General features: G+C 52.2%; 5 protein-coding genes and 2 non-coding genes across 12 annotated transcripts in view; 4 read left to right on the top strand and 3 right to left on the bottom strand.

The window, feature by feature from the left end:
• LOC149281884 (26S proteasome non-ATPase regulatory subunit 12-like) overlaps positions 1-3,694 on the bottom strand; it is a 3,832-nt gene extending 138 nt beyond the window's left edge. The window contains exons 1-11 of one of the 5 annotated variants that reach the window (XM_089498862.1): positions 3,590-3,694; positions 3,356-3,415; positions 2,909-3,037; positions 2,492-2,599; positions 2,100-2,204; positions 1,642-1,791; positions 1,234-1,368; positions 971-1,083; positions 635-809; positions 236-313; positions 1-72 (exon numbers count right to left, since the gene is read on the bottom strand). The exon at positions 1-72 is cut by the window's left edge and continues 138 nt beyond it. In XM_089498862.1, coding sequence (XP_089354988.1) covers positions 1-72; positions 236-313; positions 635-809; positions 971-1,083; positions 1,234-1,368; positions 1,642-1,791; positions 2,100-2,204; positions 2,492-2,599; positions 2,909-3,037; positions 3,356-3,415; positions 3,590-3,694 — 1,230 coding nt within the window. Of the gene's footprint in view, positions 73-235; positions 314-634; positions 810-970; positions 1,084-1,233; positions 1,369-1,641; positions 1,792-2,099; positions 2,205-2,491; positions 2,600-2,908; positions 3,038-3,355; positions 3,416-3,589 lie in introns of those variants that run through there. The other 4 variants (XM_089498863.1, XM_089498865.1, XM_089498864.1 and 1 more) reach the window with 4 other exon arrangements.
• A 12,403-nt stretch (positions 3,695-16,097) lies between these two features.
• Positions 16,098-25,732, top strand: LOC149281883 (cytoplasmic phosphatidylinositol transfer protein 1-like). Its single transcript, XM_089498806.1, has 9 exons — positions 16,098-16,163; positions 16,495-16,643; positions 18,777-18,865; positions 19,209-19,216; positions 21,543-21,614; positions 22,366-22,461; positions 22,622-22,777; positions 23,100-23,163; positions 25,416-25,732. Exons 1-9 carry the CDS (start codon positions 16,098-16,100, stop codon positions 25,730-25,732), a joined length of 1,017 nt encoding a protein of 338 aa, XP_089354932.1.
• A 3,930-nt stretch (positions 25,733-29,662) lies between these two features.
• Positions 29,663-35,330, top strand: LOC149281882 (nucleolar protein 11-like). The gene is made up of 17 exons (XM_089498805.1): positions 29,663-29,812; positions 30,438-30,551; positions 30,697-30,753; positions 30,894-31,042; positions 31,252-31,309; positions 31,831-31,954; positions 32,065-32,141; positions 32,354-32,477; positions 32,675-32,763; positions 32,957-33,028; positions 33,243-33,427; positions 33,662-33,787; positions 33,881-34,123; positions 34,340-34,418; positions 34,560-34,652; positions 34,788-34,895; positions 35,214-35,330. Exons 1-17 carry the CDS (start codon positions 29,663-29,665, stop codon positions 35,328-35,330), a joined length of 1,965 nt encoding a protein of 654 aa, XP_089354931.1.
• Positions 35,331-36,109: 779 nt separating this feature from the next.
• TRNAS-AGA (transfer RNA serine (anticodon AGA)) lies at positions 36,110-36,191 on the bottom strand. The gene has a single exon. It is a non-coding gene; the product is annotated as a tRNA-Ser (tRNA).
• Positions 36,192-37,017: 826 nt separating this feature from the next.
• On the top strand, positions 37,018-59,245 carry LOC149281880 (nucleosome-remodeling factor subunit BPTF-like). Its single transcript, XM_089498804.1, has 32 exons — positions 37,018-37,132; positions 42,196-43,018; positions 43,509-43,726; positions 44,166-44,360; positions 44,753-44,920; positions 45,037-45,192; positions 45,286-45,479; positions 46,159-46,514; positions 46,725-46,856; positions 47,121-47,250; positions 47,327-47,459; positions 47,743-47,952; positions 48,234-50,208; positions 50,474-50,598; positions 50,687-50,815; positions 50,904-51,054; positions 51,238-51,361; positions 51,737-51,986; positions 52,153-52,290; positions 52,358-52,498; positions 52,621-52,767; positions 52,876-53,084; positions 53,162-53,408; positions 53,593-54,533; positions 54,627-54,709; positions 54,811-55,036; positions 55,181-55,485; positions 56,608-56,781; positions 57,243-57,435; positions 57,604-57,688; positions 58,014-58,200; positions 59,212-59,245. The coding sequence occupies exons 1-32, from the start codon at positions 37,021-37,023 to the stop codon at positions 59,243-59,245; spliced, it is 8,691 nt and encodes a 2,896-aa protein (XP_089354930.1). The 5' UTR covers positions 37,018-37,020.
• Positions 59,246-65,513: 6,268 nt separating this feature from the next.
• TRNAR-CCG (transfer RNA arginine (anticodon CCG)) lies at positions 65,514-65,586 on the bottom strand. The gene has a single exon. It is a non-coding gene; the product is annotated as a tRNA-Arg (tRNA).
• Positions 65,587-67,630: 2,044 nt separating this feature from the next.
• Positions 67,631-68,545, top strand: part of LOC149281878 (importin subunit alpha-1-like) — a 2,672-nt gene continuing 1,757 nt past the window's right edge. For both annotated transcript variants that reach the window (XM_089498776.1, XM_089498775.1), the window contains exons 1-4: positions 67,631-67,699; positions 67,791-67,931; positions 68,077-68,165; positions 68,244-68,512. In XM_089498776.1, coding sequence (XP_089354902.1) covers positions 67,631-67,699; positions 67,791-67,931; positions 68,077-68,165; positions 68,244-68,512 — 568 coding nt within the window. The remainder of the gene's footprint in view (positions 67,700-67,790; positions 67,932-68,076; positions 68,166-68,243; positions 68,513-68,545) is intronic.

Below are 68,545 nucleotides of genomic sequence, written 5' to 3'. Positions count from 1 at the left end.
CCCAGCCAATCTGTCTACCTTGGCATAAATAGTCTTATTCACCACGAGACTGGAGAGGAACTCTTCAGATTCCTGAAACGAACCAGAAAAAGGAAGACTTTAACACACCAATTATCCATCTAATACATGCGCGGCCGCAGCAGCTTCTCTGTGCTTTCTAGAGAAACATGGAGGGCGCATGTATCAGTAGGGACTTGTGGACTATCTCCATCCATGAGGGCTTGGTCTCACTTACATCAACAGACAGATCCAAGAGCTGGGCCATTCTCTTCCGGGTGATTCTGGTGTAGTACTTTGCCATTATTCTAATATTCTGTAACAGAAAGCAGGGGTTATGAATGAACTCGACAATTTCTACATAGATCAGCATCTCTTGTACAAAGCATCATGTGATCCGCCTTCCTCCCAGGCTTTTTATGCGAGTATTCACAGGGTTAACCGTATTTTAGTGTTTGGAGTGTTACGGGATCACCGACAGGTAGTAAAGACTGGCTGCTCTCCCTCCCCAGATGTTTGCCCCAAACTTTCTGTACGTAATTTTTGGGGTATTAGGCTGCAGATGAATGTGATGCTTTCTCATCTGACCATATGAACCAACTGTCCTGTGGTTAAAGTCTTTCATAAAAGCACTCACGTGTTCGACCACTCTGTTTTTTAGGTCTTTCCATCGTTTTTCTCCCTCCTCAGTGTAGCTGAACACATCGGTGGCTGCGCTGTCCAGAGAGCCCTCTCTGAGCTCCTTCCCATAATCCTCTACAAGGGTGCTCCAGCGCATCAACTCCATGGTGGTAAAAAGCTTCAGGAGATCCCTGGGGATGCACGAGGTGTCAGCACCAGGTGAAGCCAAACAGTAAAGCTAAGCCAAGCCGCATCTCTGACTTTCAACACCAGTATCCTGATGCCACGGCAGCCGCTACACCCAGTTACTTAAGCGCTAGCCTACTGGTAGTGACTCCCATACTCTACTTACTTGTACTTGGGAATGTCCTCCAGTTTTTTGTCTGCACTTATTCTGTGGACCAGGTCGGACTGTTCATTGTCGTAGGGAGACAGGATTACATACAGGACAACGCTCTTTAGTGCCTGTTTGGGTTACGAGACAGAGTGAGCAAACAGGTAAACAGCATCTGCGGATCAATGTCTTCCACGCTCTGCGTATGATTCATCTAACAATCATATTACGCAACGCAGCATAATATTTATCAAAGGAAAGGCTTTAAATGTTCATTTTACCTGCTGCCACTTTTCACTTTCTGCTTGGATACAGGGGGTGTCGTAAATGGCCCGGTAGTGCTTACATATGGACACGTAGGAGCCCTCGTGCTGATCCAACTGAATCATTAGATTGTAATATTTCAGCTTCTGCTTCTGAAAGAAGATTTCAGAAAAAATGAAATGGCGCGAGCCTGAGTGCGTGTGCGTGTACCGTCCGCATGTTTCTGGCACCAGACCCTTGGCTCGCACACGTCATCCCACGAGCCTGGTTTAATAGTTAAAGTGCCCCTAGGAGACAGCGCAGGAGTCTCCCGCATACTGCTGGTTAGTATGAGACGTCTAGAACGGGCCGGACCGGTCTGTCTGCAGAGCACAGCGGAGGAAATGAAAGCGCGATGACGCTGGACTCACACCATTTACATTTACCTCTGTGTTCTCTTCTTGAAAGAACTTGGTGTTGATTTTCTTGCTTATGATTTGTGTTCGAACATAATCTTTGACGGCGATACAGAGTCTCATCTGCTCCAAGATAAACTCGGCTTTCTCCTTCTTCTCCATGGAGCCGTACGTTTCCACCTAAAGTTCCAGAATAAACACACAGGAGGTGACGACTCCCGTCTCATCTTTCTACGTTTCATTTAATCCTTCTAAGTTATTTTTTTCAAGCAAATTTATTGAAGTATTCAAATATTTGATTTAAATATTTAGTCCTGACTTTGGCCTCACCGCACTGCTTAAAGGCGATGATAATGTGACCGGGGCTCGCTGAGGTTTCATTTCCCACATGCTTTCTGCCACCCTCCCCAAATGATATCAGGGTCCTGAGAGTTGTATTCCCGCAGGATCCAGCCCCCGTTAGCTGTCCGCTGCTTCAGACAGATTACCTGCAGCTCTTGCAAAATTGAAGCAGCATCTTCCACGTCTCCGCTCTGTTCCTTTATAGCGGACAGAGTTTTTGTAAGACGGGCCCGTTCAATCTCTACGTAGATCTGTGAGCAAGAAAGCAACAGTTACAGCAGTCACGTGGCCATACAGTACCGCAGAGCGTTATCACGCCATCAGCCGCCACTTACCAACAAAAACACCGACCCACGGGGTTTACAACAAACTAGGCGGGATGCAGCCTATGCGCCCGCACAGCAAATTATTATAAAGTATGGCTCATTTAAATCTACGGCCTTTATATAGCACAAATGCATCGAGAGCAGCAGTAAAACAAGCAGGCGTCTCACATCTGCAGCAAGTAGGATCGTATCCGGCTGGAGAGAGCGCTCACCTTTCCCTCAGTGACAGATCGGAGGGTGTCGATTAACCGCAGTTTAATAGCAAGGTCTGTGATCTCCTCCACGTACTCACAACATTTCTGCACCATCTTAGCAACTGCCTGAATCAGAAAAAAATAACAGGAACGAATCCATGATTATCAAGGTGTTTTCCGGGCTCTGCATTTGGTTATCGGACCCCCCACGTGCAGCACTGCAGGAAACCAAAGTGTCCCCGTCTGTGAGGCAGCCCGCCTCGGACAGGGAATTCATCTCTTACAGCACAGCGTCTGGAGACGGCAATTTCGTGGACTGCAATCTTATTACTGCAACTACAAATCTGCCGAATTACAGATGAGTTTGGAAACGCATCGCTGTCCCAGCTTCAGCGGCTGGAGCCTGCTTGGGGGGCGAGCTGCCATCGCGCTCACCTGTTTCAGCTGGCTTCTCCTTTTTGAAAGTAGCATGATGTTTTCATTCAGCAGGTCCCATTCCTTGGCTTCATAGCACATTTTAACAATAGCCACCAAAATACGGGATGTAGACACCATGTCCGAGGCCTGAGGAAACCAAGCACAGTGTGAGCGATCCTGCCCCATCTGACACGGACAGCCCCCCGATTCTCTCATGGCTTCCCTGCGGGGGTAAGGAGCTGCGCCTGAAGCCTGCCTCTTGTCCCCCCCCTGATTTGCTGGCAGGATCTGGAAGCAGAAAGTTCCTTCCTAGCACAGTGCATGGGTAAAAAGTTACCCCATCCAATGACACCCTGCCATGGTTGAAGGACAGGAACACTTTTAAAATATATGAAATACAAATAAATGTGATCAGACTGATAGATTCCACGTGTAAATAATCCACGTCCGGGAGAGCGCCCGTACCGTCCGAGTCTGCTTCTCTAGCGACAGCAGAGTTTCAACCACTTCTTGCAGCCGTCCTTCCTATGAGGGAAACAAATATATGAATCAGTAACGTCACCCCGCGCAGATTCAAGAACTCTCTACCCCCCCTGGGCTCAGATCCTCTCTGTCTACCCCCCCCCCCTCTCTCTCTGCTGGCCCACTCTCTCCCTCCGTCGTGACTCAGCCTCCTGCCGCTCTCTGTTTCTCTCTCACCCGAGCCAACTTCTCGCACTCGAGCAGCCTCAGGTCCACCGTGGCGCTGTAGTCCACTTCCATCTTGACGATGCGGCCATCGGAGCGCTCTGTTTCTTCAGACATGGCGAGACCGAAACGGAGAGCGAGCGAACAGCCTGACAGCACCGGCAACAGCGAACAGGCGAATGCCGCGGACACCTTAACGCGAGGACCCCAATGACAATGAACAAACAGGCAGCTGAAAGGCACGGTCAGGGCAGCCCGAGTGATGTCACGAGCATTTCCGGGGACCTGCCGCCAGAGGGCAGTGCTTTTGACTCAACTTTATTAAAAAGAACAATTGTTGTCATCAGCGCCATAGAGCAGTAGAAGTTTATAATAGTGATGGGAAGTTCGTATCAGTAAAGTAAATCGGTTCATTTCGAGTAATTCATTGAAAAGAACCGATTCATCGGTTCACTCAATGTGACTCACAGCAGTTAATGCTTCCCAGTCCCTCCCTGCAGTCACACAGACGATTTGCCCCGCCTCTTTCTGCTTCCCAGTCCCTCCCTGCAGTCACACAGACGATTTACCCTGCCCCTTTCTGCTTCCCAGTCCCTCCCTGCAGTCACACTGACAATTTGCCCTGTCCCTTTCCTTATAGTCGTACCTGGGAACTTTTGGTCTCCGGCTACTCAGAGCCTTCCCTTGCGAGACGTGCCCACTGACGTCGGTGGGCAGTCCCGCTGACGTCCTCTGGAAACACCCCTAATTTAAGCAAAAATGGGCGGGGAGCGGAGCGTGTCAAGATTCGGGTCTTGACCCGGGGGAACCGGAGCTTCACCCGGCAATCTCCTGGTCCCGGAAAGTTCCCAGGTATGTTTATAGTCTATGAGTCCTCCTGCCTGCCTAATCAGGATGATTTATTTTTTGGAGCTGCTCCAAACGGATCTTTGAGTCAGTGAACTGGTGACTCAGAGCTGTTCTGAACGGTTCTTTGAGTCAGTGAACTGATGAGCTGTAGCCTGATCCGTGAGTCTGTGTTCTGTGCAGATGACTCACTCTAGGATCATATTACCAGTGCAGTTAATGATTCACAAACTGAACTGTTACAAATGAATCGTTCAGTCTACTAAATGTGCCGTGTGCCACGCGTGCAGCATTATAATATGCACTGAGCTCTGCTGCATGGGATACCGGCCGGCTGGTGGCTCCGCCGTGTCACGGAATGCATAAATCCCATAGACTGCGGCGCTGCAGTCCGTGAAGACGCACAATAAGTCCCGTGAAGCGGTTGCAGCTGGGCACACGCGTGGTTAAATCACGCAGTCCGTGTCCAGATCTTATCCCTCTCACTGGTAATAATTTACACGCAAATTCCCTCATTTGACCCCAGGGGGTGCGGGGGGGGGGGGTTCAGGCTGCTGCGCTGGAGGCTTCTTGGGCAAATAACTGAACGCAGGGAGGTGACACGCGATGCAGATACAGACCTCATCTAGAGTAGTGGCTACAGTTCTGGAGGCTCCATCTGCAGAAGGATAGACATAAAGTAATAAAGGAGAAAACGAGAGAGCGGAATCTAACACGAGAGGGTCAGAGACTGAGAGGAAACGGAAGGAGATTTTACTTTACTGAGAGGGTGGTAGATGAGTGGAACAGCCTCCCAGCAGAGGTGGTAGAGGGTAATACAGTGAGGGTATTAAACATGCATGGGATAGACATACGGCTCCTGAATCTAAGACGAGACCAACGACTGATTAAGGTTTGAGTCATCAGGAGAAACGGGCGACTAGACGGGGGCCACTGGGGGCCAATCTGCCGGTGGGTTGGGTGAAGCTCGGGGGTAGGTGGCTGCTGCCCACGCCGGGCAGATTCTCCGATTGACCGGTGTGTCACACCCATGTTCCGCACACGCTAACCCACTGCGCTGGTATATGCGCCATTAACCTTTTACATGCTAGTAATCCCACAGGGCGCGGCCGCGAACATGGGGGTCACGGCTACTGTAGTGGCGCCTGCGGGGTCCGTGTTATCGGCGTCACTGATACAGTCTGCGCATAGAATAACTTAAACGCCCCTCCTCAAGGGTTTATTCCCTCCCAGCGTTACTGGAAAGGCCCCCCTTTATTATAAAATAATCCGGTGCCTGTAGGTACGGGGGGGGGGGTGACCTTACCGGGATTCTAAATGTTTTTGTATTATTTATAAACATTGCTGGGGGGCATTTCCAGGGTAACCCCCCCCCCCCGGATGTGAATGATCAGCCTCTCACCCTGTTTGTATTCTGGGGCAAGCAGTGAGGGGGTCCCAGGACACAAGAGCTTACAGTCTAAAGACAGAGGACCCGAGAGATGGAGTGTCCGCTCCCAGTGTTACCAAGACAACAGGTGCCCGCATACCCTGTACGGCACGCGTGGATGAGGATGCTGAGAGTTGCGGTGCGAGGCAGGCGGGACAGGCTGGGAGGATCTGCCATTGGACCCGGAATTCCCCCCCCCCCGTGCTGATGTCACCCCCCCGTGCTGATGTCACACGCGAGTAGGAACTGAAGCTGCATTACTGAGCAGAAGGGGCAGATACAGGGGCATCCCGCAGCCTCATCACACCGACCGGGGCAGATACAGGGGCATCCCGCAGCCTCATCACACCGACCGGGGCAGATACAGGGGCATCCCGCAGCCTCATCACACCGACCGGGGCAGATACAGGGGCATCCCGCAGCCTCATCACAGCGGGGCAGGCATAGCTCTGCTGGGTTGCGGAGATCTGTGCCGTTTCCACGCGTGGGTCCGGCCCCCGTGCAGCGGGATGGTGGCTGCAGCCTGAGCCCCCGTGGGGTTATTGCGCGGAGTTGCCCCCCCCCTCCGCACCATGCTGCTGAAAGAGTACAGGATCTGCATGCCCCTCACGGTGGAGGAGGTAAGAACCCCGGAGTTACCCTGCTCGGGTGCATGGAGGGTTAATGGGGTCTGCAGTGTGGGAGGGCAGTAACCCATTCAGTGCCGAAGGGGGGCATCTAACAGACCGATGTCTGCATTTAACCCCATTGAGTCTCTCTGGTGCCCTTAACCCATTCAGTGCCTTCAGTTATTTGCTTCTCGGGGTAACGCAGAATGTGCCCGCAGAGCGGGGGCCCCGGAGAATATGTGCCCGCAGAGCGGGGGCCCCGGAGAATATGTGTCCGCAGAGCGGGGGCCCCGGAGAATGTGTGTCCGCAGAGCGGGGGCCCCGGAGAATATGTGTCCGCAGAGCGGGGGCCCCGGAGAATGTGTGTCCGCAGAGCGGGGGCCCCGGAGAATATGTGTCCGCAGAGCGGGAGCCCCCGGAGAATATACACGCGGATAGAAGTTATCAGAGTATAGATCATGTTATCCCGTGCGTGTACCGTATGTTATCCCACGCGTGTGCCGTTTGTTATCCCGCGCGTGTGCCGCTGTATCGTATGTCATTCCGTGTGTGTATTGTATGTGATACCCGGTATCCCTGGGTGCCCTCGCATGCTGTATGAAGTTCCACGCTCTGCATTTTGGGGTTTATAGGGTTAATTGCGTGATCATTACAGGACAGCCAGGTGTCGGGGATGGCGGCCCTCGAAGTGCGGCAGAATTTTCTGGTCCTGCCGGGCGCATTAGGAGAGTGCTTTTTAGGGGGGCTTTGTGGCCCAGATCGGGGCGTCTGCATGCGAGGGGGCAGGGCTTGGCGAGTACCCTGTCTACCCCTACAGGGCAAAATGAGGGCTCGGCCCCCTCTATCCCAGAAATTCCCCCCGCAATCCCAGAAATCCCCCCTTTCCCCAGTAATACCCCCCCAATACCCCTAACCCCTGCAGGACACATGGTGGGCATTTGGTGTCTCGCAGCCCGCCGCCTGTCTCATCCAAAGCCTTTGGGGCGAATGAGAAGCATACTGTCAGTAATCGCCCCCCGCGGGGGGTATTTACTTCTAAGTCTTTGATCTGCTTACCAACCGTCTGCCGGCCAGCGCAGATCCCACAATGTCCTGAAAGCCGCTGGAAACGCGGACACAGTCTCTGCTTCAGCGCGCTTTCCCCATCACCTGTGCTCAAGCAGGACGATCCCAGCGCTGGGATGGGGATGAGACCCCGCCGCTGCGTGTTTCTCTGGGGGGGTCCTCCGTGCCGTACTTTGGGGGTTTTCATGCATTTTCTGGTTTTGATGTTTCTATAGTAATTTTTTGGGTAGTTTCCGTGATCCGGGCGGGGGGGCCAAACACGCGACGACCAATCGGGATGGGGGAGCCAGGTGCATGCTGGGAACGGACTGGAAATACCGCTGTCTCCAGGTTTTTGGGGCAGAAGCCATCCGTTTCGTAAAGCTTTGTGTCTGCGGCCGGAACGCGATGTTTGGCAAAGGACGGCATCTCAGGGACGGATCGTTCCGGATTTAGAGCAAGGATGTCTCGCCCCGCAGAGATAATTTTTCCGAAGGACGAGCGAGACATTGAAACCCAGGAACACTAACAGCCACCGTCAGGCTCGGGCCCCTAGGAGCCAGCGGTCGCAAACATCCCCAACCGGAGACACCGAAATCCCCCCTCCTCCTGCGCATATTCCCACGCAACGCAGCGAGGATCCCGTCGGTTCGGCAGACATTCATCCAACAGGATGGCGATGGCCAACGGGTTCGATGGAGTGTGATGGACTGGCGGCCGGGAGCGGCCCCCCTCAGAGAAGAACCCGGGGCCTGTGCACACGGTGTAACGCGTCCCCCCGTGTATCTGACGTGTATCCGCCGTACCCGTTCCTTGCCCGTTTTAGCTCTTGCAGCCGACTCTGCGGATTAAGACGGCTGGTGTTTTTCCAGGCCGGCCACCGCTGGCTGCGTTTTGGCGTGTTACTGTGCTGTTGCCTGGCAACCTCTCTGAGTATATCACGTGTCCTGTCATGTGATCGGGGGACGCCAGTTCCAGCACCGGCCTTTTGAGTCACCCCCCTCGCTACACGTGCAGCGAAGGCCGCGCTGGTGCAAGGTTCATCCCATGGAACAGTCGATGGAATGCTCCATTGGTTTCCATGGCGACTGCTCCACTATTACCGTTAATTGTTTACATTTTCGCTTGGATACAGTAAAGAATGCTTTCTAGAAGCCCCCAGAATCCCCCTCAGTAAATCCGGGAAGAATTAATTCCGTCACTGCAGCCAACGAGCCGAACTAAAGAGCAGCAGGTAATTTGCCCAAAAATAGCAGATTTTGCAAATTACTCCGACAAACTCTGCGTGGCGGGGAGCGGCAGACGGATGCGCCGGCGGTTATTTCAGCAAAACCACAAATTTGACCACAAACTGGTGAATTTGTGATTTAATAATAAGATTTTGTAACGAGAGATTTTATTTTAAAAAGAATCCTTTTAATTCGGAAAATTGAAACCACCTCATAAAAAATGGAAAATCAGCCGGAATTTCATCGCCTCAAATATTTAATTAAACGGCCGTGAGAATGAAACAAAAATCCAACCGCTTCACAGAAAGAACAAAACCAGTGCGGGTTTCTATATCTCCTCCCGGGATCTGCTCTATAGAACGGATCACGATAATCTAGGGGAGATCTCCCAGGGATCTATAAAGTGGGATCACTAGATCTGTGTCCTCCCGGGATCTGCTCTATAGAACGGATCACAATAATCTAGGGGAGATCTCCCAGGGATCTATAAAGTGGGATCACTAGATCTCTGTGTCCTCCCGGGATCTGCTCTACAGAACGGATCACAATAATCTAGGGGAGATCTCCCAGGGATCACCAGCTCTCTGTGTCCTCCTGGGATCTGCTCTGCGCTGTGAGATCGCCGGTACGTCAGCATGCGCGGGGGGGGGCAGGTCGGATTTAGCGGCAGTCTCTTTGTGATTGGGGAAGGATGTCTCGGATGATGTAAGGTTTGACTTCCGAACAAACAGGAAGCTCAGGGAGCGATGTTCCCTGCGGGGAGATCTCCGGCTTCCTGGATGCCAAACACAGCAACAACCCCCCGATTACCCTAATAATACCCCCCCAGCACACGCGTGATATTCATTTCACATGGATGTAGAGGACACAGCACTCTGTTCTTGGCGGGGATCCCTAAAGTCTAAACCCTCTCATTACTGTCATTTTGGGGATCCATATGACGGGGATCCCATCAGCATGCGCCGTCTCTGTCCTCATCGGGGCTGCGCAGGAAAGCATATGGCAGGCGCAGGACGGGGGAGGGACCGCTGCTGTCTCTGCAGCCATTAGAGCGTAAGCTCTTTACGCACAGATTAGGCGCTGTTACATAGACCGAGGGGCATAATCTGGGATCATCCATGTGATGAGATGTCTCGTCCAGCCCCGGAGACTTGGGGGGCCGTGGCGCTCACAGAGCCTATTCCGGGAGACCCCTGTAATAATGCCCCAGGGGGCAGAGCGTTTGGTTTGTTTCGGGAAGCCCCCGTCTCCAGGCGCTCTCATTCAGACAGCTGTCTCTCCTCCATTTACTTTCGGCAGTCTCGGTTTATCCTCAGCGCTCTCTTCTCCTGCCGTCTGGGAAGGTCGTTTCATGTACTGTACGCTCCATCTTTGCCCCTTTGGGGTATCAGGCCTGACGTTTTGTACGTTTGCCCCATTCAGGGGGCTTTAGGTCACTTCATTGTATTCAAAGCATGGGGGAGAAACATAGCGTGTAACCGCTAGTCACGGAGCTTACGCTCTACCAGGAGACGCTACGACAAACGTAAATAACGCATTATCGCACAATGCGTGTCCCACACGCTGCCGTCACGTATGGTGCCGCTCTGGTGGCATCTCCAGCATCCCGTCAGTGGCCGGGCCGGATTTCCTAGGAAAGTCCAGGTTTTGGTTCATTTCGTGGCCCTTGTAGAAAGAGGATGAAAGTTGTCGTTTTATTAACATACTTCTAATAACGCGTGTGCTCCCGTGTCGTGTCTCACGCTCCGCACACGCTTTCATATCTCGCTTTATAAGAAAAGTTGGCATTTGCTTCACTTTCACATTAAAGTCACCATTTTTGCCAAATGGCTCCCGAGGGCCACTCCCCGGTGTGTCAGCAGGTACCTGGATATATGCGCTTCTGATCCGGTCCATGTAAATCATGCGTGTCCGTGTGTCACGTTCTGTGACTTTCCCCTTTATGTGGTGTGTTTTTTTCGGCCCCTGCGAGGGCACGGGGGCCGTTTTATCCCGAGGTCCTATTTCAGGCCGACATGGAAACTCTCTCAATGAATGCATCTTCAGGAATGGGCTGCCGTGTCCTGTGTCACATGATATGTCAGCCGAGCCGTCATGTGACACGTATGTTATGTACACTGCCTTGGGCTGCCGGCCCAGAAGCGCCACATTTTCCTGGCACAAAAGGAGACTTAAGCGTGTAGAAAGCGCGGTCCACGGACACGTCATGACGGTCATATCGCACACGCGTGTCTTTCCCAGCATTATCCTGAAAATCATTTATGGGGAGAAGCTGCTGACCTCATCCAACAGCCACAAAATCCAGACGGGCCACCAAAGGGTTAATCTGCCCACCCGTGTCGGGTTAAAGCCCCTCCACGTGGCTTCTTATTGCAACTTCTTTAACTGTGTGCCGCGGCAAAGTGCGCACCCGTGTCCTGTGTCCCGCGTGAATTATGTACGAAGCATCTGTTTGCTGACCACGTGAGGAGGACAGCCACACCGCAGGGCATGCGCACACGCCGGTAACCGCAGGGCATGCGCACACGCCGGTAACCGCAGGGCACGCGCACACGCCGGTAACCGCACACACGCCGGTTCCCGCGGGGCACACACGCGCTGGTGGCAGTTGGCGACTCGCTGTAATGATGCCGGTTGACGCACACACGCCGCTCCCCGTGGGGCATGTACACACGCCGGTGGCCGCACACATGCCGCTTCCCGTGGGGCATGTACACACGCCGGTGGCCGCACACACACCGCTCCCCGTGGGGCATGTACACACGCCGGTCTCCGCAGGTCATGTACACACACCGGTGACGGCACACACGCCGGTCCCCGCGGGGAACACACGCGCTGGTGGCAGTTGGCGACTCGCTGTAATGATGCCGGTTGCCGGTGGGCAGATGGCGGCACATGGGGGGGGCTCTTATTGTCTGATGCGCCCCCCTCGCCTCCCATTTTTTGAAAGTTATATAGCAGAACTTTCCAGCACCAAGCGGGTTAATCCTGGGGGGGAGTCTCAGAATCTGGCAGAGTCGGCAAAACAGCCGGTGGCGTCCCCGACCCGCGAGCGCGCTGACAGCTCCTTGGCACGGAACGGGGCTGTACATCAGATCACTGTTTGTGCCGCGCAGCCGAGTATACAGCCTGTTACACGTGGAAATTAACCAATAACAATTACAATGGTGGCAGATTGCAATCCCCCCTCCCCGGGGGCCGATCTGTAACATGCAGTGCCCGCGATCTGTCAGCGCAGGGGATAATGTTAAGCCAGGAATGGTACTTAGAAGACGGGCCCTCAGATTTAGGTACACGGAGGGGTGAATTCCCCTGGAGAAGCCGCCTCAGATCATTCCGATGCCCCTGGCTCTGGAGGTGGCATTATCATACTCAACGCAGCCTCGGTGCCCGCCTAGATACCCTCATCCTTTACAAATAAGTCAATTTAGTAACACGGCCCCAGACCTCCCAGTAGCCAGCAGCCCCCGACTCCCAGTAGCCAGCGGCCCCAGACCTCCCAGTAGCCAGCGGCCCCAGACCTCCCAGTAGCCAGCGGCCCAAGACCTCCCAGTAGCCGGCGGCCCCCGACTCCCAGTAGCCAGCGGCCCCCGACTCCCAGTAGCCAGCGGCCCCAGACCTCCCAGTAGCCAGCGGCCCCCAACCCCAAACTTTGTTTCAGTGGCTCTAGACTTCACAACCTCTGTATGTATCATATGGTACATGCAGCACAATAAACAAACATACATCATAACACGTGAGCTACATGCGTGTCTTAAACATCACGGTAAACAAAACATTGGATACTTTGGGCATTTTCATTGTTTTTAAACAATTAGTGCAACAAACAAACATACTTAAGGAGGAAGAGGATTGTCCTGAAATAGCCGCGCAGGACAATGACCATTCGTACCCCGGCCGAAGTGACCTGAAATATTCCCTCCCCGGGGGCCACGCGATAAGGCAACTGAAGAAGAGGTGGGGGGCCACTGGAGGCTGAACCCTGTTTAACCCTCTGAGGGCCAGAATACGTCACACAGGAAAGGGCCGTGGTGCTGGGGGCCCCTAGACCCCTACTACGAGTGTTAAGGATCTGCTGGGCTTTTAACTAATGAAGACACATTAATATGATGTCACAGGTCATGTACAGTGACCCGATGACATCACTGAGATTCCTTGATCACATGCCTAGTGCACGCTTTGGTATAGAAAAGGTCAGGGGCGAAAAAACAAATGGAACCAACTGTTCCTTTAAATAAATGTCAGCGTCAGAAATACTCTGTATCCTCCGTGAATTCGTGGAATTTCTTATTGAGGGCAGGTGGAACGTAGCACTCCTCTGGCACTGCCAGCTTTAGGGATGGAGGAGGTAAGCGTGACCTACATCCCCGGCTCCTCGCCGTTTATATCCCGCCTGCAGCCCCCAGACGGGGGGGTCGTCGGGCCGCAAGGCCTTGGGGGACATTAAGCGGGTCACATGACGTTTCTGAAGAGAGCAGGGTCGTGTATTGTGTTATATCGTCTATATGATATTATTATTTTGTATTACGTTATATCTTCTATGTGTTATTATTATAATATTATTATTATTTTGTATTACGTTATATCGTCTATATGTTATTATTATATGTTGCCGTTATTGGGTATTACGTTATATCGTCTATAAGTTATTATTATATGTTGCTGTTATCAGGTATTGCGTTATATCGTCTATATGTTATTATTATTATTTTATATTGCGTTATATCTTCTATATGTTATTATTATTATAATATTATTATTATTTTGTATTACGTTATATCGTCTATATGTTATTATTATTATATGTTGCCGTTATGGGGTATTGCGTTAAATCGTCTATATGATATTATTATTATAGTTTGCTTTTATATCGTCTATATGTTTATTATTATTTTTTTTATGTTATCGTGTATTGCGTTATATCAGCTATATTTTGCTGTTATATCGTCTATATGTTATTATTATATGTTGCCGTTATTGGGTATTGCGTTATATCGTCTATATGTTATTATTATATGTTGCCGTTATTGGGTATTGCGTTATATCGTCTATATGTTATTATTATATGTTGCCGTTATTGGGTATTGCGTTATATCGTCTATATGTTATTATTATATGTTGCCATTATTGGGTATTACGTTATATCGTCTATATGTTATTATTATATGTTGCCGTTATTGGGTATTGCGTTATATCGTCTATATGTTATTATTATATGTTGCCGTTATCAGGTATTGCGTTATATCGTCTATATGTTATTATTATATGTTGCCGTTATCGGGTACTGCGTTATATCGTCTATATGTTATTATTATATGTTGCCGTTATCGGGTATTGCGTTATATCATCTATATGTTATTATTATATGTTGCCGTTATCAGGTATTGCGTTATATCGTCTATATGTTATTATTATATGTTGCCGTTATCGGGTATTGCGTTATATCGTCTATATGTTATTATTATATGTTGCCATTATCGGGTATTGCGTTATATTGTCTATATGTTATTATTATATGTTGCCGTTATTGGGTATTGCGTTATATCGTCTATATGTTATTATTATTATTATATGTTGCCATTATTGGGTATTGCGTTATATCGTCTATGTCACGGCACAGCGTACAGAGGAGACTCCGTAGTCAGGTAGGACTGCAGGGATGGTCCAGAGAGCCGAGGTCAGGATACCGGAGAGCAGGAAAAACGAGGAGCAAGCCGAGGTCAGGATACCGGAGAGTAGGATAAACGAGGAGCAAGCCGAGGTCAGGATACCAGAGATCAGAATAGTCAAGCAAGCCGAGGTCAAATACAGGAATCAAGCAGAGGAACGCTATCTGGGTGCTAGCACAGGGCATAGACGACCATCAGAAGGCAAGGTCTTAGTGTACTGAAGTCTCTTAAGTAGGCACAGGAAGTTAGGCACTAATTGGAGATCTCCCGCCAAAATTTCAAAGTGCCGTTACGTCACTTCCTGCGCGGCCATCTTGTGGTTGGCGATTGCGTAATCGTCCTATATAAGCAGGTGCAGTTTCCTCGGGCGCCACTAGGTGGCGTGAAGAAGAACGCGTCCGGATACCAGAGCTGGACCTGTGAAGCTGCTGGGAACGCGACGTGGAAGAGGTAAGTTCCCCTTCCATCTGCAGCGGCTGTCTCCGCTGTGCAGAAGCGGGGGGTCTCCCCCTTCTCCGCGGCGGCTGCGCCTGCCCTGCAGAAGCGGGGGGTCTCCCCCTTCTCCGCGGCGGCTGCGCCTGCCCTGCAGAAGCGGGGGGTCTCCCCCTTCTCCGCGGCGACCGCGTCTTCTGTGCAGAAGTGGGGGGTCTCCCCCTTCTGCGCGGGGACCGAGGTTGCCGTGCGGGAGCAGGGGGTCTTCCCCTACCTCGCGGCGGCTGCCGCTGCCGTTCAGAAGCGGGGGGTCTCCCTCTTCTTCGCGGCAGCTGCGGCTGCCGGACCGAAGCGGAGGGTCTCCCCCTGCCTCGCGGTGGTTGCTGTTGCCGGCCGGGGGACCCAGCGGATCTCCCTGCCGGTAGCGTGACAGTCTATATGTTATTATTATATGTTGCCGTTATCGGGTATTGCGTTATATCGTCTATATGTTATTATATGTTGCCGTTATCGGGTATTGCGTTATATCGTCTATATGTTATTATATGTTGCCGTTATCGGGTATTGCGTTATATCGTCTATATGTTATTATATGTTGCCGTTATCGGGTATTGCGTTATATCGTCTATATGTTATTATATGTTGCCGTTATGGGGTATTGCGTTATATCGTCTATATGTTATTATATGTTGCCGTTATGGGATATTGCGTTATATCGTTTATATGTTATTATTATTATTATACGTTACCGTTGTGGGATATTGCATTATATCGTCTATATGTTATTATTATTATTATTATACGTTACCGTTGTGGGATATTGCGTTATATCGTCTATATGTTATTATTATTATTATACGTTACCGTTATGGGATATTGCGTTATATCGTCTATATGTTATTATTATTATTATTATTATACGTTACCGTTATGGGATATTGCGTTATATCGTCTATATGTTATTATTATTATTATTATACGTTACCGTTGTGGGATATTGCGTTATATCGTCTATATGTTATTATTATTATTATTATTATTATTATTATATGTTACCGTTATGGGATATTGCGTTATATCGTCTATATGTTATTATTATTATATGTTACCGTTATGGGATATTGCGTTATATCGTCTATATGTTATTATTATTTTATTTATTATGATTATCCGCGCTCTCGTTAATGATGATTAAATGTCTGATATGGGAGATGTAAATGATTCGGCGGATTAATTATACCCGGCGGATGCGGTCTTATAACGATGTTTGTTATCTCCGGAAAGCTGCGCATGATATCTGTCGACAGTAAACGGAACAGCTGGGGTCCCGTACGGCGTTAATAAGACCCCGTCTACAAACGGTCTCGCTGCATCAATAAATGCAATTAAAAGGCCAGGAAATGTCTCCAGCCTCCGGGGGGGGGGGGGGCGCTGCTCTGTCGGGGGCTTTTAAATAAAAGGGGCTGAGAGGGGCTTTAAATAAATAGAGGATCCTGGGTATTCCAGCGGAAGAGTTTTCGTTTATCGTAGGTTAATAAGTTGGAACGCTCCTTAGTACCCCAAACGTTGGATTCCCCCGGTTTTAGTGTGTTTCTGGGATGTATATCAATGCGTGTCCTTGGCGTGTCCTGTGAACCGGGTTTGTGTGTTCTGCTTGTAGTACAGAATTGGACAGCTCTACATGATCAGCAAACACAGCCATGAGCAGAGCGACCGTGGAGAGGGAGTGGAGGTTGTACAGAATGAACCCTTTGAGGATCCGGTCCATGGCCCGGGGCAGATTACTGAGAAACGCGTTTACCTGAACAGGTAAGAACCCCTCTGCCTAACAATACGGGGGGGGGTAGAAGAAAGGGCCCCTATTGGATTAGGGGTCTGACATGACCATCGGAATTCTGGAACCCGCAGCCCCCGCCTCCAGTGCAGTCATATTGGCCGTCCGCCGGGTAAACTTTGCCTTGTGGGTTTTCTCCACTTAGCACTACAGTGACCGGGGCAGTTAGCCGGAGAATCCCTCTGGCTAATACATTGGCTGCGATGGCTGTTACAGCCTCGCTCGCCGCCTCTTCATTAATCGGAACAAACAAAGACCCCAAAACACTAAAGAGACCCCTTTGTAACATTTGGAGGAAATTGGGGATGGATTCCAGGGGTCCGGAGGAACGGAGCGGCCCAGGAACCCCTACTGCCGAGCGCAGAGGGCGGCTGACGTTGGCGCCCAGAGTTTCCGTGGCCTCACTCGGCGCAGCGACAGCTTGACTGATAAACACTTCGGAGCGTTTACTCAGCCGTCTCTCTGCCACTCGCTCCAGGATCGGAAATCCTCGGCCTCCTTGTGTGGATTTACCCCGAGTCTCCCCCCAGTTAATGAAACCGGTACCGGTTTGGGTTCAGCAGCTTAGTACAGAAATTCTTTTTATAGAACACAGACGGGCCGGGTCCCCGCGCTGCCGGCCCCCCCGCGCTGCCGGCCCCCCCACGCTGCCGGCCACGGGTTCGTCTCCGCTAATGCATTCACTCTTTCTACCTTTATTGGAAAAATCGTCATTTTCCGATTCAGTTCAACTTTAAAAGCTTTGAATATCTGAAAAGCAAAATCAATAAAGGCCATTAATGGAGGGAGGGGGCCGCTGCCAGCCCCCAGCCGCGAGCCGCCAGCTCCACTCATTAAAAGCTGCAATTCCTTTAAGTGACTGATTACGTCTCTGAAGTATTTCGGGGCAGAGAAGCCGAATCCGTAACAATCCGATCCATTCTAATGAGACGCTTCGGCCAGATGTGGGCAATATCTTCACAACAAACTCATCGCGTTACTGTCTCTCCACCACTCACTACCCCTTACCATCACTCCTAACCACCACTCACCTCACCTTACCATTACTCCTTACCATCACTCAACGCGCCTTACCATTACTCCTTACCATCACTCAACGCGCCTTACCATTACTCCTAACCATCACTCCTTACCATCCCTCACCGCACCTTACCATCACTCCTAACCATCACTCACCATGCCTTACCATCACTCCTAACCATCACTCACCGTGCCTTACCATTACTCCTTACCATCACTCAACGCGCCTTACCATTACTCCTAACCATCACTCAACGCACCTTACTATCACTCCTAGCCATCACTTACCGCGCCTTACCATCACTCCTTACCATCACTCACAGCTCCTTACTATTACTTCTTACCATGACGCCTTACCATCACTCACCGCGCCTTACCATCACGCCTTACCATCACTCACCGCGCCTTACCATCACTCCTTACCACCACCCACTGCAGTTGTCCATGTAAAGGTTGTGAATGATGGGCAGGTTATTTGGGGAAGTTTCTGGGGATTTGCGGGTTCCCCGAGGCCGTGGCGGATGGGGCTATAAATGATATTTGTTCGGACGCAGAATATATTTGAATATAAAGGAGCCGAGGAGGCATAAATCACCCTGTGTTAAGGGCTCTTCGTTAGGGTTTCCAGTCAGAACGATTTATACTCCCTGTGAGTCTCTCCACGTCGGGATCCGTCCAGCATGCGCAGGAATCTTATGGACAGGATTGGGATCGGTGCAAACCGAGGGTGCGTTTAACCTCGCACAGCCAGCTGATGGAAGCCCGTAACCCCGTTCCGTGTGTAGACGCGATGGAGACTCGCCATCAGATAACAAAGGGTTAAACCTCTTCCTGGGACCTCATTCAGGGACCTCTGTGATGTCATGGAGCAGGTAACAGGACCATGGAGCCCCGGGTTTATCGGGTCAGATCCTCCTAGTATGACAGGGGGTAAAAGGCAAGGGTAATGGGCAGCGGCCCGTGCGGGGGAATGGGCAGCGGCCCGTGCGGGGGAATGGGCAGCGGCCCGTGCGGGGGAATGGGCAGCGGCCCGTGCGGGGGAATGGGCAGCGGGGCAGTAACCACGTTGAACCTCTGATGTTCTGCAGCAAACTCCCCAGCTGGGCCCGGGCCGTGGTGCCGAAGATCTTCTATGTGACGGAGAAAGCCTGGAACTATTACCCTTACACCATCACAGGTAAGGGCTGGGGGAATGGAAGGGGCCCCTGGGGTAATATTTCAGTTGGTTCTGCCCAGGCCCGGGGTCCCACCGCTATGTACATTAAGTCTTTAATCCCACCCAAGACACGGCCGGTTCCGTTCACAGGCTTTATGGCTTTTTTTCACTAGTGCTCCTGCTTTGCCCCGTGTTAACTCTTTCACTGCCGTCTGTGGAGGTGATGGGGTTAATATCTGGCTAGCAGCGGTGCAGGATGAGGGGGACTGTTAATGTCCGCCATATTTATACATTATTAATGATTTTGCATTTACTGTTTTTCCTTTATTCCTCCCGCTCGCGGATTGTGCGGATCTGGGTGCAGAATACACAGTAAGTGACATTATCATCTTTTCATGGGAAGATGGGGGCCGCGGCGCCGGCGGGTGTGGGGGGTCCCGGCTGACGGCTACCGATCTTAAAGCAAAGAGATTATTGGGGGCAGGAGGGAGAAGGAGAGACCATGGTGGGGAGTAGAAATGAGGCCTCATAGGAGCTGGCGGCAAGTGCCATATCAGAGGAGCGGGCGGCAGGGGCCAAATCGGACTGTCTATGGCGGATTAGAGAGAGCAGATCAGGGGCCACATCGTGGTGTCTGGACCAGAACAGGGAGACATCCGAGGAGACTCCATCTTAGCCCGGGCTGCGTGCCGTGGCGCCTGAACCGTTCCGTGGCCGTCGGTGCATTTTATGTGTTGAAGTGAGGGCAGGACGAGGGTACAAGGATGTCTCGTTTCTGTATTGGGGCATTTATTGTTGCAGCGAGTGGGGTCGGTGGTAGAAGAACTGTCCAATCCGGTGCCTTCCCTGGTGACGTCTCCTACGTACCGGCGGGTACAGCTGTTACTGGACGTGTGGGGTCTCGCACCCCCTCTGGTAGTCGGCTGTATCTGGTGATTAGTTGTCTGTCGGGGCCGATCTGTGAGCCCCGGCCTCCTGCAGTCAGTTGGCGCGTTCCACAGAATGGCCGCCGGCGGCTCCCAGATACCGAAAAGGTCAATACTGAGTTTCCTCTGCATGCAGGAACATGGCGTCTCCTGATGTTACATCCTTCCCTGCAACGTACAGGGTCCGTGCCAAGATTTCCAGGGGCCACGGGGGCCACACTGAGTGCGGCAGCCTCCTGTATATAGAGTTAAAAGGCCAAACCGAACCGCATCGTGGGGGTCAGTCCGCAGTCTAGGAGCTTCTGCCCCAGCGGGGGAACCTGCGCGGCCTCCGCGGGTGTAACGGGGCTGAGTTTTCACTGGAGATTGGGGGGTTTGGATACTTTGTAACGTTAGGAATATAGCAGAGAAAGTTTACATTTTTCTCCGGTTCCAGGCAGATTAATGTTGCCCGGCAACCGCAAAAAATACTTTTTATATCTTGTGCTATGACGTCTTCAGAGGCCCTAAAAATACATTTTTCGTGACCCTTCTGTTCCTCGCTCACATTCTTCATATCGTATCCCCAAAGGTGCCGGGAACGGCAGGTCTGTGTCTCACGGGAACGGGGCAGATTGAGCTGATGGCGAGGGGCAAAGGATTGGGCGAGGGGACGAAGGATGGGGCAAAGGATGGGGCGAGGGGCGAAGGATGGGGCAAAGGATGGGGCGAGGGGCAAAGGATGGGGGCGAGGGGCGAAGGATGGGGGCGAGGGACGAAGGATGGGGGCGAGGGGCGAAGGATGGGGGCGAGGGGCGAAGGATGGGGGCGAGGGGTGAAGGATGGGGGCGAGGGGCGAAGGATGGGGGCGAGGGGCAAAGGATGGGGGCGAGGGGCAAAGGATGGGGCGAAGGATGGGGGTGAGGGGCGAAGGATGGGGGCGAGGGGCGAAGGATGGGGGCGAGGGGCGAAGTATGGGGGCGAGGGGCGAAGGATGGGGCGAGGGGCGAAGGATGGGGCGAGGGGCGAAGGATGGGGGCGAGGGGTGAAGGATGGGGGCAAGGGGCTTGTGATCCCCGGGCACATTATCCCATGTAATGAACGAATTATTTCATTCCATATGTACAGACAGGAGACCCTCCGACAGGAGGCAAGACCCCCAACCCCGGGGTTGTTAGCCCTGAGGGACCCCCAATTACAGACAAAAACATATGGAGACGTTTCATGCATGTTTCTCCTTTTAATGTTATGATTGCCCATTAAATGCCCCAGTGGGGTAGGTTACCCACTGCATGTGCCCCGGCACACAAAGGGTAAAGAGAGTGCCAGGCAGCTGAATGTGGCCCTCTCTCCGCTCCCCCAGTGTTCTCCTGGGGCCCCTGTACATTCTGCCATTCACGGGTCACATTCTGTTAGGGGCAATTAACAGGGATAAGGAATTCACCGTCTGGGGATTGTTCCGACGGCTGTCTCTGCCGGCAGACGCCGCGGTCGCCGGGTCTGTCTCTGCTCGTCCTGCGGTGACGTCGGCACCAAATTCAGCTGCCTCGGGGCTTAATATTCAGGGCAGGTAGAGGCGGCTCGTGAGATTTCGCTATACTGGTTATCGCCCCCACGGAGGACGGATCTGCCCCACTCATTTAACTCATTAAACGAGCTGGAAGCCTAAAGCGGAGAAATCCAGTGCCAAGTATATGGCAGACAAAGTAAGAAATGGAGATATCGCCATGGAGACGGTGTATATTATCCCTTGCTGGATGAAGAGGTTAAAGCTTTCTGTCTTTTTTCCGCAGTGCTCCTTTCTGCCAAAATTTTCCATCCATATAGAGACAAAATATGAAGACAACAAGGGGTCGAATGACAGAGTGAGTACCCTGCGATTCGAGTTTGGGGCGAATGGGGCATTTATATTGGTTTGTATAGAAAATATCGGGGGGGCGGCCCCGTCTGATCTGCCCGGTATTCCAGCCGCCGTAAAGGTCTGGGATCTGATCCGGTCCTAGACCTCGTCTTATGATCAGAAGCCCCGTGCCTGCCCCGCACACACAAAATATAGCCCAAAAAACGGGAAAGAAAGATGGCCGCCCCAGGAGCCCCCTGGAAACTCTGCCTGCTAAATTTGCCAAAAAATGAGATGGAGTGAAGTGTGAGCCGGAAACGGGGTCCACGTACCCCCGAAATATGACATTCACTGTGAATTCCACGTAAACAGATTAACCACTTCAGCACTGGGAGGCTGCGCTCTGTGACGGCACGACCCGTGCGTGGAATAATATTGCGCATGTTGGTCTGTCCGAGCAGCCGATCGCCGTGTTAGTGGATGAAGCCTTCCAGCCACACGAGGGTAGAGCAACCCAACTGAATGCGTCATCCCTGAATTATTAAGTGCCGATGCGTTCCGCGGCCCCCTGTATATAATATATATATATATATATATAAGCTAGACAACACAGGGTTCGCGAAATAGGCAGTGATGAGCGCCTCGGGCACAGGAGCTTACATTCTAAAGACAGGGCACAGCTGAGACATGATATCGGTTAATTATTTCTGAGCCGTTGGGATTTCCCGGAGAAGCGTCACGTCTTCTGTTTATCGATTTATATTTCTTTATTGCAGATATTTGACAACGAGGCCAAAGACCTGGATCGAGAGGTCTGCTTTATTGACATTGCCGGTGACGAGATCCCCGAGAGATACTATAAAGAGTCAGAGGTATGAAGAGCCGGCGGGGTCAGCTGCACCACATGGGGGGCAACAGGCCAGGCTGGAAGGTCACTGGATGCTGGAAGTTCAGTATGATGTCACGGGCATCAATGACATCAGTCTTCCTGAGAGGTTCAGTGACTTCATAGTGACTCTGCTCATGTTCCAGGACCCCAAGAACTTTCTATCAGAGAAGACGGGCCGAGGTCTCCTGAAGGAGGGCTGGAGAGAGACGCAGCAGCCGATAATGTGTTCCTACAAGCTGGTGGCTGTCAAATTTGAGGTGTGGGGTCTCCAGACGCGCGTCGAGCAGTTTGTGCATAAGGTTAGTGCGAGGAACCTTCTGCAAATGGCCAGCCTGCGCAAAACGCTCTTCAACGCACCGAGCGTCTAGTTAAAGCCAACGCTCGCTTGTGCATTTCTCCCCGTCGCCATCCTTCCACAGCTGTCTTCATCGCTCTATGTGTCCGACAGTCTCTGCTCTTCCATCTGTCTGCCCGTTGTCTGGTGGAGCCGTGGTGTCTCGAGTGTTGCCGGAGGTACCCTCAAGGCATTGCCTTTATCACCACTCATTCAGTGTGCGTTGGGTTTGTGGGGAACGTGCACTGAGTGCAGACTCACAACAAACTAACGTCCTCTCTCCCCAGGTGGTCAGGGACGTCCTACTGATTGGGCACCGCCAGGCCTTCGCGTGGGTCGATGAATGGTATGGTAAGTCCCCCTCTGACCACATACATGTTTACAGGCAGCTGGTAACAACGTACGGAGCACTGATACTTTGTAACATGCCGGCTGTTTGTTACAGAGGGGCGCGCAGTGCATCGTGGGTGGCACATGTTCCCATCTTTTCGGGGAAGGGAATAAATAACCGGGGAGTCACACGAAATAACCAATATAAATCACTTCTGGAGTTACGAGCCTTAAATCTGACGAGGGGACAGAAATGAGAGGGGAGCCGGTGCTCTGTGCGTCATTTTGCAATGGATTTAGCGGTACTCACGGGGTTAAGTAATGCGGTAAGCCATATAAACGCCATGCAATGCTGCCCCCCCCCGGAGCACTCGCTGTAACTGCAGCCCGACCGTGATGCCCTGCCGGCCCTCTGGGACCTGATGTAAACTCTGTTTAACCCATTATATCCCACAGCTTGAACTAAACCTTTTCCCTTCTGCCTCTTTTCCTGCCTGGTGCTAATTTTTCCTGGTAAATCACTTTTTCTAATAAACGAATTCTGCATGTCTCCTTCCATCATACGGGGTCACCACGCGTCACACCCTCAGATGTCGGCTTCGGTATTAATGGGAACGTTTGCCCACTTACAGTATTTATCTATTGATCCACGGAGGTCAGGACATGCTGCAGGTCACTGTCTGGAAGATGGATACAGCCTGGCACACTCAGTGCCCACTCCTGCCACACTCACCCTAAGCAGCCCATGGCAGGAGCTCACAAAGGATACAGTCAAAGTAAATGTCGCCTGAACCCCTGGGCGAAGGTCACACACCTCATGTGGCCACACATGGAATTACAGGCAAGAAATAGATGCCCTAGTGCCGGGTTCTCTGATCGTTGCCATAAACACGTGCGACGTAAGGCCTTTTATCACACGTGGTATTATATGCTGTCCTCTGGGGCAAACACCTAAGGATTACCCCGTTTATATCTAATATCGAAGCTGACATTTGCTGGAAGCTGTGATGTAAAATGTGATTATTCTCCCTCTAGAAGGTAAGACGTACGATCAGAAGCCCGTCCCTCTCTTCCAGGTGATCTCCTAAGGATGATTTTAGGACATCCAAGCTCTGTCTACCTGCCCCAGCACACAATGTAACCCAAATAGCTTAGTACCCCAGCCTTACCCCCCCCCCCCCCGTAGAACTGCTTAACCCTTCCATGGCTGACACTAACTTTATGAGGAACTCTTTATAAAGCTAGTAAAACCCCCTGCTTTCCAAACAAAAACCTACCTCTCAATAAATACAATTTAGTTCAGATTTTGAATCTTGAATTTTTTCAGATATGACAATGGAAGATGTCCGAGAATTCGAGAAAAATATGCAGTACAAAACCAACATTAGAGTGTGTACTCACAGCCCATGCGCGGCGGATGAAATAGGCAGTCATGCCAGAGAAAGCGTATGTCCTGATCTCCTCTTATTGCAATGTGCTGGGAATCCCGGCCCCCCGGTCAGGCGACGGTCCCTTTTATCTCCCCAACCCGTCACAGTTTAGTAAATAAGGCCACCCCCAACGCCAAGGAACACCTGGAAAAAAAAAACAGTCTGGTTTTAGTAAACGTGGTACAAAGTTTGGTAAATTCAGAGAAACGGTTCAGTGAGCGCATTTCTAGTTATTCTCCTATTTATTGAGTAAACATTTTGGGGATTCTCCCGGTGATACCCCAAAACTGCGGTGAGATCCGAAGCCCAACCGATTCCTTAATGCCGTGGCTGCGTCCTCTGATAAATACCGGTCTACGGCTCGGCCCTGGAGCTCCCGGGGCCACCAGACACCGGCCCGCAGACCCCGAACTAACGTGTGTTTTTGTGGAGGTGCATGAATAATCGCCCGTTCCCGACGCGTTCGTTACGTGCAGTGGAAGCGATTGAGATAAATGCCAATAACGATTTACTTGAGGTGGGAAACCCTCGGTGGTCTTTTAATGGAGATTAATGCCGGCTGGGTGAGATTCCCGGGACCGCCGGCGTTGGTAACACCAGGGAATCCGGTACGGTTGGGGCAGTTCAGGATTCCGGGGTTTTATGTGCAATTCTGATTTATAAGAGAGACAGAATGTGGGGACACCTGTTGGCGTGACACACGCTACGGCGGGGGGGGGGCTGGTAGGTAACAGCAGGTCCAGAGAAGGACCGGGTGTCACAAGTTCTCTCTCACGTTGTGTGATGTAATGTATCGCGGTGACGTTACACCACGGTAACAACGTGTCTCCTATCATCTTCCAGACATGACAATGGATGAGGTTCGAGAGTTCGAAAGGACAACTCAGGAAGCCACCAACAAGAAAATCGGAATCTTTCCTCCGGCCATCTCCATCACTGACATCACCCTGCCTTCATGCGCGCGTACCGGACCCTCCAGCGCTCCGTCTACCCCTCTGACCACCGACGCTCCTGAGTTCCTGTCCGTCCCCAAAGACCGACCCCGAAAGAAGTCTGCCCCAGAAACCCTCACTCTGCCAGACACCCACACAACCGAATCCGACCCCGACTCGCAAAGCTTTTCGTCCTGTAATAAGCCATCTCCCCCAGACCCCGAGTAGCCGCGCCAACAACATACTCCAAGACCCCCTTCTGGTAGTAAACGGGCTCCAAAGATTTCTCTCCCTTGCTACTCTCCGCTCCTGGCCGGATGCGACGATGGACTTACGGCGGTGCGTTCAGGTCGTCTCTGGCCAGGTTATCCATCATCTCCCGCGTCTTACGGACCCCGTTGGACCCCAAAGAAACGTTCTCCTGATTTAACCGGCTGGGTAGGACGGGCCGCCAGTGGCAGCATTTTTAGAATCCAGTTAAAATCAGGTTTCGGCATTTCTGGGATGAGACGGGAAACCCGCTGAATTTAAAATAGGAAATGAATCGATTCTCGGCTTCCGGGACCTACAAACGCTCCCCGCTTCTATAAAACGGCACAAAATCCCAAAAAACAGACATTCCTCGAGGGGACGTCCAATGCAGGCCCCCCAATCGCAGCGATCTGCTGAAACTTACCCTAAAATATACAAGGGGTGTTTGGAGCTTTCACCCCAGAAGGGGCTCGTTCCCTCCAGCATGAGAATGGCCCGCAGTGCTCCGAGGGGCAGATCACCCCAGAGGGCCGCCCAATGTTAGCCGGGGACCTTCCAGGCCCCCCTCAGCACACCTACAAGATAATAAACACCAGAGCCTGGTACTTGGGGAGTACGTTTGCCTGTGGGGTATAAGTCGGGCACTGTGAATTACCACAAACCCTTTAGTGACCGCGTGCCGCTGTTATTTTTAACCCATTGCAGCGACTCCGTGGATTGTCACATTTCACGGGTTAATGCTCTTATTTCCCAGACCATCTAGGATTATCTGTAAGCGGACCGGGGTAAAGGGAACGTGGCAGGTCGCAAACTGCCCCCCCCGCTCAAATCTGTGAATTTCCATTCATTTCAGAATTTAAGATTATAACCACTGAGGACATTACTCCTAGAAGAAAAAGTACGGTATTTTTTTACTTTAATCACAAAAAATTGAAATAAAACTGGCCCGTGTATACAGTATATATTGGGGGCCGTTGAGAGCATTACGCTGCCTGGGGGGCCACATCCGAGTCGTTTTGCAGGTAGCGATGCCTCCTATCGGACTATTACCTCTCGGCTGTGAAGTCCCGTCGGCGCGGACGCTCCATCATCTCCGGACAGCCGAGCGTTTCCAAGATCTCGCTGTCAGAAGCTGCGTTGCTGTCCGGCAGAGAGACGCTGAAATGATGGGGGGGCGAGACGGTAACGGGGTGCAGCCATCATGGGTGGGGGAACCGTTTAAGGTGCATGTTAGACCCTCGCTGTGTCTTAGTTTATGAGGTTAAGCAGGTGAGGTATGGATGTAGCATGCAGACACGGGGGGCCGCTCACGGCACCATCCGACTTTCCAATGTACGCAAACTTTGGGTAAAACGCTTCCAAATTCCGTAGCATGAGCCGCTCTTCTTGTTTTTAGATTTCTATGGAAACCCTGCTGCCGTTTTGGGTTTTTTGTGCAATTTTGTCCTGTGCTGCAGATCCTGAGCCTATTTGAGCCCCCGATCGGATGGCGGCTGATCGGCAGGGACAGGGGTGGCTGCGAGACAATCGTTCCCAATTTGGGGGCACGGAGCTTACTTTAGGGGGTCTGTGCAAGGAGAACGTCCATGATCGTTATCGCATGAGGGGGTTCTGGGGTTACGGCTCGTTTTTCTCTTTGGACTCTCGCGGTTTCTTTGGTTTTCGTGTATTAGATTTCGTTTGGCTCGTCATGCTGCGTGTGCCGACACACTTTTCACGCATACACGTCACGGAATTGTCACATGTGGCCTCGGCTCGCACCGTCTGCCGTAAAGCCTGTTCTCCTTCCATTTGTTTCCGGGTGATGAGGGAGACGCGCGGTGGGAAGAGCCGTGAGTGCGCACCGCGGTCACCCCTAGAGGTGCAAAAATCTTTATTTTACTGAAAACAAGTTTCTTCCACTGCTCAGCTGCGTTGGGTTCAGCCACTTATCTGTAAATTCCATGTAATCGCGTCCATGCGCCATCAGGTAATCCCTGCGAACATTATTTGCTCCGCTATAGGGGGGACTGCAGCTTTAAGGCTGTTCTATCACACTGTGTAATTAAACCAAACGGGGGCTTTTATTTTTCCGAGTACGTCGGCGACGCGCTGGTTCCACCTGAGGGCTTTTCCATCCTCTGTTCTTCCAGAATGCGTGTTCTTGGTTCGGAAGCGTTGCTCGGGGCGGTAGTCAGGGGCAGTTACTGAGAATTCTTCGGCCTCTCACTCTTCGCATCAACCGTCCGGGATTCTGAAACTCCCTAGTAGATGGCAGGACGGGTTTGGACCCTCCGCCGACCCGTCTGGCTTCCTGGAAACTCTGATTCTTAATAAAATGTTACCGTAAAAGAAAAACTTCCAATCACAAAAATGTCTTCTAAAGTAAATGACCAAACACTGTCTGTCCCACCAGATCCCATCGGCGCCCGCGTTGAAGGCTCCGCCACGAGCGCGTGTTGGGAAGGGTGAAGCGCGTTGGCGGCTCAGGGGGTTGGGTTCAGCAGAGATAAAAGCCATGTTTTCTCATATATCGCCTTCATGCGCGGACAGGGCACGTGCTGAGATCATACCAGCTTTGCAGCCAATGGGAACTCCAGAGCACCAATGGCTTCCAGAAACAGGGGATTTTATTGCATCTCCAACATTGTCCGCTGTTACAAAAACGTATTTACCGAAGCGTTGCCATAGCGACATTATTGCCCCAGACACTGGCCGCCGCGGCCCTGATGGTCCAACCGCTGCTGGTGTGATGTCATTACGTTTCCTCGCATCATATATCTGTGTAAAGCTGTGCCGTGCAAATACATACGGTGCTCATCCTTCCTTCCACATACATGTAACATTAACTCCCGGAGTCACCACGATATCCGCCAACATATCAGCGGTTTCCACGGAGACCGCGGCGGTTCACATTCTCTTATTGTGTTTTTTTTAGTAGGATTTTGCATTCGTGTTGTGCCGTCGTGTCGATAACGGACCAATATTAGTAAAGAGGGTAAACGTCCTACGGGTGCTGGCAGGGCATGGGTTAATGACGCATGGCTTCCATATGCATTGCTGTTACCATTTTTCTGTATTTATTTTGCTGGATTTTGGGGTTTCTCCGTCTTTCCTTGTTTTGAGCTGTAAATAAACTTCCAAGCAATCTTTTCAAGCGTTCCTCGTCTTATTTGAGAGTTTGCCGCGTTGTACAGCGCCGCAGCGTCTGTGAGCGCTCCATAATCATTTCACCAATAACTGATTATTCTGGGGGCCGGACACCTCTCCTGTTACTTCGGGAGGGTATAGAAAGCGCTCATAGTTGTTGTCACTGTGTCATTCTCCTTACGAGACCCTCACAGCCCGGGGCAGGGGTAAATCCAGGCCCCCCTGTATAAACCCCGTAGGGTAATCACGATTTCTCAGGATACCTCACCTACAATGGACACCTATCCACTGAAGTGCCTCAGTCTCGGCACTCGGTAACGAGTCCCTCCATCTGCCACCTTATTACAGTAAAAACACACTGGAGTGTCTGTGAATATTGGGGCGCCTGGTAACAGAGGCTGGGGTGACCCCTGGGGCTGGTAACAGAGGCTGGGGTGACCCCCTGGGGCTGGTAACAGAGGCTGGGGTGACCCCCTGAGGGCAAAATTCACCATCATTCAGTGTGCAGATTTGCTGCTAAAATGAATTTGGTTTAAACACCAAAAACCCTACACCCAGGAAACAACACAGGGGGCCACACAAGGGCACCAGCTACACAGGGGCCATTAAGTTAACGGGGCCACAAGCCGACCCAAAATCCTGGCACAGGAGTGCATTAGCTAGTAAGCTCTTGACTTGAGGCCGCGCCCTGCGCGCTTCCTGCCTAGCCCCCTGTTGCAGTGCCGGTCTCACCGCCCCCTGACCTGGCTGTGACGTCACATCCCGTCCTCTGCCAACATGGCGGCGTTCAGTGAGGAGTTCACGCTGTGCGGGCTGCTTACCGGTGCCGGTGCTGGGAGGAACGAGGGTCTGCAGGGGGTGGAGGCGGGAGCCGAACAGGACACGGTGCTGATAACGGACACCGGGAGATCCGTCACTCTCTACAAGGTAAACGGGACCGGGAGCCCACGTGTCTGAGGCACAAGAGAGATGGGGGGGTGTGGGGTTTCAGGGGTATGACGGGAGGAATACGGAGTCACGGGCGTATGGAGGGGATACGGGGGAAGGGCTATGGGAATATAGAGGGGATATGGGGTTGCAGGGGTATTGGGGGGATACGGGCGGAGGAGCGTGGGGTTTCAGGGGTTTGAAGGGGGTATTGGGGGATACAGGGAAGGGCTATGGGGTTACAGGGGTATGGGGGGGCACAAAGAGGGGGAATAATAGGGTCATGGGTTGCAGGAATATGAGGGGGGATACAGGGTATGTGAGATACAGAGGGTGGGGGTATGTAGGGTTTAAAGTTTGGGTTCAGGAAAATAATTCAGCTGCCAGAAAGCGGGTGACACTATGGCTGCCCGGTACCGGCACAGCCTGTCTGCCGGTGTTAAACATCCTCAGGTCTGGACACGTAGCGTGGGGAATATCATGTCACAAAGCTTTGCCCCTCTGTGTGGAGAACCATTTTCAGACAAACTACCACCGGAACTCCGCTGCCGGGGTGGTGGTCAGTCAGGGGACCCCCCCAAGCCCGGGGTAACCGTATGATGAGTGCCACGTTTCTGTTTTCTAGGTTTCTGATCAAAAACCTCTAGGCAGCTGGACTGTGAAGCAGGGGCAGTCCGTCACCGGGCCGGCCGTCTTTAATCATGGGACTGGAGAGTATGTCATGGTTCACGATGACAAGGTAACGACCCGTTAGCTGTCAGAGCGGCTCTGTCGTGTAATGCGGTGGGTTCTGGAGAGTCATCATTCTGAGAATAGCCCCCTTGCAATACACCGCGGGTTTCCGTGGCTGCATAACTTATCTGCGCCTCTGCTTTGTTGCTCAGGTGATCAGGTTATGGAAGGAGGGTGATGTGTACCTGGACAAAGTCTTCAAAGCTACAGTAAGTATTCGGCACCATGTGAACATCTAGCCATTACGTGACTCTTCATGGAGGCGAGAGCTGGAGGCATGTCCCGCGTGCCCCGAAGGGGTTTCCCCTCGTAGGGCACTTCCCTGAATTTTCTGTGTTTGCTCTGGCAGCTGTCGGCCGCTGTGCGTCGGATTCACTCTCTCCCTGATAATGAGCCGCTGGTGCTGTTTCAAGGGGGATACGTGCAGTTTTTGGACGCCCTGCTTGCTGATCCGCAGCAGGAAGTGGAGACCACGCTGCAGGACGGAGAACGGATAATGTACGTTTCAATGACAGGGATGGCAAGTGCCAAACGCGTGAAATGGGGTTAGAATTTGCTTTTTGAATGTGAGAACACGAGAGCCGCAAACGTGAGACTTGGTTGTTAAAAGGGTTAAATAGATGAATTAAAACAGTCCGCTGTATAAACTCCCAGCCGCTCGTGGCCACAAAGAACTCTAATTCCACTTCTTGCTGTTTCTTCTCCAGATGGTCTGATATGTTTGCAGAAGCCACTCGGTCTCTATTGGTTTATGTTACTGAATTGGTAAGTATCGGAATTCTAGTGGAACTCAAGCAATGAATGGCTTCTAATCCTTTCAGAGAAAAGGAATTCTAGGCAACGATCTATTTAAGAGCTTCTGCCGCACGCTCTGGATGAGAGCGGGTGTAATGAGGGGTTAGGTACACGGCCCCATCTACCCTCGCACAGTTACATGGCGCTGCCTGTTATGTCTGCGTCGGAAGCTCCTTATGTTATATATTATATTTTATATATATTATATATTGTTCTTTTTGCAGGCTGGGGAGCATTTTGTATATACCTGTCAGACCGGTCCCCGCGCTCTTCAGAAACGCAAACTCAAGCAGTACAAGGAGGGATCCCTCGTGTTGGGCTTTTCTGGGTCCATGAAAAATAAAACTTTCAGCTTATTTATTTTATGTAAGTAAACAGAACGTGGACGTGTTCCGGGTTATCTAATGTTTCGTGTCATGTAACCAGTATTTCTGTTTACTGTTCCAGACTCGAGCGGACATGTGTGTCTCGCCCATTTGTCTCTCGCTCAGATCGGGGACGTTCTTGCCGCAGAGCTGCTGCTTCAGCTGCCAGAAACCTCTGAACGAGGCGCCCTGACCGTTCTAGACGATTCCCATATCGCTACGCTGGCAGCATCTCCGGCAAAGCAGAAAGGTAACCTCCGAGCGGGCGTTCTGTGGGCATTGCTCTAGCTGAATGATGCTGTTGGTGCGTCCAGCCGGGTGCGAGGCATGAAGTTTCAGCCCATTCTTGTTTTCTTTCAGACTGTCTCTGTATATGGAATACAAAGTTTCAGACACTGCAGGCCGTGCGAGAATTCCCGCAGCAGACCAGCGCCCAGGTTATTAACGGGGTCTGATAGTACATGCTGTGTGCTGCCCAGGGGTCTTCACAATGGGGGAGGGGTGTAGGGAGCTCCATGCAGATCTATGTCAGTAAGCACCTGATGACGCCTGGGACAGGCTCCATGTATCCGAGGCCTGTGAGTTTTGTGTTGTTGGGGTTTACTGTCGTGACCTTTATTTTTCTCTTTTTTTTTTTTTCTTTTTCCAGCTCTGGTGCCATGACCGTAAAATGTACCTTGTGCACGGCAAGTCCGTGCTGGTGCTGCCATTTCTCTGTGAGCTGTCCTGTTTGGCGTCGGCTCTGGGCAAAGGCAGAAACAAGCAGACATCAGGTGTGTTCTGGGATACTGGATCTGTGTTTTATGCTAATGCATGCTGGTTCAGGGGCCTGTCGCAGACACTTGCGTGTTTTATGTTAATGCACGCTGGTTCAGGGGCCTGTCGCAGACACTTGCGTGTTTAATGTTAATGCATGCTGATTCAGGGGCCTTTCCTTCTAACGAATGACACTCCTGTACTCCTCTTCCAGCTCTTGAAACTGTATCGTTTGCAAACTGGGACACATTGGTAGGAAATGCACCAGAAACCAAGAAATCAAATTCTGGCTCCAGGAAAAGTGTAAGTTCTCTGCCGCCGCTGCTGCATTTTGGGCTGATTAAAGTGTTTTGAGTGGGTGAGTTAAAGTACGTCGGCTGGGAAGGTGCCTGATGCGTGTACGGAGCGGGCGCAGCGATCAATGTCTTTATATTACGTGTAATGTGTTCGTCTGCTCTGTCATAGTTAACACAATTACTTTAATATTTACTCTCAGACCAGGCAAAAGAAGGCTAGAGAGAACGTGACGGAAGAGCCAGAAGCAGACTTGCTCGTAAAAGACATTCAGGTAAAATCCGTGAGCTGCTCCGCAGGCAGACTTGTGTAACGTGTGTAAAGTGAGCGGTTTTTCCCCGTTTTCGAGCTGATAAATACATTCTACATCCTGGTTATCGTCCAGCTCGGGAATTCTCTCCGGTGTCAGGCTGGAGTTCGGCAATTCTCCTGGATCGGTCCTGCGCCTAACATCGTCCCCGCTGTCTGTTTCTCTTTGTTTTGTGCAGAATGCTCCAGAAAACCAGATTCCCGGCATCGTCCAGCACTCCTTGCAGCGGGTGGAAGCAGCTGACTTCCATATTACTGCAGCCAAAGTGATGCAGGCGCTGATTAACCGATGTCAGAATGACCCTCGATTCTCCCCTCAGAGCGCCCTGAGGCTACTCGTTCAGACGGACGTTCTGTCCTACAGGTAACCAGAGCAGCTCTGCTACGCGTCCCGAAGTCTCCATGGCCTGATCATCTTGCGCTGGGCGGCAGCAGAGCGCTTTGCGTGTAACGCGTGTTTATATGTGTTATATGAGATGCCGGTAACACGTGTTTGCGTGTAACGCGTGTATGTATATGTGATGCCGCTAACACGTGTTGTTTGTGTACGTGTCGTGGTGGGTTAGTCTCGCTAACCAGACGTGTTAAACCCCCCCAGCTTGTGCCCGGGTTTGGTGGCCATCTCCCTGGAGAAGCAGGACGTCTGCCTCTTGCAGCTCTGCCTGCAGCGTCTCCCTGACGTCCCGGAGGCGGTTATCTGTTCCTGTTTAAAGACCTTCTTAAGGTGAGTGATCGGGTTTCTGGCAAAGTTTTGTGGAAGCCTTTATCTGTGGTGTGTCACACCGTGCCTGAACACAGGTGTCCTGTCCTTTTGTAGTGTCAGCGAAAACCACCTTAAATCTGCTCCTCTGGATACGCGGTATATCGAGGGTGTTATCGAGGTGGCAGAGTCTCCTGAACGTACAGAGAAGCAGGCAGCCCCGGAACCAGCTGTCATACAGAACGGGTACAGCCCGGTGGCTCTAGAGGAGGACAGCTGCAACATCCAGACACCGGAGACTCTGCCGCGGAGAAATGAGACACCGAAATCTCCAGTTGGCTTTAAAAGAGCCGTACTACTGTATCCTTCTCTGCTCTCTCCACAATACTGTGTCCTGAACACTTCCCCAGCGGTGTATGCATCAGCCATACACCTGTTCTCAAGCCAAGCACATATCAAAGGCCTTGTCTCTCCTTTACATCATCCGCTGTCATAATCAATAGCATTTGATGTCCTCTGGTCCGGGTCACACTCCATGGCTTACAGACAATTTTTTTCCTTAATGCCCATGTCCAGGAACTCTGTCCTCACATGTCCGTATAGTGAGACGTTCCTCCTGCCTCATCTAAAGGATCTCTCAGCCAATCAGGTTATTGTACGTATCGGGCTGCTTTTCCTTTGGGGTGTATAGGGTGATGCAGTGCGTTATTGGAGTGCAGTTTGTTGCGTGGTTGAATGTGCGGCGCTGCGGTGGGGGTCTCTTGTGTCTCATTATGTCCATGCTCTGCCCCCACAGCTCTTCCTCAGGTACCTGCACTATCTGTACGTGAAATGCAGCAGCGACATGACAGTCAATCCGTCAGAAAAGCAAATGCCGACAGCCAACCAGGTAACTGGGTCACGATGCCGAGCATGAGGGTATACAGTGTGGGGTGGTATGGACCCCCCGGGGGCCTTTGGAGGGTTAGTTTCCCTGGCGGGGGTGAGGCTTTTTCACCTAAGTGGTGTTCCTTTCTGTCTTCAGATCATGGACTGGATGAGTTTAATGCTGGACGCGCATTTCACGGTGGTGGTTATGCTGCCAGAAGCCAAAAAACTGTTGCAAAAGCTTCATAAATTTGTTAAAAACCAGGTATGTGTCCGTTCCGGCCCCGACAACGGAATTATGACATAGAGGAATTGTCTTGTGGCTCCATGAAAGACCTTTCTGCGCGTGTTGGAATTCTGAGACACCCTCTGAGGCGCAGACGGGCGATTTACAGGGTGGTGCATTGGAATTCCGCTTTCAGAAGCCCCCTCGTTCCCCAGCGCATGTTCCTTAAACGTGGCCGTTGATTTGAGGGTGTCTGGCCGCAGCTTCGGGCGCCCCAGAGAGTTGGGATTTTCTGGTGTTGCATGGTTAATACCTGTGATTTAACCCTTCTATGTTTTCCGTTTGCTTCCCCCTCAGGTGAAGTTTTATTCTGAGCTCAACAAGGTGGAGGGGAGTCTGTCTGAGCTGCACCGGTTGAGACGGCGGCCCAGGGACTGCGACAGATATTCAATCCAAGTCCTGGAGCTTTATTAGGCAAACGACGCAAACAATGACTGTTTATTTTTCTTAAGAAAGGACTATTTTTTTCCCCCACATGGATCGGTTTTCAACACGCTTATGTCATGGTTACCGTATCCTGCTCATCTCTGCGTCGATGCACCATCGCAGGACGCCCTCCTTCCCTCTGCCAGACCCCGAGTATGAGTAAAGAAACGCAATAATGAGAATTGTTTAAATGTTGAACTTTATTTGATAAAAAAGCTGCGTAGCTTAGCCGTCTGGCTGTGAGTTGTGTTTTTTGTCTCTGAATGCGGCGTATTTCCCTGATGTGTGGAAGGAGCCGATCGGGGGGCTGATCCGTCAGTTGCTGCAAAGGGCCCGTGCCTGGTCGGCGCTGCCATCTCTCACTCCTGCCCTGGCCACTGATGGCCTAGCTGTGGGGGCAGAGAGATTGCACCCACGGATGGTAAGGAGTGCTAAGCTATGACATCATACAGTGCGTCTGCAATCAGTAAGAGCCCTCTACACACGGGACCTGCAGTTACTGCCCTGGACCCCGGTAACCGCAAAGTCATCCCACAGAAAGAACCCTAGTAAACCCTGCAAGAGAGAAAACTTTGCCTGCTAGACATGGTCATCCATTTCTCTTTCATAGTTTAATGTGGGGTTATATATGCGGGGGGCAGGGAGGCAGATGTCTTCACAGTGCTTCAGGTGCGTGGCGGGGAAAAGCACGGGCTGGGGATACTCGGGAGACTTTTTAATGCTTTTCCTCTGAATTTTGCTATTTTATAAGATTGGTAAAAAAGTTGCGTAGTCGGCAGGATTCGAACCTGCGCGGGGAGACCCCAATGGATTTCTAGTCCATCGCCTTAACCACTCGGCCACGACTACAGCTGTGATGAGCAGCACAGGCACCTGGTAGCAGGTGGCGGTAGTGTGCTCTGTACTGAGCTCCGTACCGCACAGATACACTGATAGATAATATAGTACGTCACGTGTGCAGATACACTGATACCGTGTGTGATATATCGGGATAGATACTCGCTATCACTGCTTCTCCCGTAGATTCTGACCTCTCCGTGAACTAAATCCACGAAGTTCCTACTCGGTGGGTTCCCCGGTCTCCCCGTGCAGTACCCCCAGCCGCTGCCAGGTGGCGCTCTCTCCGCTGCAGTACCCCAGCCGCTGCCAGGTGGCGCTCTCTCCGCTGCAGTACCTGCAGTCGCCCGCTAGCGGCCGCCCTTTCTGCGGTCACGTGACGGGGCCTGAGCTCGCCTCCAGTCACTGAGAGAAGGTCCAAGATGGCGGCTGATCCGGAGCGAGGCGCCGCCAATTCGGAGTGAGCGGTCCCGGAGCGCGCCCTCTGCCTCCCGCCTGCTGTGTCCGGTCCAATCGGCGGCAAGAAAACTTTCCTAGCATGAGGGGTCGGCGAGGAAGGCCACCTAAGACCCCACCGCTGCCCGACTGCTCCCCCGGGCCCACCGCTGGCCTCCGCTCCCGGCTCCGGGGCAGCAGCAGGGGCCGCTGGGCCCCCCAGACACCCAAGGGCCACGCTGCCCCCTCCCCCCGGGGCCGAAAGCGGAGGACGACAGGAACGGGCCGGGGCCGGGGCCGCAGCACCCCCAGCAAGGTGGTCTATGACGACCATGAGAGCGAAGAGGACAGCGGGGAGGATGTGGCCCCTGAGGGCCACAGCGACACAGACCATGACGACGAAGACATGGAGGACTCGGACTACCGCGAGGAGGAGGAAGAGGAGGAGGAGGACGACGATGGCAGCTACTGCACCGAGAGCAGCTTCCGGAGCCACAGCACGTACAGCAGCACCCCGGGTAATACCCATTACCACTATACACTGCACCCCAATAATATACAGCCCCCCCCGGGTAATACCCAGTACCACTATACACTGCACCCCAATAATATACAGGCCCCCCCGGGTAATACCCAGTACCACTATACACTGCACCCCAATAATATACAGCCCCCCCGGGTAATACCCAGTACCACTATACACTGCACCCCAATAATATACAGCCCCCCCCGGGTAATACCCAGTACCACTATACACTGCACCCCAATAATATACAGCCCCCCGGGTAATACCCAGTACCACTATACACTGCACCTCAATAATATACAGCCCCCCCCCGGGTAATACCCAGTACCGCTATACACTGCACCCCAATAATATACACCCCCCCCCCCGGGTAATACCCAGTACCACTATACACTGCACCCCAATAATATACAGCCCCCCGGGTAATACCCAGTACCACTATACACTGCACCTCAATAATATACAGCCCCCCCCCCCCGGGTAATACCCAGTACCACTATACACTGCACCCCAATAATATACACCCCCCCCGGGTAATACCCATTACCACTATACACTGCACCCCAATAATATACAGCCCCCCCCCCCGGGTAATACCCAGTACCACTATACACTGCACCCCAATAATATACAGCCCCCCCCGGGTAATACCCAGTACCACTATACACTGCACCCCAATAATATACAGCCCCCCCCGGGTAATACCCAGTACCACTATACACTGCACCCCAATAATATACAGCCCCCCGGGTAATACCCAGTACCACTATACACTGCACCTCAATAATATACAGCCCCCCCCCCGGGTAATACCCAGTACCACTATACACTGCACCCCAATAATATACACCCCCCCCCGGGTAATACCCAGTACCACTATACACTGCACCCCAATAATATACACCCCCCCCCCGGGTAATATCCATTACCACTATACACTGCACCCCAATAATATACACCCCCCCCCCCGGGTAATACCCAGTACCACTATACACTGCACCCCAATAATATACAGGCCCCCCCCGGGTAATACCCATTACCACTATACACTGCACCCCAATAATATACACCCCCCCAGGTAATACCCAGTACCACTATACACTGCACCCCAATAATATACAGCCCCCCCCCGGGTAATACCCAGTACCCCTATACACTGCACCCCAATAATATACAGCCCCCCCGGGTAATACCCAGTACCACTATACACTGCACCCCAATAATATACAGCCCCCCCCCGGGTAATATCCAGTACCACTATACACTGCACCCCAATAATATACAGCCCCCCGGGTAATACCCAGTACCACTATACACTGCACCCCAATAATATACAGCCCCCCCCCCGGGTAATACCCAGTACCACTATACACTGCACCCCAATAATATACAGCCCCCCCGGGTAATACCCAGTACCACTATACACGGCACCCCAATAATATACAGCCCCCCCGGGTAATACCCAGTACCACTATACACTGCACCCCAATAATATACAGACCCCCGGGTAATACACTGCACCCCAATAATATACAGCCCCCCCCGGGTAATACCCAGTACCACTATACGCAGCCCCCCAATAATATACAGCCCCCCGGGTCATACCCTGTACCGCTATACACTGTACCCCAATAATATACAGCCCCCCTGGGTAATACCCAGTACCACTATACACGGCACCCCAATAATATACACCACCCCGGATAATACCCAGTACCACTATACACAGCACCCCAATAATATACAGCCCCACGGGTAATGCCCTTACCACTATACACTGCACCCCAATAATATACAGCCCCCCGGGTAATGCCCTTGCCACTATACACTGCACCCCAATAATATACAGCCCCCCCGGTAATATCCAGTACCACTATACACGGCACCACAATAACAGCCCCCCCGGATAATACCCAGTACCACTATACGCAGCCCCCCAATAATATACAGCTCCCCGGGTCATACCCTGTACCGCTATACACTGTACCCCAATAATATACAGCCCCCCCGGGTCATACCCAGTACCACTATACACAGCACCCCCATAATATACAGCCTCCCTGGTAATACCCAGTACCGCTATATACTGTACCCTAATAATATACAGCCCCCCCCCGGATAATACCCAGTACCACTATACACGGCACCCCAATAATATACAGCCCCCCGGATAATACCCAGTACCACTATACACTGCACCCCAATAATATACAGCCCCCCGGATAATACCCAGTACCACTATACACGGCACCCCGATTAATACACTGTACCCCAATATACAGCCCCCAGGTAATACCCAGCACCCCAATATACAGCCCCCCGGGTAATACCCTGCACCGGGTTCTTTCGTTGTCGTGGCTCGAGGGGTGTTAGAAGCAGGAGAACAAGCAGCTTAAGGGTCTGAGGGCCACATTGTGACAGCGAGACGACCAGGTCATGCGCGGCCGAGGCTCATTGATGCACGTGGGGGGTGAAGGTTCTGATAGGAAGGAGTCACACACGGCACCGGGATGCATCCACGGGGGCCGCAGTTTACAGGACTTAACCGCCTCTGTGCCGGATACCACAGCGCATACACTGTATGGCCAAAAGTATCGGGACGCCTGACCATTACATCAACAGGGGCTTTGATGACATCACATTCTAATACACAGACATTAATATGAAGTCATCCCCCTTTTCAGACACAGCGGCTTCCGCTCTTCTGGGAAGGATTTCCACAAGATTTTGGGCAAAAATCCTTCAGAAACTCCCCAAAATCTTGTGGAAATCCCTCCCGGGAAAGCGGAAGCCGTTATGTCTGCAAAGGGGGGGTGACTTCATATTAATGTCTGTGTATTAGAATGTGATGTCATCAAAGCCCCTGTTGGTGTAATGGTCAGGCGTCCTGTCTGTGTGTTTGTGTATATGTGTATATATATATATATATATATATATATATATATATATATATATATATATTACGCATTACCCCCCCCCCCCCATGTAATAAGAGTTGCAGGATAATCTGTGCCTAGTGGGGGATATTACCGGGGCCCGGCAGGGCTTCTACCCCTGGCTTCTTCTAAATCCTTAGATGCCGGGTAGTGACAGAGAGACTGGCGGGGTATGGCGTGGCGGATTGTCCATCTCGCCCGCCTTCGTGTGGCTCCACGGACCGTATTATTATTAGTATTATTATCGTTATTATTGTAATTATTAGTATCATTGCTGTTAGTATTATTAGCATTATTAGAATTGTTATTATTATTATTAGTTTTTTGTTACTGTTGTTAGTATTATTATTATTGTTGGTGTTAGTATTATTTCGCGCCGTGGTTTGGGGGAGCGCGCGTCGTTTGGCTCTGGCGGACAGGAGCCCTCGTGCCGTGGGGCCGCTTTGCACGGCGTGTAATCGGATGACGTGGTTGTGTGTTGTGACGCTCTCACGACGGCCGTGCTCCCTCCGGTGGAAGTGTCTCGCGGTGTACCTTCTCTGACTCTCTAAGCTGTTTTTCTCATGGATATTCTATCTTTTTTGGTGTTTCCATGGCGATACTGAAAGATGGAAGGACGTCGATTACTACGGCTCGTTCTGTATTCATTACTTTACCCAGAGTAACGATTCTCAAGGAATTCTATTGCAAACAATGTGTGGAAAAGTTACAGAAGTTATGAGATGCATCGGGACGCTCAGCCGGTATATTCCTCCCGTGATATGGGATCCACTAACGCTCAGCCGGTATATTCCTCCCGTGATATGGGATCCACTAACGCTCAGCCGGTATATTCCTCCCGTGATATGGGATCCACTAACGCTCAGCCGGTATATTCCTCCCGTGATATGGGATCCACTAACGCTCAGCCGGTATATTCCTCCCGTGATATGGGATCCACTAACGCTCAGCCGGTATATTCCTCCCGTGATATGGGATCCACTAACGCTCAGCCGGTATATTCCTCCCGTGATATGGGATCCACTAACGCTCAGCCGGTATATTCCTCCCGTGATATGGGATCCTCTGTCGCTCAGCCGGTATATTCCTCCCGTGATATGGGGTCCTCTCTGGCTCAGCCGGTATATTCCTCCCATGATATGGGATCCACTAACGCTCAGCCGGTATATTCCTCCCGTGATATAGGATCCACTAACGCTCAGCCGGTATATTCCTCCCGTGATATGGGATCCTCTGTCGCTCAGCCGGTATATTCCTCCCGTGATATGGGATCCACTAACGCTCAGCCGGTATATTCCTCCCGTGATATGGGATCCTCTCTGGCTCAGCCGGTATATTCCTCCCGTGATATGGGATCCTCTCTGGCTCAGCCGGTATATTCCTCCCGTGATATGGGATCCTCTCTGGCTCAGCCGGTATATTCCTCCCGTGATATGGGATCCTCTCTGGCTCAGCCGGTATATTCCTCCCGTGATATGGGATCCTCTCTGGCTCAGCCGGTATATTCCTCCCGTGATATGGGATCCTCTCTGGCTCAGCCGGTATATTCCTCCCGTGATATGGGATCCACTAACGCTCAGCCGGTATATTCCTCCCGTGATATGGGATCCTCTCTGGCTCAGCCGGTATATTCCTCCCGTGATATGGGATCCTCTCTGGCTCAGCCGGTATATTCCTCCCGTGATATGGGATCCTCTCTGGCTCAGCCGGTATATTCCTCCCGTGATATGGGATCCACTAACGCTCAGCCGGTATATTCCTCCCGTGATATGGGATCCTCTCTGGCTCAGCCGGTATATTCCTCCCGTGATATGGGATCCTCTCTGGCTCAGCCGGTATATTCCTCCCGTGATATGGGATCCTCTCTGGCTCAGCCGGTATATTCCTCCCGTGATATGGGATCCTCTCTGGCTCAGCCGGTATATTCCTCCCGTGATATAGGTTTAGTCTTTGCTTCTCTGGCTGTGTTTCTGATGTGTTGTGAGCAGAGCGTTCGTCGCCGTTTGTTACAGGCGGTCACTTAAAGTCCGTTCTGTGTAAATAGTAAAAATCTCTGCTTATCGTTATTCCGACAGACGTTTCTTTACTTCAATTAACATCTTTCCTTTTATATTTCCAGGGAGGCGGAAACCCCGCGTCCATCGCCCTCGCTCCCCAATATTTGAGGAGAAAGACATCCCACCGCTGGACTTCCCCAAGTCCTCCGAGGACCTCATGCTTCCTAACGAGCACTTACTCAACGTGGTCGCCATCTACGAAGTCCTGAGGAACTTTGGAGCCGTGTTACGACTTTCTCCTTTCCGCTTCGAGGACTTCTGCGCTGCCCTTGTGAGTCAAGAACAGTGTACTCTCATGGCGGAGACTCACGTGGCGCTTCTGAAAGCGGTTTTACGCGAGGAGGACACGTCGAATACTACATTCGGACCTGCTGATCTTAAGGACAGCGTTAATTCCACCCTGTATTTCATAGATGGTATGACGTGGCCGGAGGTTCTGCGGGCTTATTGTGAGAGCGACAAGGAATACCATCAGGTGCTTCCCTTCCAGGAGGTGGACGATTACCCCTACGGACCAATAGAAAGCAAAGTGCAGGTTCTCCTTTTTTTAGTGGATCAATTTCTTACCACGAACATTGCCCGCGAGGAGTTAATGTCAGAAGGCGTGATCCAGTACGACGACCACTGCCGTGTTTGCCACAAACTCGGGGATTTACTTTGCTGTGAAACGTGCTCTGCCGTCTACCATCTGGAGTGCGTGAAGCCCCCTCTCGAGGAGGTGCCCGAGGACGAATGGCAGTGCGAGGTCTGCGTGGCCCACAAAGTACCGGGGGTCAACGACTGCGTCCCCGAAATCCAAAAAAATAAACCCTACATCAGGCACGAGCCCATTGGCTACGACCGGAACAGGCGGAAATACTGGTTTCTGAACAGACGGATTATAATGTAAGTTCTGTGGCCTGCGCCACGCAGAGGTTCCCGGCCGCGCATGCAGCAGTCACGCTTCTCTATTAACCTCTTACTTTTGCCATGGAGGTTTTAGGGCAGCTGCGGCTGTGATCCCCGCGGTAGGTAATGATTGTAGTCGGTCCCGCTGTGCTGCTTGTACAACGTGATGGTCTGCAGCAGACCGGTTCCAGCCCTCCTTCCGGGTTTCTTCGTTAATAGATGTGTGCAGCGCGTTGTTTGCGTCCTTTTCGTTGAAATTATATTAACGTCTTTCTGGCGTAAAATAGCCATTTATTGACTGCGTGATGCAGCGTTGCTTGGGCTGCATTTAATGCGACTTGATATTAAATGTAAAGAGCCGCTTTATCCCTTAGAACTGTATCTGAAGTTTGTCGCTGCGATGACCGCGCGTTGGACTGGCAGCCGCTGCAGATAGTGACCAGCGGAGGAGTAGATTATGTGCTGATTCTCTTTTTTTCCTGTTCAGCGAGGAAGACACCAAAACATCAAAGAAGATCTGGTACTACAGCAGCAAGCTTCAGCTGCAGGAGCTACTGGAGCGTCTGGACAAAGATCTGTGGGAAGCCGACCTCTGCAAGACGCTGGCGGAAATGGAGGAAGAAATCCACCGACACATGGACATAACCGAGGAGCTGACCAATAAAGCCCGCGGAAACAACAGATCCTACCTGTCTGTGGTGAACGGTACGGGGCTCGCGTACTGCAGCTTGTGCTGGCTCACGGGGCTCGCGTACTGCAGCTTGTGCTGGCTCACGGGGCTCGCGTACTGCAGCTTGTGCTGGCTCACGGGGCTCGCGTACTGCAGCTTGTGCTGGCTCTCGGGGCTCGCGTACTGCAGCTTGTGCTGGCTCACGGGGCTCGCGTACTGCAGCTTGTGCTGGCTCACGGGGCTCGCGTACTGCAGCTTGTGCTGGCTCACGGGGCTCGTGAATATTATGTTCCATCTGAGTGCTTTAATATAACGGGGTTTAAGGGTTCTGTAGTAGTCTGTAAGCGGGCATCGCCGTCCTCCAAACATACATGTAATTCTCTCCGGGGAGGTGAGCGGGACCTCACATGGGTTTATTATACGGTATATAAAATGTTCGTTTTCAAATCCTGTTTCTTTTGTCTTGTTGATTAGAAGAATTACTGGAGCGCATTAAGGCCAAACAAGGGGAAACAGAAGAAAACAGCATTACTGAAGAAAAAAGCCCATCGGAAAGCGTTGGTGAAGCTTTGGCTGAGAAAAGCAAGGATGGTCCATCAGACCCCAAGCAGGACGCGTGCAAACCCACTCAGGAGTCCACACAAGATCCAGATCACCCAAAGACAGGGGGTGAGTTGGCGCAGAAGGATCCGGATAACGCTTCGGCATGTTTGTGTGCAGAGGGGATCCAGAGGGAGAGGGTTTTGGATTAGAGTGTTTGCGTACCAAGGATCCGAAAAAATAATGGGAAGAGCGTCCCTTCGTCGGCTGCCCGTCCCTTCGTCGGCTGCCCGTCCCTTCGTCGGCTGCCCGTCCCTTCGTCGGCTGCCCGTCCCTTCGTCGGCTGCGCATGGGTTCAGATATTCCATTCTGTCGGTAGCATTCGCTTATTAGAAGACTGAGATGCATCAGCCCTAAATAGTCTTTGTGGGTTTGTGAAGATGCTCAGGAAGAAATCCACAAAGGCTGTTTTTGTTTTTGTACCCCAGGTTGATGAGACAGGTTTGTGCTTTTTGTTGCAGATCCAACAGATGGAGAGAAAAGACCGGCGGAGGAAGTCACTCCTGACACTGTGAGCGGCACAAAAGCCTTGGCTGCAGAAATGGAACCACAAGGAGTCCAGGAACATGGGGGCAAAGGCGCGGAGAGCGAGAAAGCCGCAGTCACGCAGATGCCAGCAGCTGTGCCGGGTACGTCGACCTTTGGTGCCAAATCTTTGTGGATCGCCCATGTGGTGCTCTGTTAGGTGTCGCCTCCTGCTGGTGGCTGCAGGCATCACATCCTAATCCTAGCATATCTTGTGTAGAACCAGATGCTGCTGATCAAGAATCGGCCCAGCAGCTTGACAAAGAGAACAACTCCAGCCCGTCCTTTCCCGAGCAGCGCAGCTCAGCAAGTGAGTCCAGCAAACCGAGCGACAGTACGGAGAGCAGCAATAAAATACCCAAGCCGGAGGAGACGGGTAACGTAACGCTTTGCTTCACGTGTCTGATGTGTGTCACGTGAGATTCCTGTGCTGTGGGTCATCACACCGGGCATGTTTTAATCTCTTTAGCGTCCAGCGATGTAAAATTGGAGAAGGGCGGTGAAGACGCAAGTGACCCTTCGCACGCAGGGAAAGGAACTCCGGGATCCACGCGCATGGTGACGAGGTTACGGAACCCAGACAGCAAGTTAAGTCTGTTGAAGATCCAACAGGTCTCTGCTGCTGTCCATGAAGCAAATAAGATTTATAAGGAAGGCAGAGAGGTTTGTGTTGATTTTGCGTCCTCCACGTATGGACCAAACTGCACTCAGTGGACCCCTTTAACCCACCATTTTGGCTTTTTTAGTTTCAGCTCAGTAGTTATTGGGTTACCCCTTTGTCTGCCACATGGCTTTGCTAATGAATGTTGAACTACTCCTTTGTGGCTCACTTACACTATTCCACAATTGTCCAAGACCCTGCTCCCTCTGGTGGCGGATTCGTTCCAGCTTGAGGTTTGACTCGTGAAGATGTATTCATTGTCTTCCCATGTTCATCCATTTATCGTAACGCCATAATGTAATGCTCGTACCTGGCACCGGATTCTTCTGTGGGCAGATCTGCAAAACAAATCTTGTGTGGGCTCATTTGGAGGGAAAACCCCCCCAGATCTGGCCATATTTTTGGGCTTTCTTGGGTGTCCGTTTTCATCTGAGTGCGTTCATTTTTTACAATCTCTGCTTCGTAATCTCTCCAAAAGATGAGAACTTTCAGAGCACTTTTTGCTTTATTGCGTTACGTGGGAAGATTATTTTTGCTGGTAACCTGCATTCTGCGCTCTCGTTTTATTGCAAAGCGTATTTTCATGAGTTTAGCTCGTTTTAGGGTTAGTCGGTGCTCGGGTTCTCTGGGTTTCTCAAGCTGCCTTTCCTTTTATTCATTTGGTTTGCTTTTCAATTACAGGTTCTGGTGGTGAACTCTCAAGGAGAAATCTCCCGGCTGAGCACGAGGAAGGAATTGGTCATGAAAGGCACTTTGAGCAATTATTTTAAACTTGGCCAAGAAGGTAAATACCGCGTGTATCACAACCAGTACACCACAAACTCGTTCGCACTGAACAAACACCAGCACAGGGAGGATCACGACAAGCGGAGGCATCTGTCGCACAAGTTCTGCGTGTCCACCAGCGGGGAGTTCAAATGGAACGGCTCTGTGCACGGCTCGAAGGTACTGACCATATCCACGTTGCGGCTGACCATCATACAGCTGGAAAGCAACATCTCCGCACCGTTCCTCCACCCCAACTGGCCGTCGCACAGGTAATCGCCGAGCCGGGATTAGTGCTGCCTGAGCTTATTCAAATCTTACATGTAAAGCGTGTCTTGTAATGCAGCAAGTCCCCATTCATAGCTTTATACCTACTAAGCCGGCCAGCCCGTATAAATATCGTTTCCAGATTTGCTTGTTTTTGATTTAGTTCTGGATTTCGAGTCCTTGCGTAATGTGTGTTCATACATTTACCCATTTAGAGCAAACTGGATTAAGGCTGTCCACATGTGCAGCAAGCCACGAGAATTTGCGCTGGCGTTGGCCATATTGGAATGCGCAATCAAGCCGGTCGTCATGCTTCCGGTCTGGAGGGACTCGCTGGGTCACACACGGTAGGTATTTTGCGGTTTGACTTGTTAGATGACTGTGGCCTTCCAAATCTGCCAAATAGTATTTTACACTTAATGACTGTTGGAGTTTTGTTGGTGTAGCGGAAGGGGTTTAAACAAAGTGCTGCTTTTCACGTCGCTGCGGCCCCCTGGAAATCCCTACAATCACCTGTTCTTTCCAATGCGAGAAATAGACAAGATCCTTTTGGCCGCCTAACACTGTGTAAAATATTTTAGTAGTAAACTTTTTCTTTATCGCTTGCTCAGGTTGCGTCGAATGACTTCCATTGAAAGGGAAGAGAAAGACAAAGTGAAGAAAAAGGAGAGGAAGCAAGAGGAGGAGGAGAGCATGCAGCAGGCCACGTGGGTGAAGTACACCTTTCCCGTGAAACATCAGGTATGTTGCATGGAGGTCGCTGTCCGCAAACATAGACCGGCAGCCACATCGGCCGTGACACGTGTCTTCTCTGCAGGTCTGGAAACAGAAGGGAGAGGAGTACAGAGTGACGGGGTATGGAGGCTGGTGCTGGGTCAGTAAAACCCACGTGCACAGGTTTCTTCCTCACTTTCCTGGAAACACCAACGTATCGTACAGAAAAGCCTTGGGTAAGCCGCAGTCATTGATACTATTTAGTAGTGCCAACCGGGCTACGATGTTTAACTCCTCAGGCTTTCTTCTCTAAGCAGGACTTTGCAGGATGGTTTCAGATCACTGCTATCACTGTTCACTATGAAGGGCTTCTGTATTGTTCAAACAATAAACTGGTTTTGTTCGCTGTTTATCAACCAAATCGCTCACCCCGTGTAATGCGTGCTTCAGTCTGTAATGGGATTTGCGACCAGGCCTTATTCAGCAGCAGCCAATGTGGTTTTCTATTTATTCCAATAGAAAAACCTAAAGAAGAAACTGATAATCGTACAACAATCAAATCTGAGACCAACGCGAACGAGACAAAGCCAAATCCCTCCGAGCTTACTGAAAGCAAGGAGACGGATCAGGATGAACAGAGGGACCAAATTAAAGTGGAAACAAAATCAGAAGACTGTAAAATGGACACCCATGAGAAGCCAGCTGACACTGGTCTGTCAGTGACGAAAGGTAAGTACCAACTCAGTGGCCGAGTGTGAGCGGAAGCGATTAACTAAATGTAGCTCCGGACAGGGTGCTGCGGTGTTTACTGGAGTCTCCCGTTTATCCGAGTGTTGGGTTTATTGCGGAGTTACTGAAGGGACGCTGGACCCTTGTGTACATTAACAGCTTCTGTCATGTTATTTTAGTACGTTGCTTCCCTGTCAGCGCTGGCTAATTGTCACGGTAATCGTTACGTTTTATACATATCTGCACCGGTTGAATTAACTCAACAAATCTTCTATTGTTAGATCTCAAGGATTCGCGCTGTGAAAACGAGGGGTCTGTGAAAGAGGAGCCGATGGACGTGGATGAGATCAAATCTGAAAAGTGTCCAAAAAATGAAGAAACCTTTCCTGACGTGGACTTAATAAACGTGAGCGAGGGTTTTCAAGCAAGAACTTGGTATAGAAAGAAAGTGAAAGCCTCCAGGCTGGATGGGTTGTTGGAAAGGAGAGTCAAGCAGTTTACACTTGAAGAAAAACAGCGGATAGAAAAACTAAAACTGAGCCGTAGGGATCCCCAGAAGAGTTCGTCGGAGAGCGCAAAACGCAAATGTGACACCCCGGAGCACAAAGTGAGCGTGCCGTGCCGAGACCTCCTGGAGGAATTCAACCGGGAATCTGAAAGCCAGCAGGCCGACAAGCTGTCCGATTCAGAGAGTCTGACCAAGGACAAGGCAGACACGGCCCTCGGCCCCAAACAGACAGAAAACAGAGAGACCTTGCCAAGCAGTGATTTAACGGCAGCGGGGTGTCTGAACGGAACGCGGTTGGGACACCCTCTACCCCAGAGCGCAGCTGTGCACGGCGAGACTTCCTCAAGCAGGGACCCAACTGATGTCAAGACCTCAGACGTTGAAGGGAGTCTCCAGGACCATTCCGAAAATGTTCTTTTGAAGAACTCTTCTAGGTTGCAGGCAGACACCGCTTCGCGTGCCAGAGAATCCAAACATCAGCCGTGCTCAGAAAACAATTTACCCGGCGAGGAAAACGGAGGCAACCAAAACTCCACCGAGATGACGGCAAACAAAAATGATTCCCGCGAAGGAAAAGATCTCTCGGTAACGGATTTGGAGCCGGAAAACCCTTTTGTACCCAAAACGGTGTCTTCTCCTAACGGCCGGCAGGTAAGGGGAGACCAAGAACTCTCTCCAAGTCCTGTATATCCACGTGAAGAGAAGGCAGTCATAAAGCCTAACATGGAGAAGGCGGAAGTACCCACTCGGATCAACGGGAAGGTGGTTAATTCTGGAAAAGACTGTTTAACTGATGACGTGTTAGAGAACAAGACTGTTAATTTTACTGAGCCAAAGGTAAATAACCTCTCCAGAGCTGCCTCGGAGTGTGAACGCCGAGTTACGTCAATGGAGCCCGCGACCAAGCCCTTCATGAACGGAGACATTGCCGTGGAAAGTGTGGACAAGAAAAGCAATGCCAGTCCCCCTCCGTTTTCCAGCCCGTCCCAAGACGGCGAGACGGCACATGAACCGAGAGCTCTGGCAGCTCATTCCCCAAAATGTACCGTCCCCACCGCTGCTGGCCTTAATATGACGAGGGAGATGGACAAAGAACAGGAGCCAAAAGAAACCCCATCACCGGCGACATCCGGGGAGGAATCGAGCCTCAGCAGCGACTCCGCCGAGCCGAACGGCTTGTCCTCGGACGCTTTGAATGGGACCACGACAATAAAAACTGTGGTTACAGAAATCACCACGACCACCACCTCGGTGGTATCAACTTGTAGGACTGTCGTGGAAGTATCTGGCGGGTCGGTTTCCGTCAACGAGAAAACGATTGTCTCCTCCGCAGAAAACACGTCTGTTTCCAGCACGAATAAAGTCACTACTGCCAACAGCGAGGTCGTGTCGGTGACTGGACAGAGCAAGACTGTGGTGACCACGTCGGTGACTGACTCCATGACCACCGCGTCTGGCACCATCTTTTCCGCCACCGTGAGCAAAGAATACTCAACGAAAGACAAAGTGAAGCTGATTAAGTTCACCAGACCAAAAAAGACGCGGTCTGGGACGGCACTCCCGTCTTACAGGAAATTCGTCACCAAAAGCAGTAAAAAGAGCATTTTTGTTCTGCCGAATGATGACCTGAAAAAGCTGTCGAGAAAAGGAGGCATCAGAGAGGTTACCGGGTTCAGCTACAATGCCAAACCGGTGCTAGACATCTGGCCGTACCCTTCGCCCCGGCCGACGTTTGGGATAACGTGGAGGTACGTTGCGGGTGCCCCAGATTATCTCCCAAACGCAAAACCACGTCCACATTTTGATCGATAGCCTTTTAAGCTGCTTCCATCCTTACAGTAGGACTTGCTCTGTCTGTGTTTTGCCCCAGAGGCCTGTGTATTTTCACCCCTGGGGATTTAGTAGAGGACGCGTGTGGTGTCCACAGATGGGATTGGAGTGTAGGTGGGGGGGACGCTCGCAGGCGGCGGGGTGTGCGGGATAAGCCGGTGGATTATGTTGTCCTTATTACAGGTATCGCCTTCAGACTGTTAAATCTCTGGCCGGGGTGAGCATGATGCTGCGTTTACTGTGGGCAAGTTTACGATGGGATGATATGGCCGCCAAGCCACCACCCGGTGGGGGGATCACGCGGACCGGTAAGTCCTTGCGTTAAAGCGGCAGTGTGATGGCTTGCGATGTATGTTAAAGGTTTTGAGACCATTAGCAACTTGCGATTGTTTTTAGAAACATCTGAAACGGAGATTACGACTACAGAGATCATAAAAAGGAGGGACGCCAGTCCCTACGGAATACGCTCCGAATATTGCATCCGCAAAATTATTTGTCCAATTGGTGTTCCCGAAGCCCCCAAAGGTAAGCGACCGAGAGCATTGTGCATTAGTGCCACGTAATCCAAATGCATGAAGTTGTGCTGTTTTCACACACCTGTCGTGTGTCATAGAAACGCCAACACCACAGAGGAAAGGTCTCCGGTCCAGTGCCCTTCGCCCCAAAAGACCTGAAACCCCCAAGCAGACCGGGCCGGTCATTCTGGAGACCTGGGTCCCGGAGGAGGAGCTCGATTTATGGGAGATAAAATGTTTTTCGGAAAGGTAATTTGCTTTTGTTTGCCATTTTGGGGTAACACGAAGCCATGGCGTCTGAGCGCCGCTGGGTGTTATGATGTGTTGGGGACTCGCTAAGCAGTGGCTTCAGTGACGCGTTGGCGAAGCTCTGAGCCGTGATCTCTGTCTGTCGGCTTGGTGAGGTGCTAAGCCACGGTCTCTCTGTTTCAGGGTGGAGAAGGAGAAGGCTCAGGCTGCGGAGCAGCAGGTTAAGGTTAGTGATCAGAAGAAGAGTGAGGAGATGAAGCTCCAGGTGGAAGCCCAACTAAAGCACCAGCGGCTGTTGGCCCAGCAGGTGGGGACGCGCTGGGGGCTCGCTGTATAATACGATCAGACGGGCACCTCGTCACGTGAGGTTTTGTGGTCTCGGGCATGACTCTGGATAATGATTTTCAGACCCGGACCAGTTTTTACATTTATTTAAATGCAGTGTTTTCGATGCCCACCAGCAGGTGCGTGACTGGTCAAGCCAGGGATCTTGATGTTTGGCTAGTTAAGTGCAAGCCGGCTTACCTTAAAATGACTTGCTTTTCTCTGATAAAGAATGGCTTAACTGCTTAATGCTGCAGTGCGTATTTGCAGGCTGTAACTTGTTACATGTATGTTTCGGGAGCATTTGGTTTTATTTTAAAGTCCATCTTGGGTCTGATGCTTAAAATGTTGTCTTTAGAAGCGACTGGAACAGCAGAAGCAGATGCCGCCTGCGGCCAACACGCCAAATGCCACCACAACCAGCAGTGCCGTGCCTCCTGTGTCAACGCCACACAAGGTTATGGTTGGCTCTTTAACCAGCTCTGTTACACCTGGTACCAAGGTGGTCCTGGCCACAAAGGTGGGCTCCCCGACCACGGTCACCTTTCAACAGAACAAGAACTTCCACCAAACATTTGCCACCTGGGTGAAGCAAGGACAGAGCAGCACAGGTAGGGGTGGAAGGGCCACCTGTGGGGGTGACAGTGCTCTGTACGGGGCATGTGCTGCATCTTCTTGAGTCGGGCTGATGAGGCCGTCGAGTGACAGAAAACTCTCCGATCTCATACCGGTGTCTGTTGCCGATACACCTGTGATCTGTTGGTCTTTTGATTCCGGCCTCCGGCGTGGCCGTAACATCTGCCAGCGCTATCTCGGCACAGACCTTCCAAATAACCGGAAGCCCAGTTAGTGTCTGGGAAAGTCCTGACCAAATTGCTGCTTTGCTGGTGAATGTGCCGGCAACACAATTGTGTTTGTAGCCCACAGAGAGGTCCGGACTTCTGTGCGTTAACGCGTTCCTATCCTGCTTTCCTCTCAGGTGTTGTGCAGGTTCAGCAGAAAGTCCTGGGAATTATTCCATCCAGCACCGGAGCCCAACAGACCTTTACCACTTTCCAGCCCCGGACGGCGACCGTCACCATCCGACCCAACGCCAATTCTGCCGCATCCCCGGGCGCCGGTCCGCAGGTACTGTTATTACAGGCGCCATGGAGACTAAGAGCAGCCGCTGCCTAGGGGCCGGGGGTTCGGAAATAGCCGCTCCTCGCGTTAAATGCTGAGGGGGTACACGGTGCAGGGAAGTCAGTGTCGTCTCCTTCCAGGTAATCACAGGCGGCACTCAGATGAACGCAGGAATGACCGTTATCCGAGCACCGCTACAGCAGTCTACGTTAGGAAAGAGCATCATTCGCACGCCGCTCGTTGTGCAGCAAGGAATTCTCCCCTCCGGTACATCCGTTTATTCTACGCGCTGACGCAGATCTGCTTTGATTCTCCCGTTTGGAGCTGGCGTTGTTGGAATTTGACTCCTTTTGATGGTTTTTGCTCCCTTTGCAGGCCAGCCTCAGCAAGTTGTGACTCAGATCATCAGAGGTCAGCCGGTCTCCACCGCCACGAGCACCAGCAGCACCGCGTCCGTCAGCGGGCAGAGGATGGGCACCCCTGTGCCGCAGTCTCAACAGACCACCACGCCGCAGACACCCCGGCCACAGCAAGGCCAGGTCAAACTCACCATGGCACAACTCACACAGCTAACGCAGGGCCAGGTGAGATCCCGCAGTGTCCGGGTACCGACTGATTTCACTCGCGCGAGTCTTCGCTTACACCTACCGTTTTCTCTTAGGGTGGAAACCAGAGCCTGACCGTCGTGGTCCAAGGTCAGGGTCAGACAACGGGCCAGTTACAACTGATTCCACAGGGCGTGACGGTCATTCCTGCCCCGGGGCAGCAACTAATGCAAGCAGCAATGCCAAACGGCACCATCCAGCGGTTCCTTTTCACCCCCCTCCCCGCTACGTCTACTTCAGCCCCCACCACGGCGACATTGACTCCGTCGAGCGTCTCGTCAGGTATGAAGCTTTTCCCTGAAGGTGCGTGAGCATTCCTGTGAGTTAGTCTGCGGTCGTGTCCTAAAACATGTTGCTGTGAGTTCCAGTGATGTTTTATGATATACAGGAAAGTCTTATCTGAATCACCCAGCTTTTGTGAATTAAGGGGCTGCCCGGGGGTCTCTCCGCCACGTACCCGTAATCTATAACATGTTTGTCTCTGCAGCCGCTGAACAGAAACCTGCTTCCCAGAACCCGGTGCAGTCAAACCCACCGCCTCCGCTGGCTCCAACCTCATCTCCCCAGCTTCCTGCTCCATCGCAGGCTCAGCCTGAGACGGCAGATCAGTCCCGGGTCTCAGCGTCGCAGCCGGCGCATCCCGTTCAGTCCCAGACGATGGCCTACGTCCAGCCTCGGCAGCCCACGGCCTCCCATCCAGCAGGCGCGTCGCAGGCAGATACGGGGCCCTCAGCGGAGCCGGCGCCTTCTCTCCCGGGAAGCCGCCTGCCGGTGGCGGAGACAGGACAGCACAAGGAGGTCCAGCAGGCGCACTCTGTTCAGACGGCGGTCTCGCAAGAAGAAGCTAAAAGCCCCCTGACTCCGGCTTCCGTGCCCCAGGTGTCAGTGCAGGTTCCTGCTCAGGCTTCTTTACTAAGCCATTCCAAGCCTCCAGCCCTTTCCCCGGCTTCGAGCCACAAGCCAAGCTCCGTTCAGGTGACCGTGCCCGCTTCCTTCCAGATCCAAGCTCCGCTTCCGGCTTCCACGCTGCCACAGTCTCAGGCCCACGTCCCGACGGCTAATCAAGTGAGCGTCCAGTCGCCGTCCCGCGCCCAGCTCCACATCCAGCCGTCCCAGGCGCAGGTCATTACTGTCCCCCAGCAGGTGCAGGTCGTGTCTCATCTACCACCCCACGTGGTGGCTCAGATCCAGGCCCAGCCAGGCGGAATCCCGCAGCAGATAAAATTCCAGCTGCCCTTCCAGATTCAGCAGGGAGGCACCGTGCAGGCCCACCAGATCCAGAACATTGTGGCTGTCCAGGGGGCCAGCGTCCAGGAGCAGCTGCAGAGGATCCAGCAACTGCAGGAGCAGCAAAAGAAGAAAGGCCAGGAGGTGAAACGAGAGCAATCCCTGCAGGGATCCAGCCAGGGTGAAATCCTACAGAAACAGGTAATTTTCTCTAATCTGTGCCTGACTGTGGCGTTGCCCGGCGGCCGGCCCGTGGCATTTTCTGATGTTCCGGTGTCTTAACGCTGCCCACAGGTTGTGATGAAGCAGAACGCAGCCATTGAGCACCTGAAACAGAAGAAGACCATGACCCCGGTGGAACGGGAAGAAAATCAAAGGTTAGATGCTCGGCGTTATTGGGTTTATTTAACCCTTGGCACGGCAGGTTAGGGTACGACCCGCGCTGTCGCCCATCACACCTTCACATCTTGTCTTCCAGGATGATCGTTTGCAACCAGGTCATGAAATATATCTTGGACAAAATAGATAAGGAGGAGAAGCAGGCGGCAAAAAAAAGGAAGCGTGAGGAGAGCGTGGAGCAGAAGCGTAACAAGCAGAACGCGAGCAAGCTGTCGGCCCTTCTCTTCAAACACAAGGAGCAGCTGAAGGCCGAGATCCTGAAGAAACGGGCCCTTCTGGACAAGGACCTGCAGATCGAGGTTCAGGTAGGTGACCACGGCTGGTAAAAGCAGCAGCAGCGGGATGCGGCCCCCGGGGGCTTTTATCGCATACCACTCCGTGATCTTGTCTCCGAACGGGGCAAATAACGTCAGGAAAGCTCTCTGATGCCGTTTCCGTTCCATTTACAGGACGAATTAAAGAAAGATCAGAATAAAATAAAAAAGGAGAGAGAGCGCGCACAAGCGGCAGTATTAACCCCTCCAGCGCCTCCACCGCTGCCGTCTCCACCACCACCGCCGCAGCAAACTGTGACCGCCACCTCCCCCCCCCCCACGCCTACCGCATTGTCTTCGCACAAGCGCAGGAGAGAGGAGGAGAAAGAAGTGGCTCCCACCAAGTCCAAGAAGAAGAAGATGATTTCCACTACCTCAAAGGACGACAAGAAAGACACCAAGATCTACTGCATCTGCAAGACGCCGTACGACGAGTCCAAGTAAGTGCGGCTAGCGGCGGGACGCCGTTTGGTGCCGGCGGGAGGAGACGGGCGCAGCCTAGCCAGAGTACAGAAAGCTTGTGAGCTCATTCACCCCGCGCTGACATCACATCCGCGTCACGGTATCAAAATCCTGGCGTTTCCTCTTCCCAACATCGCAGAGGCCGTGCGGATACACGGGGGAATAAAATGCCCCGTTTTATGTGATAACCGCGGTGCAGAGCAGGCACCTGGCAGGCGCATGTATGTTGTCCGCGTGTCAGTAGATCATACGTGTGTGTGAGGCCCGCGATCTCGTTGTGCGCGAGGGCTCTTGTTGGATTGTATTGATGCGGGGTATTAGGGCAATTGGAATAGTTCTGCCCCGGGCTCTGGGGTTAGTCTGCAGAGGTTTGTGGCGCAGGAAAGGTAAGTTGCCGTTTATTCCACAGTCCGCCGTACAGCCATTGTGTCTTCATCCGTAATGCTAATAGTCGTGTGGCCCCCGCACGCCTCTCGCTGCCCCCCGACGTCCTCGTCACCCGTGTGTTTGTCGGAGGGCAGGCGCCGTGGAATGGGGTCCGGATGACATGTTTTTAGTCTTCGCTGAATCTTGATGTTTCCACCGCCCGCTGTGCTGAATATTACACTTTTAGAGCAAAATCTTGCCGTAGACCTTTAACCCTGTAACGTCTGAATGCCCAGAGGTCACTTAGCCGTGTCTAGTAGTAGTAGACGCAGTCCTTGGTGTATCGAGAGGGCAGTGTTGGGCTGATGAGCTGCAGCTGTAGAAATAAAAGCTTTTTTGGAGGTTCTGTTACGCTTTTTGAGGAATAAATCTGGAATCCTCGGGCTTTGTGATCATTAATGGCGCGTCCACTTTCCATGTGTCCTCGCGCGTGTCTTCTGTCATTCATTCACGTTAGATAGCATGTTATATGTAAACCCGTACGTCGGAGGGGACCGTGTGACCCGGTCCTGCCGCTCATTGCTTCGTAGCACTGCGTACGGTTCCCGGATTTGGAGTGCGGCCCCCATTTGATCGGAAGGGGTTTGAATGTGATCCCGCTCTCTCGCTCGGGGGGTCTCCGGCGTTCGGGGGGGTGACAGCTGCTTTGTCATGTTGTTGTGAATGTGTTTTAGGTTCTATATTGGCTGTGAGCTGTGTGCTAACTGGTATCATGGAGAATGTGTTGGCATCACAGAGAAGGAAGCCAAGAAAGTGGATGTGTACATCTGTAATGATTGTAAGCGGTCCCAGGAGGGGAGCGGCGACGAGTTATATTGTATCTGCCGAACGCCTTATGACGACTCGCAGTGAGTTCTGTCCAAGATCCTTTTTTTACTAACCGGGCCGCATCGCTGGATATCGCAGCCCCCGATACACACACTGCTTACCTCGCTCTGTCCGGCCGTCTCCCTGCTCCCTCCTTAGCTAATAATCCCCGCTGCGCCACGGAGAGCATGCAGAGATCTGAGCCCCGCCATGGGAAGCCACGCTGCTGCCCCCTGCGACGGCAAGAAGGGCAGAGGCTGACCAAACGCCATGCGATGCATGACTGCCACGGATCCGCTGAGTCCGCTGCTCCTCTAGGACGCGGTGTTTGTGGTGTGTAGTGTTTGTGGCTCCGTGTTGTGCGGCTTGTTGTAAGCGGCTGTCTGCTTGAGGGCCGGACGCGTCTCTGCACACAGTAATCCTCCGGCGCCCTCGCTTGCGCATGTCTATATCCCGTCTGTCTCCCGCGTTTCACCTTCTGTGTTTTACGCTCGCCACGTAGATTTTACATCGGATGCGATCGCTGCCAGAACTGGTTCCACGGCCGCTGCGTTGGCATTCTGCAGAGTGAGGCGGAATACATCGACGAGTATGTGTGCCCAGAATGCCAGTCCACGGAGGACGCCATGACGGTGCTGAGCCCCTTAACAGACAAGGATTACGAGGGGCTAAAGCGAGTCCTGCGTTCGTTACAGGTAAAGTCTGACTGGGGGGCAGTGGCCGGTTTGGGGGGGGGGGCTTCCTGTGTACCTTAACCCTTTCAGCGCCCGGTGGGTGGTTCTGTGAGTTTCATTTATAGTGACACATATCCCCGGACCCCGGCACCGAGCATTACAGCAAATCATTTCTCCCTTCATCCACAGGCTCACAAAATGGCGTGGCCCTTCTTAGAGGCTGTGGACCCCGAGGATGCTCCAGATTACTATCGTGTGATTAAGGAACCGATGGGTAAGGAAATAGTTTATAAATGAAGCTCTGGAATCCGTGTGTGAGGCGGGTCACACGTGTGGCCCTTTCCCTGCCAGACCGGGGGCCGAGAGGCTCACGTTTTCCCACGAGCTGATCAGTGACCCGCGACACGCCGGGAATGTAATGGGTAGTCGGTCCGGCGGCGGATGCATTGCGTGTCGCATGCGGCTGAAATGCTGCGACGCGCCCATTTTGGTACACGCGCAGACGGATGCCCCGTGATCCAGCCAGTGTAGTCTGAGCCGTGAGACCACACGTGTTTCTGGCGGTGCTGGACGCGCTGACTGTCCGCTCTCTTTTCCAGACCTGTCCACGATGGAGGAGAGAATACGGAGCCGGTTCTATAAGAAGCTGACCGAGTTTGTCGCAGACATGACCAAAATATTCGATAATTGTCGTTACTACAACCCCAGCGACTCCACGTTTTGTCAGAGCGCAGAGGTGCTAGAGTCCTTCTTCGTGCAGAAGCTGAAGGCTTTTAAAGCGAGCAGGTGAGTGAGAGTCGGCGGCCGTGAAACTTTTACTGCTTGGGAGCCCAAACGCTGCCGGCGAGGCCTTATTCCTTATTCACGGCGCCCGCTGTGTGTGCCGGCGCCCGCTAGTCGGCTCGTGTCCCGCTGACATTCACCGCTTCTTTTTGTTTTCTTGCAGATTGTGATAGTCTGTGTGGCCGGTGTATCTGGAAGTGCGGCTGGATGTTGGCTTCATCTTTTCTTTTCATGTTTTTGGTTTCCTGCCATTGTTTGATAAGCAAACTCCCATCACTCCAGCCACGTCCCATCACTCCTCCAGCCACGACACCTTCCACACATTGGCCCGAATCACACAGTATTGTACCGACCCGACATCACGGACATCGGGGGGGGGGGGGGTGCCTGCGATATATTTTAATGTACCGAGCGGACTGTATATGGATCTTTGTAAAATAGTATATATTTTTGTACATACATTGTATAATTTGGCACATTAAGGATCGCGGACGCTTCGTTAGCAACAGGAATTAGAGAAAACCGAATGCTCTGGAAATGTCGTTTTTTATTTTTTGCCGCTGAAGCCGCACATTGCTGCATGTCGGTGACCGTGCCCGTTTCCGCTCAGATCAGTTGTGTGCCTGCCGAGGTTTATTAAAGGAGAATCCCACATTTCGTCGTCCATCTAGTGTCTGCCTGCCGCCTGCTTGCGTGCCGTGTCCCCCAGCCGGGTGGGCGCCGTGTCCCCCAGCCGGGTGGGCGCCGTGTCCCCCAGCCGGGTGGGCGCCGTGTCCCCCAGCCGGGTGGGCGCCGTGTCCCCCAGCCGGGTGGGCGCCGTGTCCCCCAGCCGGGTGGGCGCCGTGTCCCCCAGCCGGGTGGGCGCCGTGTCCCCCAGCCGGGTGGGCGCCGTGTCCCCCAGCCGGGTGGGCGCCGTGTCCCCCAGCCGGGTGGGCGCCGTGTCCCCCAGCCGGGTGGGCGCCGTGTCCCCCGGACAAGGGCTGTTAACCGCTTGGTTTTGTGTGTCATACGCAGGTCCCATAACAACAAACTGCAATCTGCATCTTGAAACCCAACGCGGCGGCGTCCGGTTACCGCAAAGTCTCACTGGAGAAGCAGATTTTGGCGCGGTTTGGTTTTTGCCGCTGGGGTTACCCCAAGCAACCGCAGCCCGCGATAATTGGCTATTTTTACACATTTCAGGGTGAAAAACTCATTACCAAATTTCTAGCCCCCGGTGAAATCATTTTATTCCAGCAACGCGGGGTTAACAAACTACACATTGGGGTAGAGGACGAAAGCGATGGAGTGGAAACGGCTCAGAGGAAACGTGTTCTTCAGTGAAGAAGCTGGTTTAAAGTCCACGCCGATGACTTTTGACTATTTATTTATTGTTGAAAGACATTTTTTTATCTCTGCCCGCATTTGTCAACTAATTATTTTTTCTTATTAAATAAAATAAAAAGTCGAAGGAAGAAAAAAAAAAAAATCCCCCGGTTGTCTGGATCCCCCTCGTCGCACATTTCTGTAAGTACCTGTTTTTTCTTTCTATGAAAGGAACTGCCGTCTCTCCGTGGACCCCCATTTATTGGTCGTGGCGAAATGCATAAGAAAATCCCCCGACTCTGCGAACCTGGCGGGCCGATGACTGTAGACTGTTGACAAAGTCTGCGGGGCAGAGGGAGGGAGGGAGTACACGCTCTGCGGGGGCGGGGCAGAGGGATGGAGCGCACGCTCCGCAGGGGCGGGGTAGAGGGAGAGCACCGCTAGTTGACGCTCTTATTTGTAACCATTTGTCAAATTCAATTTTTCTTATTTTGTATTAAACCTCGGAATCTGGATGTTTATGAAACAATAAACGGAGGCGGATTATTCTTCCTCAAGGCGTTTGTGTCACGCGCAGCGCCAGCCACGGCGACGTTTCTGCGCGGTGTCGTAGTGTTACGCCTGAACCCGCGTTACGTGTGCCAGACGGGGAGACCCTTTCGGCAGAGCTTTGCTCTATTTACACAATCGCCTCGGAAAGAGCCTTGCGAAGGGGATCACCGGTCCTGCAGAGAGCCGGCATCGGCGCCCCCCTGCATGCGCGTCCCTCTCCTCGCGCATCCCTCTACTCGACCAGCACCATTCATGCCCGGGTGTTGATCGCTCGCGCTTCATGTTACTCGCGTGTTGGCCGGGGCCTGTGCGTGTTGGCCGGGGCCTGTGCGTGTTGGCCGGGGCCTGTGCGTGTTGGCCGGGGCCTGTGCGTGTTGGCCGGGGCCTGTGCGTGTTGGCCGGGGCCTGTGCGTGTTGGCCGGGGCCTGTGCGTGTTGGCCGGGGCCTGTGCGTGTTGGCCGGGGCCTGTGCGTGTTGGCCGGGGCCTGTGCGTGTTGGCCGGGGCCTGCGCATAAGGATGCAGGTTTTGTTGTACATGCTGCTCAGTGGGGGGAAGGGTTAACGGTTTATCTGCTGTCTGAAGATCTCGTTCTGCTGCTGGGTCCAGTCATGGCTGTGCCGGGGGGGGGGCCTCTAACCGCCTGTAATTCTACCTTTTTATTTCCAAGACCCTGGAAGAGCCGGCAGGTCGTTGGGTAGCAAAGACATGAAAGTCCCCTGAGGTCACCGCCAGGGGCCTGATGTTTACTGATTGGTGCTTTCAGTGCCCCCCCCTCGGTGGCGGCGTTTAGTGAGTAATGTCCGTGAAAGCTGTCGTGCTGATGGGGTGATGAGCCAGTGTCGGTTCCGTTGGTGGAATATTCCGGATCACTTACATTTGGCACGCGCCGCCGCAAGGACTTTCCGCTCTCTCTTCCTTTTAAAACTCCTGACGTAGCTGCCACACCCCACCAGTCCGTCCCCGGCCCGCAGGCGCCCGCCGAGCAGCTGCCGAGCGTCGGCCGGTACATCGGTTCTCTTGTGGTAGATCCGGCCCATTACGATGTAGCGGCTTCCTAAACGCAACACAAAGCATTTCCGATTATTCAAGTAATAAAAGGGTTCTCTGCCAGCCCCGACGCGTCTCGCCCCATTCCTACCCCCCCCCCCAACCGGGCCGCAAGTAGAAGAAACACGTCTTCCAGCTCGGGCCCCTCCGGGTAAGCGGTGCTGTCGAGGTTATCGATCCGAGTACCGCCTATCCGTTATGTGATGGAACCTTTCGCTCCCTCGCCTTTTCTGTACGGTAATTACGGTTTTTACGCACCCAGCTTGAATTCCGGGCAGGATTTGGGGCATTTCGGGGAATCCACGCTGAGAATGTTCACGCGGAAGAAGAAGCCGTCCGGCGCGATATAAAGCCGCTTGGTTTTGTAGAGCCCGGCGCTGTCCAGCAGCAGCGTCGCCAGACGCGTTCCTCCCGCCAGCGTCTCCACGTCGTGGACGAATCCGTTGACTGCTGTAAGAATAACGGTATATGGCACCCGCTTATTCCGCAGCGCTGTACAACGTCACCGGTTCCTGCAGCCGCTGCGCGCGTTGGGGTGATGCCGAGGTCTGTACGCAAGGCCGCCGCGGTCTAGAACCGCGTGCCAGATTGTTCCGTGGTTACTTTGAATGTCGGACTCGGGGCTGTTCTTAAACATCAGCTTTAGTAGTGATGGGATTACCCCGGACGGCTGTGAGTGCTGAGTCTATATCTTTCCCTGGGCGGCTGTGAGTGCTGAGTCTATTTATTACCCCGGCTGGCTGTGAGTGCTGAGTCTATTTATTACCCCGGGTTACTACTTACCGAAATCACTGTCACAGAAGGACTCGCTCTCGTGACGGTCAGACAGACAGACGTTGTCTCTGCTGCCGGATCCTGGAAAGAAGGGCAGGCATAGAGCGGCTGAAATCGCGGGGCGGCTTATCGCTCATATAATAAACGCCGTGAGGCCGATATCATTAATATCGAGTTAGTCTGGGGGGCGGTCGGCTTTGCCCCGGTACCTCCTGCCACCGGTCGGGTCAGTGAGTCTCTGGGTCTGGCGGGGCCACCGGTGCTGATCTCGGAGATCCCGAACGCCCGTCTGTTGGGGGCTCTCAGGGGCCGCCGTCAGCTCTGTTTATATTATATGTACTTTTTAGTGACCGGTGGTCTCTCGAGGCCCCCCCCCCCCCCCCGCAGATACAGAAAGATCCCAATTACCTTTTGTGAAGGCGTTGAGTTGGTGGCGGGGGCCGGACGGGGGCCGGTTGATGATCGCCGGCGGTTTGCTGAAGTTCTGGGAAAGTTGGTGATGATGGATTCTTCTGGGTCTGTTACTCTCGTGGTCTGAAAGGTCGTAGAAGTGGGCCGAGATGCTCGTCGGGTTTGGCTGATCCCGGAATTGGTGAGAATGATTGGGGTCGTCCCGGGGAGATTTCTCCCGTTTCCCGTAGGTATTCGAGGAGGAGACTGACGTGGCGGTGCTGGCCCCCGTGGGCTGACCTGCTCGTTGTGTGTTCCTCAGTCCTGTATTGTTGTCCACGGTGAGTTTGCTTCTCTGCTTTTTGTCCAGGGGGGCCGTAACGTCATCGTGGCTTTGCCTGTTTTGGAGGACAGACAGCAGTCGGCGGCCCTCGTACCGGCCCAGAGCAGCGGGCGCCTGCGCGAGGCTGAGGGATGACCCCCCGGCGGGGGCGGCCGTTACGTTCTCCCAGCCACATGGAGGGGCAGCTGGAAGAAAAGGTTTAGAGAATGAAACAGAAAAGAAACCACGGATACGCTGGCCGGGAGAGGAGAGCGCCGGGATTCTTATGTGATCCTGGACTCCGCTACAAAGTAGATTGCAAGCTCTTTAGCACAGAGGAGCGTGCCGGCACACACAGGGAGGCGCTGCGGACCGGGTGTTTATTTGGGGAATTCCTGGTATGTTCGGAGAGCTTGCAATCTACGTTAAGCCGCCACAGCCTTAAGCAAACTGTTACGTTTGTGTCAATTAAGTGTTATGACGATGGGGCGTAAACCCCGCCACGCGCCACAAATTTACACTCCGGCCAGAAATACCTGATTGTTGGGGTTTAGTTTTGTGGATCTGAGATCTTTTCTCGCGCAGCACCAAAAAACATTATTTGCAACAAAATTAATAATAATCTGAAGAATCCCATCAGAGGTAAATCGGTGAAACAGCGTTTATCATAGTAAAAATAATACTAACAATAATAATATTATTAAAAATAACGATAACAATGCTAATAATAATATAAAAAATATAATAATGCTAATAATAACTATAATAATGCTAATAATAATATAAAAAATGATAATGCTAATAACGATAATAATTCTAATAATAATATAAAAAATGATAATAATGCTAATAACTATAATAATTCTAATAATATAAAAAATATAATAATACTAATAATATAAAAAATGATAATAATGCTAATAATAACGATAATGCTAATAATATAAAAAATGATAATGCTAATAATAATATAAAAAATTATAATAATGCTAATAACTATAATAATGCTAATATAAAAAAATGATAATAATGCTAATAATAATATAAAAAAATTATAATAATGCTAATAACGATAATAATGCTAATAATAATATAAAAAAAATTATAATAATTCTAATAATAATATAAAAAATATAATAATGCTAATAATAACGATTATTTTCCTCCTTTATCTGCTAGCGGCACGCACGGGGTTAAGCGAGTGGGGGGTGACTCTGGGGCAGATTCGATTTCCGTGACCCTGTGGTTCTGCGGCTCTAGCATAACAATTACCCTGTGAATGCTCAGCGGGGCGTCTCGCCAACTCCCCCCGGCTCCGGATCCCTCCTCGCACGTTCCTCCTCTGGCCCCGACTTTCTCACGGAAACAAGCCTTTCATTGAGCGGCCGCTTTGGTCCCTCTCGCTGACACTTACTAGAGAAATGGTTTTTTTACGGAATCCACTTTACAGCCAGGACACGGCAGGCTCCGGCACGCGTAGCGTTAATGAGCCTCCCAAAAAGATCTATGCCGCCCCTGTAGGTGCCCGTTGTACAGCGCTATGGAATATGGTGGCGCTATATAAAACAAGCGTAATAATAACAATAGAGAGCCTCTGACAGGTTCCCCCATCCTCGCTGTATCTGGAAACCTCCCCCGAACCAAGTCGCCGTTCCCGGTGCGGAGCGGCCAGACGGCAGCCGGTGCCCCCCAGATGCAGGGGGATGTGGAAAGCCACTATTCAAACTTGTTATTCCGCCCCAAATCGTTATCCGTGTCACAGGTTTTCTAGATATTTTTTCTGCTTCTCCCTCTTTTTAGTGCCGAATGCTCTTGTATAGCGCTGCGGAATATGACGGCGCTACATAAATAATAACTAACAATGTTACATAAACGTTCCCTAAGCTTACGCCAGGGGGGGGTCGACCGCTTCCCGTCTCCCGTGTTACAGAAACGTAGAAAGTGGCTGCAGATGGGAACCGGTCTGTCCCACCTCTGGATACTTTCCTTATTTCTAGCTTAGACTTCTGCATATCCCATGCTTGCCTAAACTACTTCACTTTATTAACCTCTACCACCTCTGCTGGAAGGCTATACCATGCATCCACTACCCTTTCAGTAAAGTAATATTTCCTAAATGCAGCCTCAGGGGTTTAAATACATCCAGACAGTAAACCGAGGGGGTCATAGAATCAGATCACTACAGGGTGAGGCGAAAAGTATTTACCAGCCGGATCAGCGCAAGATCCGGGCCCCGGGGACACACTGACCCCTGCAGATCCCCAAATCAACGTCAGTGGGCTCGGCGTGGTCCCCTGGAAGCCCCCCCGCGCCGGGGCCACCTACCTCTTCCCCCGGCTGTACGTCCGCAGAGGGCAGCAAGCAGCAGGAGCCGCAGAGCTGTGCTCATCGTGGCAGCAGGACGGGGAATGAGCGACGGGGAATGAGCTGGGAATTCCTCGCATTCATGCAAATGAGAGGCAGCCTTTGGGGAGCGATGAATGAATCAATTAACAATCCGAGCCAATGGAGCAAAACGAAACGGCCCCAATTGCACCAGGGGCCCGGAACCCGCTCCGTGGCTGGCACACCTGCCCCTCCGTGCATTGTGACCGTCTGACGTAACGACAGCGCTGCAGGGTCCGGGGCCCCTGCTGGGTGCAGGGAGGCATAATTGTTGGGGGCCTGGGGCCACTGCTGGGTGCAGGTGGCAGAATTGTTGAGGGCCCGGGGGCCCCTGCTGGGTGCAGAATTGTTGAAGGCCTGGGGCCCCTGCTGGGTGCAGGGGGAGCAAAATTGCTGATAACCCGGGGCCCCTGCTGGGTGCAGGGGGAGGCACGGTTGTTGAGGGCCCGGGGCCCCTGCTGGGTGCAGAGGGGATGCTTTTCCATTAATCAGGAAACGTCTAATTACTTCTATTTATAAGCACAAAACGTGATCTTGAAGCGACCCAGATGGGACTCGAACCCACAATCCCCAGCTCCGGAGGCTGATGCCTTATCCATTAGGCCACTGGGTCACCGTATGTCTGCCAGCCTTACAGACGTTTCTTACGTGTAAAGGAGGCGTTGAGTACTTGGAACCACGCCCATTCAGTAACCATGGTATCCATAATCAGCTGATAGGATGGGCAGGGCTATGACAGGATGGAGGCTTGGAACGCATATGTGTGTGAACGCACGTGGGTACTGTAATTGGCTGCGTCTCTGATTCAGTTACTGCGCGGCCCCGTAGGAAGCCCCCTGACTGGGAGGAGCGTTCCGGGAAACGTGCAGCGGCCGGTATTAATCGGAAGTCTGCCTGCGTTCACAGGCCAGCAATGTGTGGGCCGAAGTTACAACAGTCCCACGTGCAGCTCACGCGTGTTCCTGGGCCCAATATATAGAATAATATACATATATGATTCTCAAACTATATAATAAAATATAATTCCCAATATATAGAATAACATATACTTCCCAATATATAAAATTATATATATATATAATTCCCAATGTATAGAATAATATGTATATATATATATATAATTCTCAATATATAGAATAACATATACTTCCCAATATATAAAATGATATATATATAAAATTCCCAATATATTGAATAATATAGAAGAGAGGCTGCCTCCCGTGCAGAGCTTTGCGCTGACTCCTTCCCTGCAGAGCCCTTTGTTCTTTCACCTGGTGGAAGTGACCAGGGCAGTGACACCGTGGTGTGCTGGGAGTTGTGTGATTGGTTTGGGTGAGTGTTGAGAGTTGTGTGATTGGTTTCGGTAGGTGCTGAGAGTTGTTTGATTAGTTTGGCTGAGTGCTGGGAGTTGTGTGATTGGTTTGGGTGAGTGTTGAGAGTTGTGTGATTGGTTTGGGTGAGTGCTGGGAGTTGTGTGATTGGTTTGGGTAGGTGCTGAGAGTTGTTTGATTGGTTTGGGTGAGTGCTGGGCGTTGTGTGATTGGTTTTTCGTGAGTGTTGAGAGTTGTGTGATTGGTTTGGGTAAGTGCTGAGAGTTGTTTGATTGGTTTGGCTGAGTGCTGGGAGTTGTGTGATTGGTTTGGGTGAGGGCTGGGAGTTGTGTGATTGGTTTGGGTGAGTGCTGGGAGTTGTGTGATTGATTATGTTAGGGTGGGAGTTGTGTGATTGGTTTGGGTGAGTGCTGGGAGTTGTGTGATTGATTATGTTAGGGTGGGAGTTGTGTGATTGGTTTGGGTGAGTGTTGAGAGTTGTGTGGTTGGTTTGGGTAAGTGCTGAGAGTTGTTTGATTGGTTTGGCTGAGTACTGGGAGTTGTGTGATTGGTTTGGGTGAGTGTTGAGAGTTGTGTGATTGGTTTGGGTAGGTGCTGAGGGTTGTTTGATTGGTTTGGGTAAGTGCTGGGAGTTGTGTGATTGGTTTGGCTGAGTGCTGGGAGTTGTGTGATTGGTTTGGGGTGAGTGCTGGGAGTTGTGTGATTGGTTTGGGTGAGTGCTGGGAGTTGTGTGATTTGGTGCTTTGAGCTGCCAGTCACATGAAGCGTGTCCGGTGCTCAGAGCGTTAATCTTTGGCCTCCGCCTACCGGCTTCTTTCAAACGGGCCAGTCAGAGAGCTGCTTGTGCACGAACTGGCCAATGGGTGGCGGCCGCTCGGGACATTTAATCGCGGGCGAGCCGGGATCCGGCGTATTGTGCCAGAAACGCGAGGTGTGACAGGTAGGGCTCGGCTGCTGTCAGTGTGGCGGGGGTACAGGGTACCGGGGTACCGGGTACAGGGTACAGGGTACCGGGGGCTGCCCCGGCATCTGCCTGGTGTGGTTCCCCGATTGCGGGGCATTTTAAGAGGGGTATCGGGGTCACCCTCCCGGAGCAGTTCGGGGGGGCGATCTCCTATTGTGGGTTTTCACTTTGGGGGGGGGGGGGCATCTGCCGTTTATCTGCCGTTTATCTGCCACCTAATGTGCAGGTGGGGGGAGTGTAATTTTTCTCATCCATTGATGGCAGTTGTGTGTACGGTGGGTTTAATGGCTTGGAGTACTGGGAGTTGTTGCTCTGACCCTCCTGCTGTCTCGTAGTTTTCTGTGGTCTCCGTTGCTGTAAAGATGTCGAATAACGAGAACGCAGCCGCCCTCCGGCTCACCAAGTTCAAGAACAAGGGCAAGGACACGTCGGTGAGTGGGGGGGTCCTGGGCTGGGGGGGGGGGTCCTGGGGTGTCTCCCTATCCCCCCCCCCCCCAGGCCTGACAGGTCTGTTCCCTGTAGGAGATGCGGCGGCGCAGGATCGAGGTGAACGTGGAGCTCCGCAAAGCCAAGAAGGACGACCAGCTGCTGAAACGCCGGAACGTCAGCTCCTTCCCCGACGAGTCCACGTCTCCGCTCCAGGAGAAGAACCAGAACGGGCAGGTGAGGGCCGGGGGTGCCTTACACCGGTGGGTTTGGGGTTACTGCCGGTTATGTAACGCATGTTAATGCTGGGTGAGCATTATGGGAGTTGGTCTCCTGCTGCTTCCGGGCGGTCGGCATCTAAGCCTGTGCTCTTCCTCCCCAGACATCCACCCAGTGGAGCGTGGAAGAGATCGTCCGTGGCGTGTCCAACGCCAGCCTCGAGATCCAGCTGCAGGCCACGCAGGCTGCCAGGTGAGTGGTCTCTGCCGGTCGGCGCTCCATTTCCGGCGGCACGCGGGTTGGGCTAATCGTTCTCCTCTCGGTTGACAGGAAGCTGCTGTCTCGGGAGAGAGAGCCTCCCATCGACCGCATCATACAGGCCGGGCTGATCCCCAGGCTGGTGGGCTTCTTGGGGCGTGCGGACTGCAGCCCCATGCAATTCGAGGCGTCCTGGGCTTTGACCAACATCGCGTCGGGGAACTCGGAGCAGACCAAGGCGGTGGTGGACGGGGGGGCGATCCCGGCCTTTATCTCGCTGCTGTCCTCGTCTCATCCTCACATCAGCGAGCAGGCCGTGTGGGCCCTCGGCAACATAGCTGGTGAGTGACGGTACCGGTCGGCTGTATGGAGGG

Source organism: Sceloporus occidentalis, unplaced genomic scaffold (genome assembly GCF_023333645.1).
Source record: "Sceloporus occidentalis isolate IW3139 unplaced genomic scaffold, rSceOcc1.0.p SCAF_126, whole genome shotgun sequence".
Lineage (NCBI taxonomy): Eukaryota > Metazoa > Chordata > Lepidosauria > Squamata > Phrynosomatidae > Sceloporus > Sceloporus occidentalis.
Note: the sequence above shows the minus strand (reverse complement) of the source record. Positions and strands in the feature narration are given on the sequence as shown.

What these genes read in the sequence shown, in the direction of transcription:
- LOC149281883 (XM_089498806.1), top strand. Translation starts at nt 16,098, where the DNA reads ATGTTTGTTATCTCCGGAAAGCTGCGCATGATATCTGTCGACAGTAAA. An exon ending in AAACGCGTTTACCTGAACAG is followed by an intron (nt 16,644 to 18,776) that starts GTAAGAACCCCT and finishes GATGTTCTGCAG; the next exon opens with CAAACTCCCCAGCTGGGCCC. An exon ending in GTGGGTCGATGAATGGTATG is followed by an intron (nt 23,164 to 25,415) that starts GTAAGTCCCCCT and finishes ATCATCTTCCAG; the next exon opens with ACATGACAATGGATGAGGTT.
- LOC149281882 (XM_089498805.1), top strand. Translation starts at nt 29,663, where the DNA reads ATGGCGGCGTTCAGTGAGGAGTTCACGCTGTGCGGGCTGCTTACCGGT. An exon ending in ACAAAGTCTTCAAAGCTACA is followed by an intron (nt 30,754 to 30,893) that starts GTAAGTATTCGG and finishes TTGCTCTGGCAG; the next exon opens with CTGTCGGCCGCTGTGCGTCG. An exon ending in CAGAAACAAGCAGACATCAG is followed by an intron (nt 32,478 to 32,674) that starts GTGTGTTCTGGG and finishes CTCCTCTTCCAG; the next exon opens with CTCTTGAAACTGTATCGTTT.
- LOC149281880 (XM_089498804.1), top strand. Translation starts at nt 37,021, where the DNA reads ATGGAGGACTCGGACTACCGCGAGGAGGAGGAAGAGGAGGAGGAGGAC. An exon ending in GTGAAATCCTACAGAAACAG is followed by an intron (nt 54,534 to 54,626) that starts GTAATTTTCTCT and finishes CGCTGCCCACAG; the next exon opens with GTTGTGATGAAGCAGAACGC. An exon ending in TGTGATTAAGGAACCGATGG is followed by an intron (nt 57,689 to 58,013) that starts GTAAGGAAATAG and finishes TCTCTTTTCCAG; the next exon opens with ACCTGTCCACGATGGAGGAG.